At 46.1% G+C, this 72,089-nt stretch overlaps 2 protein-coding genes and 1 non-coding gene across 3 annotated transcripts in view; 2 read left to right on the top strand and 1 right to left on the bottom strand.

Moving 5' to 3' along the window:
* The window catches only part of EMC1 (ER membrane protein complex subunit 1), a 4,209-nt gene extending 1,031 nt beyond the window's left edge, over window positions 1–3,178 (bottom strand). The window contains exons 1-2 of the mRNA XM_065430201.2: window positions 3,079–3,178; window positions 1–2,432 (exon numbers count right to left, since the gene is read on the bottom strand). The exon at window positions 1–2,432 is cut by the window's left edge and continues 1,031 nt beyond it. Coding sequence (XP_065286273.1) covers window positions 1–2,083 — 2,083 coding nt within the window. The 5' untranslated portion in view covers window positions 2,084–2,432; window positions 3,079–3,178. The remainder of the gene's footprint in view (window positions 2,433–3,078) is intronic.
* A 21,618-nt stretch (window positions 3,179–24,796) lies between these two features.
* On the top strand, window positions 24,797–68,372 carry LOC135900696 (adenosine deaminase-like). The gene is made up of 9 exons (XM_065430237.2): window positions 24,797–25,057; window positions 48,063–48,212; window positions 50,568–50,629; window positions 51,509–51,631; window positions 57,215–57,474; window positions 59,691–59,836; window positions 61,901–62,142; window positions 63,125–63,251; window positions 67,149–68,372. Exons 2-9 carry the CDS (start codon window positions 48,192–48,194, stop codon window positions 67,338–67,340), a joined length of 1,173 nt encoding a protein of 390 aa, XP_065286309.1. The 5' UTR covers window positions 24,797–25,057; window positions 48,063–48,191; the 3' UTR covers window positions 67,341–68,372.
* TRNAS-CGA (transfer RNA serine (anticodon CGA)) lies at window positions 28,158–28,230 on the top strand. Its single transcript has one exon. It is a non-coding gene; the product is annotated as a tRNA-Ser (tRNA).
* Window positions 68,373–72,089: the final 3,717 nt, after the last annotated feature.

Here is a 72,089-nt window from a genome sequence, read left to right as displayed (position 1 = left end):
AATTCGGGTTCAAGTATTTATACAGAACACTACGGTCACCCATCACCCGGCCTTGCGAATGAACATGCTCTAATGGATTGCGCATCACGATGTGTGTAATGTTCTGTCCTTCACTTTGAACCGACACTGCCCACACAGTTTCTACTGCAAGCCTTGTAGGGGTTGATGGCCTGAGACTATATCCAACAAGATTTCCAGTGACAGGATCAGCAGTGAAGAGATACTGTGTGTCACGATGCTCATAAACAAGCTTTTTAGCAGAGCTTGGGTATGTGTGCACACCAAGTTTGCTATCTAAGAAAAGGAGGCCCCTGGTATACTCATCATCAAGAAAAGGTAGCGATGATATCTGTTGAATGTGGTAAGGAAGTTCTTGTGTGTCCAAGATAACTCCTGTTATGGGATTCACTGAAACCAAGTAACCGTTGCCAGAACTGTGCTTCCCGAGTACTGTGCAACGAGGTGGGTGCGGATAATGTGCAGTTGTCCTCTGAACAAAGATTGGGAGTTTCTTAGTGCCGGCACTGTTCAGGGGGTGCAACTCTGGGAAATGCTGGCTCCACACTATCTGACCATTTCTGTTGTTCAAAGCAAACAACTTCTGAGCAGCAGTGCTCAGCAATATAACTTTGTTGAAGCCAAATTTGTCACGTGTCAGATCCCGCGAAGTCACACCTGCTTCTGGTTGGCCTATAGTTCCACTGAGGCTGGCAAATAAACCTAGCAGCAAGCTCTGTAACTGGCACAGCTGCATTGTTATGCGTGTAAGAAACATGGCCAGCACATTTGCATTGCCATCTCCAAATTCTTGCTCAATCTTGGCATCTGTCTCTGAAAGAGGCAGGTCGATAAATTGTGCTGCAAGAACTGATGCCAAGGCCTCTTCCCTCGTCCATAACAGACGGCCCTGTTGGTGAAAAAGAAGCACAGCATCATCTTCGGTAATCACAAGCGTTTTATAAGCAGGTTTCAGATCCTTGAGTAGGAAAGGCAGCAGATGAATACTGGTTGCCTGCGCCATAGTCGGTGGAATCGCAAACTGGCCCTCATAGTCTTCTTTCTGATGCCAGTTGCCATCAACCAATTCATATACGAAAACCTTGCTGATGCCGTTTTGTAGTCGTTCAACTACACCCATGCATGGGAGCTCATCCCGTGGGCTGCCAGCCGCGTATCCCAACGATTTTCGAGCACCTTGCCAACCGTCCCCCATACTGATAAGGTGAGTAGCATTCGGGAACATCTGTGCGAGCCTCACCCCTGTTTTCGTGATTCGCAACAAAGCGAAACCACGGTCTGGCATGCGCAACGCGAGGTACGAATCTTCATGTGCCTGTGTTGGACCCTCTATTGGCTGTAAGACCGGAGCGGCGGTTGGGTCGTCAAGCTGGATGCCCAGAGAGGACAACGGAACGTCGCGAAAAGCTGCTGACTCGCCCAGTGCCATCACTCGAATCGTAGAAACTACGGTGTCGAGACACGCCAAATACTTGTGTTCCACAAGCCGGCAGTCAGTCCGATCAGTAATCCATGGGGCCGAAACTAAGGGAGATGTTTTCATTTCACCATTTCGAAGGTTGTAGACGGTTGCGACGACGTGCTGACCCGGATATACTTCGACCGTCGTGAGCTCGCTTGCGTGAGAATTAACGTCGTACCTGACCAGGGGGGCGGAGCTGTGCGGAAGAGTCTTCTCCCACTGAAGCACTCCAGTATGGACGTCCCATGCCCGAACGTAGGGTGCGTTGCCCGAGACAGTAATGAGATCGCCGGACGAGGAGACTGCGTGCATGCTGCCATCCTGTTCCAGCACCTGCCTCCACGTCAGGGCTCCGTTCCGAGTGTTAAGAGAGGCGAGCACATTCTTTTCGGTCGCAACCACGATGCGTTGATTAGGGCCAACCGAGCCGTGATCAGCATACACGTACAGAGGCTTCCCGATGAATCGTTGCCGCCAGTCCAACTTTCCTGCTTGGTCTTCGTACAGAGCATATGCGCCAAATTCGCTCAGCCGCACTGTTGAGATAGCAACTAAAATAGCTAAAAGAAGTCTGGAAAGCATCTGGTACGTACTTCCCTTCATTGAAGGCAAATTAGGCACATAAAACCACACCGGGAATCGATCACCGCATTACAACGTGTAAAACACGGACGCGATACCCATGTCGGCAGCACGCAATGATTTCGACGGAAACCAGAAAAACTGTCAATGTTGCCAGTATACGTATTGTTTGCCGGCTAAAGCGGGCAAGGAAAAGCAAGAACACCTTTGGTGCCTTTGAAATATCCGGCTCAGTATGCAAAATCAAGCGTATTTACGTCTCTGTTATGCACATATGTAGCCTGAGGAGAGTTCGTTGAGAAGGAAGTTCCAAGTTCGAGGCGGTGTCTCGTTGTCACTGCATGAGGCAACGCCCCAATTGTAGCGCCGTCTGAAAAAATAAATACAGATCTCAAAGGCTATGCTTTTACTCATTGCATCTGGAGGAAACAGTTTTGGGAGACAAAGATATGTGATAGACGTCAAGTTTTGAACAGCACCTATTGTATGCCAAAAATGTTATGCGGTAGAATAAGGGTTTGCACTGCAATGAATTATGGCTCTTGAGCAAGATGTTACGCTTCTCTGGCAGCAAGTAATATTGAACGCAGTACGCTGAAACGATGGCCTCCGAGATTTTGTCGCTTTGCCGCAGCATTGTTTGCGTTTTGTACGGACAACAAGGGTAATCGATTAAGTGACGCATAGCCATCACACATGCAGTGTTTTATCTGAGTGTTATGAAGTTGAAACGCGCCTGACAAAAAGAGTGCGTTGCTTCTTAACGCGACGTTTCGTAATGCACACAAACCGCATCTCACAGCCATTCTTTTTTTTTTAGGTTGCATTGTGCATGCATGACATGCTCCATCTCACAGCCTTTGCTCATTTTTGTTCTATGCGCCCTCGGTACAAGCAGGATGAGGAAGATCGAAACGCCGCGGGGCTCGGACACCACTTCCACTTTGCATGATCCTGTCTCTTTTATCTTCGTTTACAGTGCACTACACATACGAAATTATGCAGTGTCAACTCACCTAATACGCTACGCTTGCCTACTTTGTAATCTCTTCACCATAGAGGAACCATCGCTCTCCCCCCACCGCCTTGAAGGAGAGATCAGCGACGGCGCGGATCTTCGAAGGCTATGCTTTTACCGGCTCCATTTGGGAGAATTGAGCGCGGAAGCTGGGGACACGTGATAGACATCAGGTTTTGGACATCACTTGTTCAGAGTAATGGTAGCAGGAGAGAAGGGAAAAAAAGTAGGAACTACTCTACCTTGCGCCATGGTTTTCTAGTAGTACTTAATTAAACTGGTCATGAAGTGATAAAGTAATTCATTTTTATTAGGGGCTTTTCACATAAGTGATGTCTGCGCTGCCGCCGCCGCTGCTGCTGCTGCTGATAATTTATCGGTATTCCCTTTAAGACGGGGCGGCGACAAATAATCGCCTAGCCTGCTTGAGTTAATCAGGTGTGCAATACATGCTTTTCATTCTGGCATTTTTTATACACTTTTTAAATATTTTTTTCTCTTCCTCAAAACTTCTCTATCTTGTACCGCTACCTATGCAACGGATCCTGTCGTGTCACTGATCTACACCGTGTTTTCAGTAGGTCGTGTCAATCTCTTCCCTGCTGTTTTTCCACCAATACTCTAAACGTGTCCTGCTTATCTCGAATGCTGACCAGCTGCTGCTTCCGTCCATTTTAAACCTAAGCGCTTCTGGAGGGTGTACGTTACCTTCGGGTCTCATTGGGTGAATACATAGTACGCACGTACGTCAGTCAACGATACTCCGTGACTTCCGGTTTACGGCAGCGTTATCTTGGGGAACCTATAGGCCTATGCGCGCGCCTGTTGATAAGGTACCCCAAGATGGCGGAAGGTAGCGGTAAGCAGACGACAGCAGCGGATGTGACTTCACGTGCATGCTATGTATGCCTTCGCATTCCATTAGCATGTGCTGAGTGGTCTCCCGATTATTGCTGCAGCAGACACATGCCTCAGCTTGTTGCGAATATTTGCTCCGGTATGGTTTTTGTCCTTAGGCAACTAGCTCGAGCCTCAAACACCATTTGCGTTATCGTACGCCCCGAAGACTCGCAGTGTCCCTATGAGTACAAAAAACGAATCTAGAAAACTATATATGCTCTTTCCGGCTGCAGGCACCGAAAGCAGTTGCAGAGCCGGAAACACGCATGGGCGTCATTTTTTGAACTTTACATATTAGGTGGTGTTAAAATGTTCAAAACATGACGTCCATGACGTAACATTGCGACCAAGTTTTACGCACACCACTTTTGCATGACCTCCGAGATGAAGTCGTTCCAGCACCTCAAAATCTCGAAGGCCACGCTACCGCTCGCCCACAGACAAGTGGAATGTTCTGTGCACTAGCTCAAGTGCGTGGAAAAGGCCGATTCCTCTCTACTGAGTTGAACTTGCAGCGTCAGGGGAGTGGGTGGTACGGATGTGGCTCGAAAACGCCTCCTCATGTCAGCTCACCAGGGGATCGACAGCAGGCGCCGGAAGCTACTGTTGATTTGGGTCGTTTAATTTCACCTTAATTATTCCAAATCAATGGATATTATCCCATGCTGCCATCCAGGCTGCCATACACATACAAAGAAAAACAATTAACGAGCTATCAAAATCTACTTATTTTGATGGCAAACTGGTACGCTATGCGAATGAATATTGTAAAAACTGTGAAATGCGCTGAACCTCCATGACATACACCGGAAAAAAATTCAGAATAAGGATTCATTTAAAAGGTTACTTTATTTTCCCACTCACTTCGCAACCTACGGTCCCTAGTTATTCTTTATACTTTACGTCAGTTGTACAAATAGTTCAAGGAAAGCTGAATGAGCACGCGAACTTAAATAGACGTAGATTTGAGAAGACCAAAGCATTCGTATTTTGCACACTCTTAAGTGCAGTAAAATTTTCTACTGAGCTTGCGCGACACTAAAATTTATTAACTGAATATTGTTAGCTTTACTGCTTTCGCCGAATCAATTACTCCTTTTCTAGTACTTCTGCGCTTGAGACGTTTCTTCAGTGGCCCGCGAAAGATGCAAGCGCTCGAAAAAAAAAAAAGATGGAAGAAAGAAAGAAAGGAAAAAGAAATTTTTTTTGGCGTACGTATAGAAAAGTTCAAAATTTATCCAATAAAGATTACGCGCAGTGAAGTGAAATAAAGCATGGATCTTGTCACACAATTTATTGATGCGAAACCATAAAATGGCCCATTGAGCGAGAAAGCCGGCTTCTGTAAAAGCGAGTGAGTGAGTGAGTAAAAACATTATTGAAAATAAACAAAAGCAAAATGGCACCTAAATTCCCATTGGCTGTCACGCCACGTCATGTCAGCGGGCGAAATGGAACACTGCCGCATTGGCGCGCCAGACGTTGAGTGAAAGGGGAAGGCATCACCGCGACGCCACGTCACTATCTCTCTCAGTCTCGGGAGCCTGCGTTATTCGCGCGTTTCTTGACAGCGCACGCTCTCGCCTGCGTTCTAACTTCCCCTCGGTAATCGCTATAAAGAAATTACCGTATAGAAAAAAAAAGCTGAATAAATTGGCAAGGGGTAAGGAGTTTGGAACCCACGACCCCACGCTTAGAAGCCCGGTGTGCTACCCACTAGGCTTAACCACCGCTTATTTCTCTTTATTACCTCACTTGACACAGAGTTTATGAGCTCAGAAGAACAGAATAACAAGATCATAGTACAGAGAACCGTCAGCTGTTTGCTGACTACAAGTCATTAGTATTTTGGAATGTGCGACAACATTTCCAATCTTGAAACCCACTCCGGTACATACGTCTGCACCTTCTGCACTTCGACAAAATGGGACACAGATTCGCAAAAATAACATCGATATCCGTGTCGTGTACAGCACTCCGAGTTCGCCATCTACTGTGCATGCCCAGGAGCATAACAAGATCGAAAGGCACCCCGTCCTCGTTTTCGACCGTACGATAACGGATTCCATGCGGACTTGATGGCAACTCATTTTTCAATGTTCTCTTTAAGATGTCGCAGAAAAACATCCCACCCCAGCAATCTAAAAACACATGCTCAATTGTCTCTGGTTTTTTGCATAATAAACAATGAGTACCCCACGGAACAAATAAACCCGCATCTTCTAACCATGGTTTAACGGGTAAAGTTCATGTGTGCAGCTTTAAAAAAAAAAAAAAGAGAAGGTTTTAATCCCTGGCGCATGGCATGGCATGGCAAGAACTTTATTTTAGTCCAGAGAAACTAGGGTCCGAGGGCACAAGACCCCAGGCTAAATCGGTGGCTCCGCCCACGTAGGCACCGGTAGGCCAAAGGCTTTCCCGATGTCGTGAGCTCTCCGGACGGCCAGGAGTTGATCCTGGAGGACTTCGCTGGATATGCGCCGACTCCAGTCCTCACTGTTGAGATTCGAAGCCCTTTGGTTGGGGCACAGCCAGAACATATGATCAAGTAGACACGGAGTGTGTCCACAACTTTTACATTCCGCGGGAAAATCCTGGTCAATTTTGTTAAGCACAAAAGGTGTGGGATAAGATTCAGTTTGAATCATTCTTAATGTGACTGCCTGAGCTCGGTTGAGCTTCTGATGAGGGGGAGGGAAAAACCTCCTGCCGTCCCTATAGTGTGAGGTGATCTCGTGAAAAGTAGTAAGTGGTTCTTTGTAGGAGCCGCAGTCATCCTGGAGCAGTTCCTGATCTGTTGCGCGGCATGTGAGATCTCGCACAGCAGAGTGAGCTTGCTCGTTAGGATTGCAGCCATTGGGGCTGACCGAGTGGCCCTGATGAGCCGGAAAGCAGACTAGGTGTGAGCTATCCAGTTGGTCGTAATTATGAGTATTAATACTGTGTATAAGTATATTGTGTGCTTCCACTGAGACGAAGCCGGCTGAGTAATTCCTAATAGCTGTACGGGAATCGGAGAAAATCGTGGAGCCTCTCCTCGTTGTAATTGCAAGTGCTATGCTTGCTTCTTCGGCGGCATGAATGGAGCTCGTTCTTAGTGACGCCGCGCTTACTAATTTACCGCTCTCATCGACCACGGCAATAGCGTAGCGGTTGCCCGATCCATAACTAGTTGCATCGACAAAAAGAGCTGAGCTGTGTTGCTGGTGCAGTTTACCCAGAATGCATTTGGCCCTGGCGTCCCTCCTGCCCTTGTTGTGGACAGGATGAATATTTAGGTATGGGGTCTACAACTAATTGTGTCTCCACCTCCTTGGGTATTTTGAACTTAGAGACCTCTCCTCCTCGAGGCAGTATTCAGCTTGGGGCACGTCATATACGCTGACGATATCACAGTGTGGGTCCCTGGCTCAACAATCATTTTTTTTAACACGTTTCAAAACATCGTTTCCTTTGCCTGCACAATGTAATTCACGGTACAATAGCACAGGAAATAACACGTCAACAAGGTCTGTGCACAGTTTTTCATGTGACACCTCGGTCAAATATTACAAAGAAAAATGCGCCGGTAGGAAGCGGGAAGATGAAAGCACTCCTTTTATATGTCCCCGTACTGGTCCTTGCTGATACACCGAAGGCACAACAAATTCCGACAGCACTTTACCCAGCCACAGTTGAATCATAGTCTTGAGAAAGGTATCATCTACACCTCTGACAAAACCAAATCGACTTACGAATTGTCTTACATACAGATGCGCTAAACCAAGCCCACCATCACTCACTCTTTTAAGCAGATTTGTTCAGCTCGTTTTTTCTCATGCAGAGCTCTAAATAAAGATCGCGAACACACAGTGCATTTTTTGTACATTTAGCCGGCTGCAATGCAAAACTTCCATTACATACCCCATAGCTTGCTTACGAGAAATAAGTTGCAAGTCGTGACCCGTGCGAAAACCGACTTATCCCAGCCTTTCCACTTTTGTGCCCTTTCACGTAACACCTCTGTTGGTGCTCTTTCTCTCCCCCTACTTTCATTCCCTTCCCCTTGTGCAGCGCGGTTGAGGTGTCCTCTGCTGAGAGACAGTTACTGCGCTGCACTTTACCCCAACCTTTCCTTCCCATCAAGAATCTCCTTCTCTCTCTCTGTTTGGTTTTCTCGATAAGGCTCGTTGTCACAGTAGTACTGCAGGGGCACTCTTAGGTATTTTGCCGGTGTTTGTTGCCATTTAATGTTCGAAAACATCCTTGGTGCGACGTCCCATGGTGTGACGTTCATTCCCCATCCCAAAACCTAAGGCACTTGTCCCAGTTTACTGCACTACCACTTGCTTGACAAACAAATTTTTACAGCATTGACAGTATGCATTACACTTTCACGATCAACACAGAAAACTGCAATGTCATCAGCGCAAGCAAGAGGGCTTACCTCGGCTTCATGCAAGTGAAATCCTCGTAGCGTTGTTCCTAATTACGCTTAGACAAAAAAGGTTCAATATAGATACAAAAAAGAAACAGTCATAACAGGCACCCTCGTCTGATTGAGCGTTGCATTGGTATGTGCTCACCTACTGAATTGTTTATTATCAACCTCGTCGTACATCCGGCGTAAGCCATCCGCACACCTCCACAGATCACATTGCCTACATTCACATATTCAAGCACAGATAGAAGCAGATCGTGCGGCACGCGGTCGAATGCCTTCTCGAGGTCAACTTGCAGCATGGCGACACTGAGTTGCATTGCACCACAGCATTCAAGGATTGATCGTGCTATGCGTAGGTTTGTCATAATTGTCCTTCCTTTTATTCCGCACGTTTGATCTGGACCGACTAAATCTTTCATTACTGTCTGTAACCTGTTAGCCAGTACTTTCATTACTATTTTACAGTCTATGTTTGTCAGATTAATCGGTCTATACGATGTAACATTGTGTAATTTGATTGGGTCTACAGTTTTTGGTATGAAGACCTTGTGTGCTGACCAAACGGACGGTAGATGTTTGTTCTCGTAAGCCTCGTCGTATACTTCGGTCAAAACAGGGCCGCTATCTTGTACCCGTTCGAAAAGCCGACGTTCGATTTCACCTAACGCGATTGGACTAGATTGGCCTAGGCCGCGATATCGGCGCAGCCTGGACAATCGTGCGAGGCGAAATCGAACGTCGGCTTTTCGAACGTGTACTACATAGCGGCCCAGGTACGATAACACCCTTAAACGCTTTGTACAATGCAGCGCCTAAGCCATCCGGCTCGATGACTTGCCATTATTTAAATGATCAACCGCCATCTTAACTTCCTCCACTGTTATGTGCACTTCTAATATTTCCTTGGTTTCATAATCTAATGTTGGTATCAATGAAATGAAGTCATCTTTAAATCTATCAGTGTCAGCTTGGCTACGAGAAAACAATACTTTGTAATATTAAAAAAGAACTTGCTATTGTTTCTTTGTTGTATAGACAGTGACCCATTATGTTCTATTTCTGTTATTCCATTTTGGAAAGCATATTGCTTTTCCACTCACAAGGCACGTTTTCTTGGCATTTCTCCTGTGTACATTTTCTCAGCTCTGGCTCGAATCAATGCTCCCTTGTATCGCTCTTCGTCTATCAGCTCATACTTTTGCTTTATGCTTTTTATGCCTGCTAAGAAGTAACCGGGTTGTGTACTTCCCGCTTCCAATAATTGCTTCAGATTCCATCTAAGACGGGACTTGAGTTCTGTTTTCGCGTGACTTAAAACGTTGGCGATTTCAAGTGCTTTCAATTTAATTCTTTGCTTACGAACTCCCCATTTATGTCCCCGGCTATCTAAGTTTTGAGTTGTTTTACCTATAGCCTTGAGAAACTGTTTACAAAACTCGTCATCGTTCAGCAAGTTTGCATTCCAGAGATCCCAAGAAAATTCTTTGTTATTCCTTCTTTTTTTCCAACACAGAAGGAAACCAAACAATAATCGCTAAACGTAACAGGTGTGACTCGACGACCTCGACACGAATGAATTAGTTCAGCCGACACGTACACTCTGTCAAGTCTATAGCATGGCTCGTACCGTGAAAGTGGGTAAAGATGACCGCTTTTCTGCCACAAAGGCGTTCACCCCCGTCTTCTAGATGAAATTCTGCAATCATATCTTTCAGAACAGCAGTACTCGCATCACTGTGTTGTTTCCCACTGGTTTTGTCACGTTATGCACAGACACAATTGAAATCTCCCGCCAGGATTAGTCTACGCTCGCACTTCAAGTACGTCTCGATTTCTTCAAAACAACAACAACAACAAAAAAAAAACCTTCGCTCTTGAGCCTTAGTTGGTGCATAAAGGCAAATTACTCGCCGATTTTCTGGTAACAGGGAAAGTCAGAGACAATGAAACGGCCTGACACACAGGCACTGCTACACAAGGCCCTGGCGAATTGACAAAATGCACCCCGAAGACACCCTCACCGCATGGGCAACACACACGTCATAGCGCCTCGCGAAAGGACGCACCGTACGCACTGTCTGGTCCTCTCTTTCCACTTTGGTCTCCCGAATGGCTACAATATCAAAGTAGTGCTCAGTTATGAGGCGGTAAAGTTGGTTTTGCCGCTTCTTGGCACTAAGCCCCCGGACGTTGAGCGTTGCAATATTTATCGACCTCTCTAAAAAAACTCCATATTTATGAGTGACACCAGACCGAGCCAACGGCGCTCCCCTCAGAGAATTTGCATTGTAGCATCCCACAGCCAAGTCGACGCTCAGGGCGTCGACTTGCCGCCGCCGCGTATAAGCGACACCGACAGCTGATGATGATGATGATGATGATGATGATGATCTACAGAAAGGAAAGACGCACTGATGGCTGGCCACGCGAGGCTTTTTGGTTCCAGGCTCGTTCCCGCGCCTCTGCGTTGTTCGTAGCCGAGTGTCTTGAGACGCCATGCTTGCTTTGCTGAGTCGGCGCTTCGCAGGCGTTGCCTCGGCGTCCATTGCAGCCTCGTCCGACCAATCACGGATCACGACACACGAATTTTTGCCGTGTATGCGGGGGGTTCGATTTTGGATGGACAAGTCAAACCAATTTGTTTCGTCCAGTCAAAAGTGATGAGCTAGATATATTTTAATTGTTCCTAAAGCAGATTGTAAGTACGTTCATTTTTGTGAGATATCAAGGCGACGATTTCCTGGGAACAATTATTCAAACAAGACTGCACGATGTGTTAGCGTATTCTGTATAGTTTCTGCGAATGCCATGAGTAGACCAAGTGCGCGTGGTTGTGTGGTTTTCTTCATCTAGTTGTTTCTTCTTTCAATATTTTGTATGTAAGATTTTCTTTAGAATATGTGAGTGCAGGTACACGCAAGAAATTGTACAAGGGCCTCGTATATGTTGTGTTGCCGGAACCACTGTATCGTACCTTATACACTATCGGGCACGGAGGAGACGTCCTAAAGAGGGCAAAAAAAAAAATTCCAGTGAGAGAATCAACAAAGTATTTCTTCTTTCAACTTCATAGCGGCACGCTTCCTGTCAAGCTCGGAGAACAGGATACGTTTGTTCCCTGGAATATAAACTGCATAATTTGTAACAAACCAAAAACGACTGACCCCGTATTCCTGGACAGCTAGGATGCAGTGTTCTTATGAGGCATCCTCAAGCGAGCGTTAAAGAAACAATGGCCGGTCGCATCTGATGGAACTCGCTTCCTGCCGACAGATAAAACGGGAGGCTTGCCCGATGACAGGGTTACGTTGCGGTGCATGCACAGCTATATATGGAAAACAAGTATGGCTGTTTGAAATTTTTATTTATGTATTTATTCATTTATTTATTACAAACTGCCGACCGTAGGCTGGTTCAAGCAGGGAAGAGAAAAAAGAAACGAGAACATAGGCTCAATTGAAGTCAGTTTACAGAATGTGAAATTATGGTTTATTATTTTTAGACCATTACGCTATTATCGTTCTTAAAAAAACAAAGTATTTAAACGTATCGGAAGAGTATTTACGCATGGACAAGGCGCGACGCATGGCCAGGGTCCATGGCATCCTGGATTGAAGACGCCGTCCGCCTATAGGGTGAAGACGTCGCCTGCATGGTTTGATAAATAACATTCATTACTACTACCACTAAAGTATCGGTTGTTGCGAATTATGGTGATAGGGAATGCGGCTTAGCGTAGCGGTTTCGCGTGTGTCTCGTTGCTAAAGGTGACACGTACTGGTTGGTGTCGACAGCAAGTTTGTTAGTTAGGAGCAGAGTATAGGAATAGGATCCGCTGAGATTTTCTATGTTAGTACTGTGGCGTGATAGTCTTGGCGGGAATAACCTGAGTAAATGTATCTGACGGCTTTTCTCTTTATGCGTACAATATTGTCAACGCTGCCGCCAGAACGCAGGTCTAAGACAACGCATGCGTGTAGTGTTTCTGATTAGATTAGTGCATGGATGGCACGTTTTGTAGTTCATCCAGGTAGTGTAATGTATTGTAATGTAATGTAGTGTAATGTACATTGCATGTCAAGTAGTGCGCTGCATGTCTATCGCTTCTTACTCGGACCAGCGATTTCGATACGCATTACTTTTCGCGTGACATAAGATCCGACAAATTTAATGCGCGGATAAAAATAAAAACGGCAGGGAGGACAGTTCTGGTAATGTTCACGCATACGCTGATGTGAAGTCATATTAGAGATTTCGCCTCATCTAGCGATACGCAGAATAGATGATGCAACACAACCTAGATAGCGCAAGAGGCCTGTTCACTGTTATTTATGACGTCATGCTACCTGGCCGCAAATTTTCATTGCCAAGGCTGGCGTAATGAAAGCGGTGACGTCGAAAATCACCACGACTTGGGAGCATCCCCATTAGATTCTATGGCAGTCGGGCCAGGTAGCACGACGGCATGGATCGGACTGAACAGGCCTTGCGCTATCTAGGTGGTGCTGGATCATGGCCCTTGTCTTCACCGAAGGCGACGTGAGCTAAGGGGTGGGCAAAATTGTGCAGTAACATGTCGAAGTGAACGCGTCATCTTTAACTCACTTTTCAGCGCAGTAGAAGAAAAGCGGACCTGGGCTGCTGAAGAAAAAAAAAAGTCGCCAGTATGGTTTTTTTTTTCGTAAAGGAAACAGGGGCGCTATAACGTAAAACTATTCCAATATGTGTTTGTTCCAATCTCCTGACGTCAAATTTGCGTAACCGCCGACGCAAGCATCGGGTGGTGACTTGCAGGGTTGTCTGAGCAGACCAATTAAAGGCTCTCCTCGTTTATAGGAGGTACTTTTGTTCGCTTTAAAAACGAATAACATTGCCTACAGTGAGCGGCTTGTCTTATCTAATTACCTGACAAGAGGCGAGGACCACGCTTAACTGGAGAGGGATTTGATGGGGCCGAGAAAGTGCACGGAAAATCGATAACCGGATGAACAGGGCGGTGCCGGCGTCTGCGATTGGTCCGTTTTCCCTTATTTGGCTTGAGGTGGCTGGTCGAAAATCGCGGCGGCATGCAACGGAAGGTAAATGCCGCTAAAACGGATCCTCAGCAAAGGAAAGTTGGCGTAGCCAGGCCGTAAACGTGCCGCAAGTGCTTGAAAACGTTACATGGCCACGTAAAAAGGTTTATTGTACGCAAATAAACCCACGCTCTCCGACAGGTGCGAGTTGACAGTGCCTGAGGGATCGGCGGCAGCCATCTTTTATTCCTTTCGGAACGGGGCAGCCTGCCGCTACTCAGAAAAAAAAAGACTGTTTTGTTCGGCATATAACGTATCTTTAACGCGTACACGTCACTTTAACGCGGTGAGTTCTCGCGGTTTTGTGACATCGCGTGACAGGCAGGTGAAGTGGGTGCAGCCCGAAAACTTTCGACCAATAGCCGAGGGTTAATGGCTAAAAGGTGTCGAATCAGAAATAACATTTTTTTTGGTCCAGTGATGCATAATCATTGTGTACGCATCATATCAGATGGGGAACTATCGCGCTTTTTGTGACGTCGCGTGACAGACAGGCGAAGTGGGGGTGGTCCAAGAAAGCTTTTGATCAATCGCGGAGGGATTATTGCAGAATTAGAATAGAAAAGTTTGGAATAGCTTTACGTTATAGCGCCCCAGCTCGGCTTGGTTTGCAGTCTAATTCTACAGCAAGGAAAGGATCGATAGAAGTTTCTTGCTTCCCTTGACCCTCAATTACTCTGTCAGCCTTCATGGCGTTTCCTGTGGTGGGTTGTCCCGCGATTCAAACCGAACTCCCTGAGCGAGATTTTGAACAATGTGCTCCAAACAAATGATTTGGTTTTAAAGCGTTGGTATCTTTGGCTCTTCTTTATATGCGCGGACGGCTGTGTGGCCGAGTAGACGGGTCCGATAGCGGAGATGGTGTATAATCGAATGCGGTGACTTGAGGGACAGATTCTGATACTGCAGTGCGCGATACGTGTCGTCGCAAGAGCTTTAATGTGGTTTGCGACGCGGGCCGATCCCGGAGGAAGTGCATTGTCATAGGCACATACACACGCACTACATAGTAATGGGTGGCGTCCAAATCCACGCCCCAGAGACGGCCGACCCTGAGTAACAAAAACAGATATCTCGAAGGCTATGTATGCTTCTGCAGGCTGCACGCGCCGAAAGCGATTGCGAAGCCGGGAATACATCATGATTGCCATGTTTTTGAGGCCACTCATAGCCTGTAGAGCTAACCAGTAATAAGCGTCCTCAGGCAGCTAGCATACCTGCGTACCTGCAAGGATGGCTGAAGTTCCCGGCTGCGATTTCTCCTTTGTTCCGGTGCCTTACTGCTTCTTCTGCGGAGACACCTGTAGGGAAGACGCTGGCCTCCGTGGGAGCGGGTGCTAACACGATGTTACCGGTGTTTGGGACAACCTGGTCCACATACGGGCCAGGTGCGTCCCGCAGACAAACACCATGAACCCCAGTTACATGAAGTGGAGCTCATGTTAACTAGCCGCTAAATTTTGTTGAGTAATGCGATGTCTCGATCGTTTTCTTTAATTCTACCCTTGCCGTAATGCTGCTTCTGTACCTCAATAATAAGCACCTGTCTTTAGCGCAGACTTATATCTCAATTAAATCCGCACGGTACAATGTCTGCACATGCCGTTGTGATCTTTCTGCCGATGAATACATGTGACATCGCCTAATAAGTGCAGCCAAAGTCACCTCAAGAAGAGTAACTGCGAATTTATTGATGGAAACGCGACACTAGTCAACGAAGTCAGCAAACGCACGGGTTAATAAAAGCGTGTGTTAGCGCTGCACTGCCGCTGCAGTTCTGTTGCGTATACGCCGATGAACTGCCGTTGCCGCTGCAGTGTTTGCAATTTTAAATTCCGCAAGGGAGCTGCTTGGAAACGTACAAAGCTCAAGTCTGACCAACTTTTCAGTGCCTTTTTCTCTGTTACTAAAGAAAGATGCCACATGATATATTTAAAGGCAGAGTAGCGCCAGTCAAAGTATTGGCGGCAAGGCCGGATTTAGTCCTCTGCGACGTAAGCATAATAAGAAAGAATTCAATTGAGTACAAAATTCACAAGCAAAAAGGGACTACGTTGTGAAACAAACAAATCACTCGGCGTGGTAAGTCTGTAGGCAGCATCGAGGTGTGATGACTTCGCAAACGTGACACGAACTTTTCAGCGAAAATGGAACAAAAATACCATATGTAGCAGCTATTAGTAATTCTCGCCCTGAACTACCCATTTTCTAAACACATTTCCCAAAAAACCACGATATCTAAGATGCTCTCGTGCGAAAAGAATAAAGCTGTTAAAGAAGCGCTTGCTTGGTATCATTCCGACAAGGCACAGCGTGATTTAAACCCTTTACAAACGAAGCAGGGTGAAAACCTCGCACCTCCAAAAATCAACAATAGTTATGCATGAAGCAACTAGCAACAGTTAAACATACGCGAAGTCACGCATAAAATAAATGCGAAAACATGAAGTGCGCGACAGCTGGTGCGAAGATTTACCGGGACGCTTAAAAATAACAATTTCAGTTCTTGCAAGCTTCAGTACCTTTAACATACAACACAATGCGCTTGTGCAGTCGCGCTGGCTAGCTAGTGCCACGCGGAAGGAAGCGTCATACAGTAGAAGCAGCAAACGGCATTCAGAGCTTTAGCTAATGCCTTTAAAGCGCATGCTGCACTGCAGACGAACTTCGTCGCTTACCCGTCTAAATGTGATCGAGTGGAAAAAACATAGACACGACAAAGGAAAAGATGATTAGAAAAAATTTTCCGCCGAACGGCAGCGATCCGTTGGTATCACCTCGCTGATGAGGCTTTGCGGTGAATGATTAGAACCGTGGAGCCGGCACGTTTTCGTCGGAATTTGAGCCCCCCACCGTGCAACAATTCTTCTTCTACTTCTACGCCGATGCTAATGTTGGTGAAGCCGGCTCCGCTATAGAAGTCGTGAATAACGACCTCCAAACCGTGCATACGGATGTACTCCCAGAGACATATCCGACCTTTTTCGTAGCTGACAGCCACCGCAAGCGCGATCAAACACATGCCCTCTAGTAACTCAGCCTGCCCAAGAATCATATTTACCGACTCCATGGCGGCTTGCAGAAAATTGTTGCACAACAAATTCCCATCCCACATTTCGACACTTATTCAAGAGCACCTTCAGGGCCCTTTAGGAATCATCTGGATACCTGGTCGTGACGGTCTGCCGGGAAATGAAAGAGCTAATCAGCTCGCCTGCGAGACATTGAACCGGGCACTATACAGTCCGCGACCAGCCCAGACGAAAAAAGTGGGCTCCCCTGCTTCTGCGGCCTTATCAAGAGGCAAGGCGTAAGTTCCCCAAGCTCAGCAAAGTGCTCACCCGTGAATAGGGTGTACTGATTAGTCAGGCCCAGACTGAAACACTCCCTACGCCAGCGCGAATGCACCTCCTCCGCAGCCTTTCTTCTTTTTTTTTTATTGAAATGAACATTAGGAGAGGTTGGCGTCTTTATGATGGCACCGGCTACTCCTTGTCACTTGGCAAAGGAAACAAATTTGCGTAAAAAGGGAGAATAGCGACACAAAATATGGCATTCAGTAGAACACTGGATGAATAAAAAATATACAGTCCAACAGTACACGAGGCGCAAAGTTCTGTGCATTAGTTCAGTCCACGTATGCATATATAAAGTCAGATATTTTATACAGCCAAAACAAACAACACATGTAATAAACTGCATGTACAGAACAGAATTATACATATTGCGCAAAGGTTGCGATTACCTCATAAACCAATTATGAATCACGAACAACGTTTATGTTACTCATTTAGCGCATTCGGATAATCTGATACTTAATAATTTCACAAAATGTTGGGATCCTCTAAAATCTTTTTCAGAGCAAGAAGCGCTCTTTTTTGAAGGCCCGCAGTTGGCCATGGGCAAAGTATCTTTTTTAGAGTGAATTGTCTTCTGCCTAATATCAACAAATTTGCTTGCAGTACCCTTTTTTGTGGACCGTATTTCGTGTACTCGAGGAGAAGATGATGCACATCTTCGTCTGAATGGCCACAAGAACACTGCGGACTAAAGACACGTTTTATCCTGTACAAGAAGTGTTTCTTAAATGCAGTACCAAGACGCAGGCGGTGTACCAATTTTTCAAATTTTCTGTTGTCTCTTAGATTTTCCGGCATTGATAAGTTTATACATGGGTCTATAAAGTATAACTCCGAGTTTTTAGTTTGCTGATCAAACCAGGTAGTTTTGCGGAGGCGACATGAAATCTGTCTCAGGAGTAGACGGACTTCACTACGCAATAGGGGAAGATTGGTTGCCTCTGCATTATTGTGCGCCCGATTCGCAGCTGCGTCCGCTGCAGTATTACCAGGAATATTGCAGTGCCCAGGTATCCACTGAAATGCAGTTACGTGCTTCATTGCGCTTGCTTTTGTAAGTTCTTAGAGTGTCTCATACAATAGCAAAGTGTTCAAAGAATTTTTCTTATTGCTCTGTAGTAATGTGAGAGCGGCTTGCGAATGGCTAAAGATAACCCATTTTTGCGAATGTTTTTCTGATGTTATGAAACGCAAAGCACACAGAATCGCAAACAGTTCTGCCACGGCGGAAGATGTCTCTCGGAATAATTTAAATGTTTGCTCTAGCGCTAAATGTGGAATGACGAATGCTGAAGTCGAGGAATTTTTATGACACGAACCATCTGTATAAACGTAGATGTACTGGGGTATATGGAGTAAACTTGGAAGAGTACCAGTTGTTGTGCGGCTATTATGAACATGTATCTCTTAGATATAATCCCGTCAACCAATAATTATATTTTAGGACATGTTAACATCCAGGGAGGGTAATAAGTATCCACTTTGTATAATTCAAATCTTGGTAACAATGCTTTATGTTCTCGAACAACCTCGTGGATTTTGCGTTTGTTTCTTTCGGTAAGCGCGAGGTTTAATGGATACTTCTCGTGTTGGGTTAAGATACGATAAATATATCGGCATGTCTCAATTACCGTTCGTATGACTGGAAATGGTGGGGGACGAGCTTCAGCAATTACTAAAGAACTCGAGCTAGCCTGCGGAACCCCAAGACACACTCGCAGCCCTCTTGCCAGGAAACGTTGAAAACGTTCCTCAGAAGTTTGCGATAAACCATGGAGAATAGGTTCCGAGTAAGCAATTTTTTGTTTTATGAGTGCGTTATGAACTTGCAGTAGTGAAGAGACTGACTGATCCCCCACACACACTTTGTGCCAGCGAGTCGCCGAAGTACGTTTATTACGGCATTTGTCTGCTTTTCAATTGCGCGGATATGTGAAGCCCATGTTAGCTGACGGTCAAGAATAACTCCAAGAAATTTATGCTCTTTCAGAAACATCAAAGTTTACCCATTAAGCATAAGCTGGAAATTATTCAGCTGTCGTCTAGTGAAAGGAAGTACGGCTGTACTCATGCTGTTTATCATGCCTCTTTCTTTTAAAAAGGTGTCGATACTATCAATACCCTTTTGCAGCGTTGTTTGTATGTCTTGTATATGAGATCCAGAGGCCCGTATGCAGATGTCATCTGCGTACAGAGAATACTGTAGGCCAAATGGGAGATTTCGTGGCAAGGCTGCCATGACACAGTTGAATAAAAACGGACTAAGAACACTGCCCTGCGGAACGCCCTGGGTGATGCTGTGATAATTACTACCTCCTTCGATTGTTTCCATAAATATTTTTCTATCTTTCAAGAAATTTGATATCCATCGCAGTGTTCGACCGTGTAGGCCAAGCTCTAACATACTTGCATAACATGCATAACATAACTTGCATGAAGAACCCCACCCTGCCGATACTGTGGCGAACGTCCGAACACATCCCATATCCTCTGGTCCTGTGTACCACCCGCACCTCCCCTGCCCTCTCCTACAAATCTTTCCCTTAAACCCCATGTCGGGTGGCTGACAGAAGCAACCAGCGCCGACGACCAACGGTACCTTGCGGCGGTTATCGGTGCTGCACTGAAAAATGCGGCAAGCGAGGATTGGACTGAGGGCCTTTCCACCACACCACCAAACATAAAAATAAAGTTGTTTTCTCTCTCTCGACATTTATTGAAGCGTTGGCCCCACCACACATGCGAAGGGTATTGCTTATTTTGCTCTGAAAACGTGAATAGGACCGAGAAGCACGATCAACGACGCAGCAAACTACTGCGCGCGGCTGGCTCATACACTGAATGACTTTACCACAGCACGCCGTTGCCCATGAGTCAGAAAACTCAGTGCCCAGTTTTTTTTAACTTATTACTTTTTTTCGCACCTCTCTCCTTCTCTCCCCAATTCCCTTTTCCACGCAGAATTGCATGTCAGTGATGTCTATACGCTGGATAAAATCTCTGCCTTTCATTAAAAGGTTCTCTCTCTCTCTCTCTCTCGCTCACTCGCAGTTGGCTCCTTTAGCGAGTGTTCTGCGCAAGGCCGCCACCAGTGGCGCGTCCATCGGCGCGCACTACGTGCTTCTACAGCCGCTCACACTCGTATTCGCGTCCAGTCTCACTCGCCAACGCTCACATTTACGTACATGCTCACGTCCACTCACACTAGTGGACAATCACTCACGTCGATACTCACGTATGTACTCGATATCACCGTCGCTGTCTTCATTTCGTACTCTAAGCGGCATTAATCCTCACGTTCACTCAAACTCACTTTCATTCACTCTCGTTCATGCTTAGGTAGTGAGTAAATGGCAGGTAAACGTATTCCTTCACAGACTCTAGAGGCTTACTGGCGATCCTGAATACTTGCTACCTTGCACGCCTATTCACCATTATCTTTGTCTTCTGCATATTAATCTTCAACCCTACTCGTACACTCTCTCTGTTAAGGTCCTCAATCATTTGTTGTAACTCGTCCGCAGTGTTGCTGAATAGAACAATGTCATCGGCAAAGCGAAGGTTGCTGAGATATTCGCTTTTGATCCTTACTCTTAAGCCTTCCCAGTTTAATAGCTTGAAATTCTTCCAAGCACGCAGTGAATAGCATTGGAGAGATTGTGTCTTCCTGTCTGACCCCTTTCTTTATAGGTATCTTCCTGCTTTTCTCGTGTAGAATTACGGTAGTTATAGAACCTCTGTAGATATTTTCCAAGGTATTTACATAAGCGTTCTGGTACTCCTTCATTACGTAATGCCTCTGTAACTGCTGGTATCTCTACTGAGTCAAATGCCTTTTCGTAATCTATGAAAGCCATATAGAGAGGCTGATTGTACTCTGCGGATTTATCGATTACCTGATTATTAAAATGGATGTGATCTATTGTAGAGTATCCCTTGGTGAAGCCAGCATGTTACCTTGGTTGACTAAAGTCCAGTGTTGCCCTTATTCTATTGGAAATTATCTTGGTGAATATATTATGTAATACTGGGAGTAAGCTAATGAGCCTATAATTTTTCAATTCTTTAACGTCTCCCTTTTTGTGGATTAGTATAATGTTTGCATTCTTCCAGTTTTCTGGGACCCTTGCAGTCAATAGACACTTCGTATAAAGAACCGCCAATTTTTCAAGCATTATGTCTCCTTCATCTTTGATTAAATCGACAGTTATTCTATCTTCTCCTGCCGCACTTCCTCGTTTCATGCCTTGCAAGGCACTTCTGACTTGATCGCTAGTTATAGGAGGAGTTCTTGTATCCTGTCCATTACTGTTTCTATTTGAGGTATCCTGACTCCTCTGGGTACTGTACAGGTCAGTATAGAATTCTTCTGCTGCTTTTACAATATCTTCAAGATTGGTGATGATATTACCCTGCTTATCTTTTAGTGCATACATCTTGGTTTGTCCCATGCCAAGTTTCTTTCTCACCGATTTCAGGCTGCGTCCATATTTTGCGGCCTCTTCAGTCTTTCCCACGTTATAGTTCCGAATATCCCTTATTTTCACCTTGTTGATCAGTTTCGACAATTCCGCGAATTTTATCGTATCTCTCAAGTTGGACACTCATTTTTTGTCGTTTCTTAATTAGGTCCTTAGGTCTACTACGCTTCGCCAATCACTCACGCTTCATGTCTGCGAAATCAATGTGGAGCGAAAATGAGCCGCTGTTCTGGCTAGTGAGCACGTTGACCTGCGCTACAGCAACGCCCAGATATCAACAGCATAGCGAGTACGTCGAAATTCTAAAATAAAGAGATACGTAAAGGCTTGACGTTCGTCGTCGCCTGTAGAGTGCAGCGAGACTTTGCTTTTGTTTGCTACGAGGTGTTTACGTATAGAATTTTTTTGGTAACCGGGTCGGACCGTTTTCGTTTAACAAAACATTTGACCTCCGAGGCGCGATTGTATCTGGCGCATAAAATCTCAGCGCCGGTATGGTAGCTAGCGCTGCAAAGGCTGCATGCCGATGGCACGACGTGGCGAACCCTTCCTGTCGCGTTATGGGAGAAGTTGAAAAAAAAAAAAGAGAACAGAACTTTCGAGTGAGGTCGTAAGGTTGCGAGAGATGCATCAAAGAACGTGAAGAAAAAGCGCAGACATTAAAAGAGAAAGAGAGAAAAAAAAACCCGTACATTTAAAAGAAATAACGGTAATCTCGGACGACGCAAGCCAGCAGACCGCCATTTATAGCGCTTCGAAAGACATGGAATGGCACCCCGCACGAGGCAGCGAGGCAACTACCCTCCCGAGCCGTATATGATGTACAAGGCACTGGTAGAGACACACAATGGGATGGCACAAAATGCATTGCCGCGGCACTTGCACTGCGATGCGTACAGCGGGCTGCCTCGACCGCAGGAGGTTACGGAAACCAGGTATGACGAATGCGGAAAAAAAAGATATGGAATAGGGAAACAATAAAAAGAAAAAGTTTATGAAAAGAAAATGCGAGAAAGGAAGAAGAGAAAGAAAACTGCATCGAAACCTTCAGTGCATTTCCAATAATCCCGTATGTTGTCAGTTGCGTATTTCTATATGGAAACAATACGGGGTGTTCAGTTCTCCTGTGGCAGAGAACATGATTATAGTCCTTGAGCTGGATTATTAGTCAAAGACGCGGGCATTATAGCATGATAAATCGATACACATATTTATCTAATTAACAAAGAAACGCTAATTGACTTCTTAATTAGTTACCTTACGGCACATACTGCAAGTTACGAATTGTCGCCGGGGTGATGATGAAGCAACATTTGCTGGGCCCGAAATAAATCGGTGGTGCACGCAGGCACCAGACGGGGTGGTTCCCTAGTTACGGGACCCATATGTTTCCAGCAGCTCCTGGCCCCTGTCCGTCAGTGCGAGCTGAATCGGTAGGGCGGGGCTGGATAACAAGGTCTCCCATCGCTCAAGGGGTTGGGGATTGGGGGCGTTGGTGGGAAGGGGAGGAGGGGGGGTCTTGAGTTCTGTGCACTCTGCCAAGACGTGCGGCAGGGTGCCCTTTTCTCTTCTGCAAAAAGGACAGAACATATCGTGTTCCGCAGGGTACATGCGGTTCATCAGTACGGGATGCGCAAGCGATCCCGCCTGCGCTCGACGCAGGATCGTCTGTTGTTGCCTAGTTAGTTTGGGGTGCGGTTCTGGCAGTCTGCACCTTTCCTCTCGGTACATCCGGGTAATGTCCCGAAAGCTGGTAACCGGGTGCGGTAGCTCTGCCGGCTCGTGCTCGGCCCGGATTGACATTTCTCGGGCATGGTAGTCGGCGATGGTGTTGCCTGCTACCTGCGAGTGAGCCGGGACCCACACGAGCTCTATGGCTCTTCCCGGAGGCTTGTGCTTGTCTAGAATGGCTCGGGCCGCGGAGGAGATTACCCCCCTGCGGAAGCTTCTGTAGGCAGTCTTTGAGTCTGTGACTACGGTGTTCACGCTCGGCTGTGCGAGTGCGAGGGCCACGGCCGCTTCTTCGGCTACTGCGGGGTCTGTTGTCTTCAGGGACGCGCTGACGATCAGCCTGTCTTTTGATGTAACCACCACCGCTGCACGGTCACTGTGTTTCTGGAGCGAGGCGTCCGCGTAGAGGACCCTGGGGTTCTCTTCCAGCTTCCGGGCTAGTGCTTTAGCTCGCGCGGTGCGCCTCTCGTCGTCCTTGCCCGGCGTCATGTTCCGGGGAAGGGGTTTCGTCTGAATGATCGTTTTCCAGTCTTCCGGAAGGGCCGTCTTGATGGGTACTGGCTCGATCTGCCATCCTATTTTGCGTAGGACGGCTCGTCCGTGTTCCGTGTGACTGAGCCGGATTCTCTGATTTGAGAGGTGGGCTTCGATGAGCTCCTCCACCGTGTTGTGGACGCCCATGTCTAGCAGTTTTTGAGTGGACGAGTAAATAGGCATGCCCAGTGCTTGTTTCGTTGCCTTACGAAGCATCGTGTTTAGGGTGTCCCTATTCGCCTTCGTCAGCTATTCGCCTTCGTCGCCGGGGTGCTTGCAAGACCTATCCACTTGAATTTAATTTCCAGGGTAACGTCAGTTTCGAGATATTATTTCCCATAGTGTTATGGGAAAATTATGAGTGTTTTAATCCAGTTATGTTTCTTGTGTTCGTTATGAGTGTTATATTATGAGTGTTACATTCCAGTTCTGTTTGTGCTTCAATGTTTCAATGTATAAAAGAGCGTTTTGTTAGAAAACTAAGCGGAACAACAGCACATTTCTTACGGCCAGTTTTACGACGCGTATCTGCAAACTGGTGCAATTCTGAAGATCCATTCCAAGTGAATACGCCTTGCAAAACTCGCCGGCTACGATTCGTAAATTGCAAATCGTGCCGTAAAGTAATTAAGTCGAAATATACTTAGGGGACCTTTGCTAATTACTTGGATATGCGTTTCTATTTCTCGTGAAAGAAGTAATGCCTGCCTCTTCAAATAATCCAGCTCAAGAACTGGAATCATGAACAGGCGTCTTTTTTTTAAAGATTCCATAAACCTTAATAATGATCACCCTGTAGGAAGCCTTTATAATTTCGTTAGAATCGTAATAGAAAACACGATAGCTTACTAGACAACTTTGAAGAGTTGAAAGACATTTCAGAGAGAGAAGGAGATTCTTGATGTTTGGAAGGAAAGGTTGGGGTAAAGACATTTAAGAAAACAGAAGAAAGAAGTGTAAAAAAAAGGCGGGGGGGGGTGCGGGGAAGAAGAAAAGGGAGGGGGGGGGAAGAAGAGAAGGCGGTGCTTTCGGTCGCTTGGGACAGACACAAAATTGTAACTAAATAAAAATAAAAACAAGGATAGTGGTTAAGAAAAAAAAAGGAAAGAAACGACAGCAACAAATATAGCGATAAAAAGAAAATAATGGGACGCGTTGGAGGTGGTTATTGTCTGGAAACCCGGCAGCCGACTTCGTTTCCTTCAACGGCGCAACGCTAGCTAGCTCGGTCGAAGCGCGTCTGGCGGCTCGCCGCCTCCGATGACGTCACGCGAAGCAGAGCAAAACCATGGAAACGGACGGGGAAGCCGTCAGTGCAAGCTCCGTCGTCCGTGCCGACGCCGCTCCACGCTCGGTCCGACCTGCTGCCTCGGCGGCGCATAGCTGGCGTTGCTCTGCGGTGTCGTCGAGTGGAGTGCGCCGCAGCCGCCGTCGGACGCGCACACGCCGCTAAGCCTCGCCCAGCACTCGCCAGGTAAGCGCTTCTTCGTCGAGCCGCCGACGGCTTGCGTTGCATCGCGCTCGCTGCCGGCAACGGCCCGACGCTAGCGCCGCGGACGTCAGTCAGCGGGCACGCGTTCATTCATCGCACGGCGTCCTTCAGTTTCCGTCGCCTTATCGCCTGCGCGCGTTTCACGCGCGGTCGATGAATAAGTAAATAGGAGAAGATCATCATCATCGTCAGCCTGGCTGCGCCCACTGCAGGGCAAAGGCCTCTCCCATACTTCTCCAACTGCCCCGGTCGTGTGCTAATTGTGGCCGTGTTTCTCGTCCATGCAAACTTCTTAATCTCATTCGCCCACCTAACTGCCGTGCCCTGCTAGGCTTCCCTTCTCTTGCAATCCAGTCCGTAACCCTTAATATGCGGAGAAAATATGCGTAAATAAATCCAGCCGCATGTATATATATATATATATATATATATATATATATATATATATATATATATATATATATATATATATATATATATATATATATATATATATATATATATATATATATATATATATATATACACACACATTCTACGGCGGTCTATGCTCTCTCTTACCCTCACACCCTGTCCTTTACTGATTTATCTTACCACCCACTGTTGGTGTCGCCGGGTCAGCCAGTGCGACCAGCGTGAGAGTTTTTCTTTCCTTCCTTTCATCATTGCCTTGATGAAACAACCAACTACCACTAAAGCAGAGCAGCAAGGAAGGGGAGATCGATAGAGGGATACAAGAATGCAAACATAGAGAGAGAAACCAACGATAGGAATGGCAGGGGGATCAACCAGAGGAGCGTCCGGTTTGCTACCCTACAACGGGTAAGGGAAAGGGGGAATAGAAGAGGGAGAGAGTGAACACTGCGTGTGCACGCAGGCATGTAGCAGGCGTGTAGCAAAGCGCCGGGCAACCAAAGTCAAGTCCAAGCAAGTGCCCCGCAGGTATACATTGGGCTACCGTCGTTCTACCGTCTGAAGCCGATCTTGGTGCTTCCCCGTAGATGGTGGATGCGCGTTGAAGTCACCTGGGTTGACCAAGGGACCGGTGATCGTTAAACAAAATAAACGAGCAGGTGGAGCGAAATCTGCAGTTCTTTCGAGTGTTTTGTGCGGCTGGGTTGCTAGGTATACGTAGAACTCACGCGTCCGTACATAAATCAGCATCCGCATATACATAGGCCGACTGCTGAAAGTATATTCAGTGTATAGGTGAGAGGGCTGCAGTCGTGACGGACGGCAGCTGTTGCGCCTTGAATTTGTCGATCGTTCGAAACAATCCCACGCTGGCAAACACACATCTGCACTTTATTGCGGTCCGCCGTCCATATGCGCAATAAATGTTGTCCCGTTATACCTCCACGGAGCGAATGCTAACTTTGGCAGTGCATAATACTTTCGATGAACTCAGGCAGGCCACTCTGATGCGAAAGAGGGAAAGCCTCAGCTTCACGAAAACTGGTAGGGCAATATTGGCTCGACTCAATATCCCAGCATACCCCGTTTATTTCACCGAACAGGCCGTACCTCTCCCTCCTTCGGTGAGATCCAAAATTACAGTAGCTCCAATTTCCAAGAACGTGCACCCCGAGTACAACAAGGAAAGGCGCAAAGCCAGCGCACAACATATTAAATCCATGTACTGTAATAACCCTAGGTACTATACGTACTACACGGGCGCAGATGCGTGTGCAGAGGCGACCGGGCAGCGCTACCAAAGGTGGTACGCCCTGGCAGTCGTGAACGCGATCTGCCAGCAGCAAATAACCGCGTCGGCCACGGCGGTATCCCCATACCTCGGCCGAAATGTTAGCATTGGCGACTGCCCTCGCTCGTGTAGAGCGTTCGCGAAAGGACTCGGTTGTGGTCACGGACTCCCGGGAGACGTGTCCCATGTTTCTCAAGGGCACGTGAATGCATCTAGCTTCGCGATAATTCCCAAATCTTTCGACCGCCGTCATCGCCTATATACTCTGGTGCCCGGGACACACGGGGGTACAATGCAACGAACAGGCTAACGCGTTGGCTCGAGAGTTTACCAACCGAGCGACGGCATCCTCTTCTAACCCCAACCACTCGCACTATCACTTTCAAAATTCCATAAATTTAAATGCCAAAGACATCCTTGCTCATCAGCGCGGAGTCCGCAGAAGATACCCACGCCTCACTCACAACTTAGCGAGGAAGAGACCACCCATTAGCGCAAAATACAGTCTGGAGTGTTCCCTCATCTAAAGTTGCTAAACGCCGTGTATCCCATTCGCTATAGGGCCAACTGCCCTTGGTGCAGAGGCATACCAACCCTAATACATGTAACCTGGGCGTGCACTAAGTTCCCTCATAGGCCAAATAGCAGCAACGCAGTGGAGCAGCGGGAGGTCCAGCTCGCCCGCTCCGACTTGGCAGGACAAAAGTCCTTAATTAGACAGGTCAGGCAAGGTGGCAGAGGCAAGTGGGGGCGAGTATATATATATATATATATATATATATATATATATATATATATATATATATATATATATATATATATATATATATATATATATATATATATATATATATATATATATATATATATATATATATATATATATATATATATATAAAGTGGATGGGAAAACAGCGCCGCGGTAGCTCAATCGGTAGAGCATCGCAGGCGAAATGCGAAGGTGGTGGGTTCGGTTCCCACCTGCGGCAAGTTGTTTTTTCATCCACTTTAATTTCCGTTAATTCTTCGTTTCTTTATTTCATTTACTAAGCACAAGTAATTTCCCCTATGTTGTCCTTGGTGTCAATGTTTGTTGGCTTCTTATGATATGACAAATAAAATCGGGACCCTCGGTTATTCGGTTATTCTTTTATTACATAACGAGGGTCTCGAATCCGGCTACATTGATGCCTTCAGGTAGCATATGTGGGTTTATTGACCAGTTGCCTTCACCCAAAAAGATCACGTTCTCGTGACGCCTGCGGCAAAAAGGACGTCCCACGTCCGCCGCCAAGTCTGTGTGTGGTGGCGCTGGCTAACACTTCCAGGGTTCTACTAGGACACATAAATACCCAAGAAAGTGGATGGGAAAACAGCGCCGCGGTAGCTCAATTGGTAGAGCATCGCACGCGAAATGCGAAGGTTGTGGGTTCGGTTCCCACCTGCGGCAAGTTGTTTTTTCATCCACTTTAATTTCCATTAATTCTTCGTTTCTTTATCTCATTTATTAAGCACAAGTAATTTCCCCTATGTTGTCCTTGGTATTAATGTTTGTTGGCTTCTTATGATATGACTATATATATATATGTGCCAACGAATCGTGACACTGGGCATATTATTGGTGAAGGCAGACTACTCATAACAAACAGCACTTACGGACGTAACGCTTTGAGATTTCAGTGCCGTATTCGTAAAAAAGTTCGTGCGAAAAAGCGGTGCTTAAAAAGAAAAAAAAAGCAGGAGCCGGCTGATGTTGCCAGCGAACGTATTAGCGAAGACGCGCCGTCCAGTGAGAAATAGATAGCTGTTATGAACGATCATCCGTGCCATATCAGTGGTTGTTCCGCTAGTCTATGAGGCGCAGACGTTTGGGCGGGCCAAATTATACCCTTACACACCGTCGCCTTGCACGGGTCCCTTAAACACATGGCTTGGATCTGTGCGATACCGACGAGAAAAACGAGTGGTCAAATCACGCTACAACCCACATTTAAAGCACAATGTTTGCCCCAGACAACAAGCAATCAAGATGCACGAAAGGAGGGAGCAAATGTTTCCGTGTAATGTTTGCCGTTTTGTGGTTAAGCAAACGACGCACTTAACTCGCTACACTCATACAAAGGAAAGGGACGGCCAAGCGCGTTATACAAACACGGAAGTTCAGGGTTATGGTGTCAGAAACATAAGTGAAGGCGGCCGGCACATGGCAAGCAGCACTTACGAATGAGGGGCCGACTTCACGAAGCTTCTTGTTCGCAAGCGCTGTTGATCATTAGCCGGCGCCTTTGGCTAATATTGTCTAACATATGGATTGGGTGGCACGTGCTCTTACGAAAGCTTTAACGTAACATCATTTTTTTGTGAATAGAGGCGAAGATGCTTTGTTCATTCGGCCCGAGAAGTAGTAAGAGCTAGCGGGCACTTTCGAATATTGTTCCTAATTGTTGGGCAATGACACCATATGTGTAAGAACTATTGCTAAGCGTTACCAGAAAAAGAATTTGTTATAACGAGGTAAATTTTGACCATGATGTCAACTGTTTTATTCCTTACAATTTCTTTATTCTTCACGGCGTGTGTCGTTTACTCTTGCAGATCAGTGAGTTTTAGTATTCGCTGAAGGTAAAAAAAAAAAGCGCAATACGTAGAATGATTGAATGAATTTGTAGCTGAGGCGGGCGACAACAAGATCCATGCATTTTTCACCTGCGCTTCGGAAGAGCGCTCAATGCTACGTGCTAAAGCTCAACCGAGGCGATCTGTGCAAGCGGCAACGCGTGCAGCCATGGAGTCCGCGCAATTTTATGTAGGTAGAGATAGCATAACACGAAGCCTGCGCAATTAATTAGCTCTGCAATGAAGATGGCGCCACGCGGTGTCGAAAGAGACGTGCACGCGCTATTCGAGATTGCAGTGTGACAGCGATCGTTAAGCAGACTGCGACTTCAACTGTTTGTCCCGGCTGCAGCTGCACGCGCCGTGCTAAATATCATCGCGCTGTACAGGGCACGTGCCTTTACCGAGTTCAGTCCGCGTGAACCAGTGCCAGTGCCAGAACCAGTGAAGGATGGTGGGCAGATTGTTCTAGAGAAACTGGCCACCCTGTATACGCAATGCCTCATGACGTCGAGCGTACCGGAATCTTGGAAAAACGCTAACATAATCCTAATCCATAATAAAGGGGACGCCAAAGACTTGAAAAATTATAGACGAATTATACTGTCCGTTGCCTACAAACTATTTACTAAGGTAATCGCAAATAGAATCAGGAACACCTTAGACTTCTGTCAAGCAAAGGACCAGGCAGGATTCCGTAAAGGCTACTCAACAATAGATCATATTCACACTATCAATCAGGTGATAGAGAAATGTGCGGAATATAACCAACCCTTATATATAGCTTTCATTGATTACGAGAAAGCGTTTGATTCTGTCGAAACCTCAGCAATCATGGAGGCATTACGGAACCAGGGTGTAGATGAGGCGTATGTACAAATACTGAAAGATATCTATAGCGGCTCCACAGCCACCATAGTCCTCCATAAAGAAAGCAGCAAAATCCCAATAAAGAAAGGCGTCAGGCAGGGAGATACGATCTCTTCAATGCTATTCACAGCGTGTTTACAGGAGGTATTCAGAGACCTGGATTGGGAAGAATTGGGGATAAAAGTTAATGGAGAATACCTTAGTAACTTGCGATTCGCTGATGATATTGCCTTGCTTAGTAACTCAGGGGACCAATTGCAATGCATGCTCAATGACCTGGAGAGGCAAAGCAGAAGAGTGGGTCTAAAAATTAATCTGCAGAAAACTAAAGTAATGTTTAACAGTTTCGGAAGAGAACAGCAATTTACAATTGGTAGCGAGGCACTGGAAGTGGTAAGGGAATACATCTACTTAGGGCAGGTAGTGACGGCGGATCCGGATCATGAGACGGAAATAATCAGAAGAATAAGAATGGGCTGGGGTGCGTTTGGCAGGCATTCTCAGATCATGAACAGCAGGTTGCCATTATCCCTCAAGAGAAAAGTCTATAATAGCTGTGTCTTACCAGTACTCACCTACGGGGCAGAAACCTGGAGGCTTACGAAAAGGGTTCTACTCAAATTGAGGACGACGCAACGAGCTATGGAAAGAAGAATGATAGGTGTAACGTTAAGGGATAAGAAAAGAGCACATTGGGTGAGTGAACAAACGCGGGTTAATGACAACTTAATTGAAATCAAGAAAAAGAAATGGGCATGGGCAGGACATGTAATGAGGAGGGAAGATAACCGATGGTCATTAAGGGTTACGGACTGGATTCCAAGGGAAGGGAAGCGTAGCAGGGGGCGGCAGAAAGTTTGGTGGGCAGATGAGATTAAGAAGTTTGCAGGGACGGCATGGCCACAATTAGTACATGACCGGGGTTGTTGGAGAAATATGGGAGAGGCCTTTGCTCTGCAGTGGGCGTAACCAGGCTGATGATTATGATGAACCAGTGCCCGTATTCACAAAAAAGCTCTTGCGTCGGAATTGTTCGTAAGAGTAAGTTCTAGCCAATCCTGATGCCGGACGTATTATCGGAACCGCCCAGCCAATGGCAAAACGCGCGAAAACAAAGCTTTCACTCTTGTTCTACCGCACCTTAATATATCGTGCGGTTCGTTGCACGCTTTCCCCTCCCGCCGAGAGAGTCGTAGGTACAAGGGCGGATGATACCGTCATAATGTCTTCACATATGAACGATGTCATTCTGGCAGTCCGGTGACGTCCAGAAGTGCTCAGGTGGCCGAGGCTGGCTGTTGCACTCCGGACGACATATGCATGTCCCTATGAAGGAAGGTTTGGGCGCATGAGAGCCGTGGGAAATCGGGTGTCGTTGCGACTTGGAGACACGCGGTGTCTCCTGCTCGAACCTTCGGTGGACTAGGCCATTAAGGCGACGTCTCTGTCTAGAAATGCCTAGAAGGCCTAGAAAATGTATGTGTCTTTTTGGTCCTTATGCCCAGCGTTGTCGCAGGAATCTATGGCGCGGGAGCAGTCCTGAGGCGCTATAACGCAAAACTATTTGAAACTTTTCTATTCCGATTCTGCTATCAGCCTTCCACGATTGGTAAAAAACTTTTTTCGACCACGCCCACTTCACCTATCTTTCACGCGACGTCACAAAAACCGATATAGCTCGCCCTCTGATATGACGTGTACACACTCATTATGCATCATTTGACCAAACAAAATTAAAATAGTTATTTCTGATTCGACGCCTTTTCGCCATTAGCCCTCGGCTATTGTTAAAAAGTTTTCGGGCTGCACCCATTTCACCTGCTTGTCACGCGACGTCACAAAACCGCACAAACTCACCGCGTTAAAGTGACGTGTACGCGATAAAGACGCATTAATATGCCGAACAAAACTGAATTTTCTTCTTAATAGCCGCAGGCTGCCCCGTTCCGAAAGGAATAAAAGATGGCTGCTGCCGATCGCTGAGACGCTGGCTACTCGCACCTGCCGGAGAGCATGGGTGTATTTGCGTATAATAAAACTTCTTGGGTGGCCATGTAACGTTTTCGAACCCTTTCGGCACGTTTACCACCTCATTCTGCCAACTCTTCTTTGCTGAGGGTCAGTTTTAGCGTCATTCGTAAGCTTCCGTTGCATGCCGCCGTGATTTTCGACCAGCCACCACAAGCTAAGTAAGGGAAGGCCGACCTATCGCAGACGACGGCACCACTCTCTTCATCCGGTTATCGATTTTCATTGCACTGGCTCTGCCCCAGTGAATCCCTCTCCACTTAAGCGTTCTCCTCGCCTCTTGTCAGCCAATTAGATACGACAAGCCGCTCAGTGTAGGCAATGTTATTCGTTTTTCAAGCAAACAAAAGTGACTTCCTATGAACGAGGAGAGCGTTTGATTGGTCTGTTCAGAGAACCTTGCGGGTGACCGCCCGGTGCTTGCGTCGGTGGTTACGCAAATTTGACGTCAGGAGATTGGAATAGAAACATATTGGAATAGTTTTACCTTATAGGGCCCCTGCATGATTGCTGGTGCTGAAGGTGTGTTCGACAACGTTTCTTTCTTGCAAAACGTCGTATTCGTTGTGTTCCTCTCGCGTTTGGTTGCCTTGCGCACTGACGTTTTCCTTGTTGCGTCTGTGCTTTCGGCGATGCTCTCCGTCCGTGTCGACGTTGTCTTTGTGATGTTGTTGCGGTATTTGATGAGGTAGCGTATCTATCGGAATATGCCTTTTGATTACTGACGCTAACTGACGTAGAGATGAATGATTAGTGTGTGCACTGCTCCTTTTGGTGAGATTTGTCTGGTGGCGAGTACAGTGTGGCAGCCTTCTCAGAAGGCTTTTTCGAGGCTGTCGCAACGACATGACGAATGGGCGCTTCGGTAATTCCAGTGTGATGCTGCTTTGCGTTTGCGACGTTTCTTCACTGCCAGCGTCTTGTTGAGGTGTAGTACGCAAGGGGGTGGGGGGGGGGGAGGGCTTGAGAGCAGCGAAGCAGCTACATCTCTACATGTATATGGCTCCACATTGTTGTCGCCTTGAAAGGTATGTGCGTTGGTGCTGGCACCTGTATTCTGATTTCGTCCTGGCAGAAAGCAAGTTTCATCAGAATAAGTAACAGCTGCGCTTGAGATGGGGTGTCGTTTGACAGCCGTTGAAGTGTCACGCAGCTTTGGTTGGAACAGATGATCGCTACGTGGAGACTATGGGTGATTGCTGCGACCCAGTTGTAATGTTTCCAGCTGTTGGATGAGGGAGTCTGCAGCGTACACCTTAAAGCGACTGATCATATCCTCCTTGATTTTCTCCCACGATTCATACTTGGGCATGTCCAAGGCTTGCGGTGATGCGGTCATGATGCATGGTCGGTGTCAGTGGTGGAGCTGCGCGCTCTGGGTTCCCGCCGTGGTGTTAAGTACTTGCGTGATGATGTGAGGCCAGGTCTTTATCCTGTCGACTCTTGTGACGCGAGCAGGAGGTTGCAGACGGAGACAAAAATGGTCGCCCGAACCCTGTGTGTATGCGTGTGCGTGTGCGTGCGTGTGTGTGACTATACGTGTAACTTTGGTTTTTCTTTGAGTGGACATTGCTGGGGCTAGGAATTGACTAAATTTCAGGGCCCATATTCCCAAATATTGTACGCTAGAAGTTTTCGCAAGAAAAGTTGCTTAGCCAGCCGAGATGTCAAAGCATATGTTTAGCCAAAATATCCGGCCAATGGTAACGGTGCTGCGCGAACAAGAAGCTTTGTGAGTAAAGGGCCAAGTTAACAGTATAAGGCGTTAGCAGCTAACCATTACATAACTTAGCCAAGGCATTAGTAGTTAGCATCAACGCATAATTCATATTTCGTTCCTTCTTGAGAAAAACAATACGTGTATCGTACTAGTATAGAACGGTCGAGCAGACCGAGTAAAAAGAGAAGAGAGAGTGCGCAGCTGCGTCAGCCCACTTAAATAGCGTCTGGAGCAGCAGCTGCTATTTGTCGACGTGTATACTGCTGTGCGTAGGACTCGGGAAGGTATACATACATGCGTCAGGGGTGAGGTGCAGATGGCTGTGTTCGCAGACCTTGGCTCTCGTCCTGCTTATACTTGCGGAAACAGGACATTGCAGGCTTGTGTTGCGATCGTAGGTAAAACCGTGTAAATAAACGCATGGCTCACGGTAAACGAAAAAAATAAAAAAATAAGGCGTCGTCGCGCAACCAACCGTCGTTCGTCACAACGCCGTGGCGAATACATACGAAAGGAGGTAATTTTTTTTTCTTTAATGCGATTTTCATTGGGATCATTGCACATTCTGTGGCTTGCTGTATCGAGCCTGGAAAAGTGTGGAAACCGGAAAGACTGTTGTACCACAGCCACTTACTCGCCGACCCGGGTATACATCGCGCTTCTGCGAGGGTCGAGAGGCGAGGCGCTTACGCGGACAATCCTTGCCGCAAAGCGACAGAAAGCCTGGCTCAGCTGCGTGCGTGAAAGTGGCGAGGCAGCAATCAGTATTGGGGTTGGCCGGTCTCCGCGAACTCTGAGCAATCTTTTCAGTGTGAAGTGCGATGCGAATGCAGTGCGCAGCGGCATTGAGGAGGAGCAGAAGGAGGAGGAGGAGGACAAAGGCATCGATAAGAGTTAATTCTTCCGATTGACGCCCGAGGACGCTGGGGTCGCGGCGCTCGAACGCGTGAATGGTGGGGCGATTTTCATATTTTCGCGAGCTATTTTTTTTTATAACGCGGAAAAAATGATTAGGCGAGACATGGCACGCTGAAAGCAACTGGATCGGGTGTTTCAAGGCACAATTAGTACTTTCCTACCGCAATTCGCGCCCTCAGTTCAGTAATTATGTTTGTCAATTAATGTAATTTAGTTATCGATAGTGCAATTACGAAAAAGGATGCTCTTGGTGCGGTACGTTACTGCTGGCAGAATACCATCGATTGCGTCCTCGTACATTGTGTATTTTATTTTCAAGAGTTTGGCCAACGTTAGCAATATATATATATATATATATATATATATATATATATATATATATATATATATATATATATATATATATATATATGGGGGGACGAGAAGAAAGGAAAACGAAAGGCCCGGCTTTTATTAGTCATATCATTCGAAGCTAACACACAGGCACCAAGGACAGCATAGGAAAAATTACTCGAACTTATTAATTGAATTAAAGAAATCAGGAAATTAAAGTGGATGATAAGACAACTGGCTGCAGGTGGGATACGTACCCACGTCTTCGCCTTACGTTGGTTGTTGGCTTATATAAGAGAAGAAAGGAAACGTGGGCCGATCTTTATTAGTCATATAAGAAGCTATGTTATGATATGTATCGGGTGTTTCAGCGAACACTTCCAAAAATTTTTTTTGAAATTGCCTGTGACAGATAGCACACAAGAGGTGTACATTACTTGCACAAAAATTGCAATGCATAATCAACTCATTAACGAAAATCACTAATTACGTCTTCAACTAATTACGTTAAGGTATGTATTGCAATTTACAAATTCTAGCCGGAAAGTTCGCAAGACGGATCCACTTGGAACATATTCTCAGGATGACACCAGTTTCGAGATACATATGACACCAGCCGAAAAATGCATTGGGTGTTCCAGTTACTTTTGTGCTTCAATGCATGAAATGACGTTCTGTTAAGAAAGTGCAACGACAGTGCATCTTTACCGCAAGTTTGACGGAGCGCATCTCGTGAATGTCATCCACGCAATTTTTTTCAAGTGGATATGCCTTGCACTCTCACGCGCTATAATTTGTAAATTGGAATACGTGCCGTAAGGGAATTTGTTAGAAACTTGATTAGTGAATTTGTGTTAATAATGGATTATGCATTTCAATTTTTTTGTGCAAGTAACGTCCACTTTTTCGACTGCTATATGCCACAGGCAAGTAAAAAAAAATGAAAGTGTTCACAACAAGGACAACACAGGGGAAATTACTTGTACTTACTAATTGAGTTAAAGAAATGGTAAATTGATGGAAATGAAAGTGGATGGAAAAAACAACTTGCCGCAGGTGGGGAAAGATCCCACGTATTCGCATTACACGTGCGATGCTCTCATAATGGGAGAAATGCGGAGAAGCCGGCATTTGTTTGCTTATGTTAATGTACAAATTTATGATGAATAAATAATGTCTAATGTCTAATGTCTAATTAGTGACCCGTGCCCGTTGCTAATTACTCCACGCTAGGCGAGAAGTGGGTTCGAGGGAAGGACATGAAACAAGGTACAGAGGTGATACGGCGAGGTTAATTATAGGAATTGCGCAGTTTACTGCTCCCGTGCAGCGCGTATGTGCGTGCTTTGCGGCAGGTTAACATTAGCGGACAGGGATCGAGGCTACTGAAGCGCAGCTACGAGTCTTTCTATAGCGCGTATAATTTTCACAAATGTTTACCTAGGTGTGTCCAGTTCAAATGAACGAGAAACACAGAAGTGCCCTGGTTTTACAATCGTTGAACCGACTCCACAATGAAACTTGTTGCATGCTCAAAGAATCAGCCAAACTCTGTCTTGAGTAGACTTTTGATTCAGGCCCTTTGTAATAAATATTTCTTAAAAAAAAGATCGTTAAAGAAAAATAAAATCGGCAGCATGTTACATTCCTGTAACACGTGAAGTCGAAAGCCTGCTGTACACGTGGTAATCCATTAAGTTATCCGATCACAGGGGTCAGGGTTCTTGCAAGACATAACGAGCTGCAGTGTGAAGTAAACGTATTGCGCTGTAGGTCGATTTCCTCAACGACACATGCGAGCCCCTAATGCACTATCTAAAGGTTATTTCGATCTTTCTTTCTTTCAGTCTTTTTGCTTTCTATCTTTCTTCATTTTTTCGTTTCTTGTTTCATATCCAGCCATGGCATCTTTGCTTGCTTATGGGGTATGAGTCATTCTTCATTACATGTCCTACCCATGCCCAATTCTTTTTCTTGATTTCAACTAAGATGTCATTAACTCGCGTTTGTTCCCTCACCCAATCTGTGCTTTTCTTATCCCTTAACGTTACATCCATCATTCTTCTTTCCATAGCTCGTTGCGTCGTCCTCAATTTAAGTAGAACTCTTTTCGTAAGCCTCCAGGTTTCTGCCCCGTACGTGAGTACTGGTAAGACACATCTGTTATACACTGGGTGTACGAGGACAACTTGGCGATGCCAGTAGATGGCGCAGCGTGTCCAGAGGGAAGCGCCAGATAGGAGCGCTCGTGCATGCCGCGTTTCAACTGATCTCATATTTGGACAGTCATCGTAGATGAGTTATGCCCGAATTTTTTCTTTTTAGAAAGAAACGGTCGTTTCTTGCAGGTAGGCTGTGTGGCTAGCTGTACATTAACAGCAAGCCAAATTTCAGGGGCAGTTAACTAAAATATGCTAATTAGCTATATTAATCGCCAACGTTAGGGCGCACGGATGTGGAACACTGATGTTCAACCTAAAAGCAGGAGTTTATTGTGTGCCCATGGAGGGGAAAGACAAGGCTTAGCTTCAGTTCTTTGATGTATATATTCTGCGTTTAGCTCTTTGAGATTGTCTCCATCACGCAGCTATAGCTACCTCATGATACAACTGAAGTCCGATGACATTCCCGACATATGCAGGTTTTTTTTTTCTTGCGCACCATGCACAATTTTCATTAAAATAAGTTATGCGCGCAGTTAACGTGGCGCTTTTGCAAGGGCGCTCCTAAACCAGGTGGGCATGCCATGCCGCTAATATAACGTCAGCTTCAGGATACTAATTACCAAAACATTAATTAACTTTTTATTAGTGCCTTTGGAGTGGTTGTCTAAGTGGCAATTTTGGAGCCAGTCACAGTATAATGTACGACCACATTTCTTTAAAAATCTAGAAAAATCTAGAATCTAGTTCGCGATATTCATAATCGAAAGTCAAAACTCAATTGTAGGCAATATGAAAACTCAGCGCGTCCCGCTGCGTGTCAGACGGTAACGCCACGGGAGGAAGTGGGGGGACCGAGTTTGAACGACAGCACGTCAGGGCAAATCTCGACGTGGCCCACAGCCGCACATGCTTTGCCAGTCAGAGCGGGCCATACTAGCGCCTGCCGCGACCTGCCCAAACAGCGCAGCTCCAAGCTTCACCGCGCTTGTCGTCATGGGGCGCTTCCGTCTGGTGTAAAAACGCTCCCGGCACGCTCGGCTCCGATAGTGCCTCGAAATTTCGTGATGAATATATCGAATCGGCTGTGACTTTTAAGGTTTAAAAAAAAGTCAGGCTTCACTAAAATGTTGCACTAAAATGGCTACACTAAATGTGCATACCTCCGCATTTTCCATTTAAACAACTGTCCCTAAGGCACCAATAATAAATATAATTAATGCTCCTTGGTTAATTAGTTTTGTGAAGCTCACGTTATTAGCGGCAAAGCATGTCCGCCTCGCCTTGGAACTCCTTTGCGAGAACGCGGCGTTCGCTAAGCTTATAGTCTTTTTTAATTAAAATAAATTGCCTAGCATTAAAAACAAACAAGTAAACACCCTCTATACGCACTTCGCTTGCCGCTGTTGCGTATCGCAAGAGAGCGCACCGAAACATGACCTTCGTGTATGTCATCCGTTATTTCAAGAAAGGACGCAACGTGATGAAATGTTGTCGCGCAGCTGGCTCTTGGTTCGCATCCTGTTAGGCAAGAGCTTCCTTTATGAGCGCACAGGCTACGCGTACGACAAAATGGCAAGCATGCGTGAGTCAGTGGCTTACTGGCGGGCGGGAGCGAGCTTTCTGCGGCAACGGCAAATCGATGGAAGGCTCACGTCAGTGGGCAAGTTCCTGTCATGCCTTTGGCACCACGACCTCCACTGCCCCCAGAAGAATGCAATGCTCTCCTTCCGGTCGCTCGTCTCGGCCGCTTTCCGTCGGCCGCTTTGTTCACTTCATCGAGGTAAACACTCGCTAAATGCACCTCAACTTCAGAAGCGTTGACTGTTGGGCCAGTCGGTGCATCGTGTTGTGTCGTCTAATGACAGACTGGCGAGAGAAATTGTTTGAGGCTGGCCAGACATACGCACAATCTGTCAAGTTGTCTTGACGGATAAAGAAATTAGATATCTCCTGGGGCCTTAGTATTTTTTTTGCATGTGATTATGCGTATGCTCTGTGTCAGCCTTCTGACTGCGCATGTGATGCCCTCCGCCTCCCCGGGAAAACCTTTCATTAAACTTCAGTTGTAAGTGAGCGTCTGTCCTGTCTACTCCGTTTCTTCCTGCCCGTATTTCCGCTCAACGACGCTACATGCCTCAACTTGTTGAACCTTACTTCCACCGAATATCAAAACGAATATCGAATATTTTGTCGTTTTTAAAGCAACATGAAATACGAAGTTTTCTAGCTTGGTCAAAAAACAAACAAACAAATAAATAGAAATATCAGGCCTATATATATTGCCACATGCATGTAGTACTGTTCACATTTTTAGATATCTGGACAACTGAAAAGCTTGTATACAACAAACAACTGCTTTAGGTTATCTGGGGGCACTACGGCAATGACAGTAACAAAACAAAAATAAACAGCATGTTATCAGATACACGTATAATGCCGCGTTAGCTGAAGTAAAGCTGTGTCGTACTACAGACCCCCACAATGCTTTAAAGAGATGGAAACTTGGTGAGAATAGCCATATAATGATTCGGAACAAATACGCATATCGGCTCCCTAAAAGGGAGCCATTCTTATTGAACGATTCGAAATTATCGAGCAGAAGTTATCTTTTCCGAGCGTTCGCTCTGGCACTGGCGCCCCTGCGCCACAATCAATCAATCAATCAATCAATCAATCAATCAATCAATCAATCAATCAATCAATCAATCAATCAATCAATCAATCAATCAATCAATCAATCAATCAATCAATCTTTATTTTCAAGAACAAAAAATTCGAGCTGGCCTGTAGCAGAATCATTTACGACCGTCCTCACATCTATCTTTCCGTCTCCCTCGAGACTCTAAATTTAAAAGTGTTTTATGCTTATATATTCGAAACAATCGAATGTACGACAACTTCGAATAGCGAATTCTCGAATGGAATATCAGGAATTATTTGATTCGCATTCAAAACTTCGAGTATTCCCACAACCTAATTATTGTCCTTTTGTCCAGCTTCAGGATTGGTTGGAATTTTCTCTTAAGAACAATTCTAGCCTAAGAGCATGTTTGGGAATAACGGTCCAGAGCTAGCGATTGCGGTGAGTAATGGTATGCAATTAAGAACATTGTAAGAGTACTGTAGAAAGTGGAAGAACTGTATGATTGGACAATGTGACATTCGAGACATCTGAATATTCATTTACGAGCGAATATAGGGGATGAACTACAGGAAGAAATTACTGTGGGTGGGGTTTAGTCGTCGACAAATTCAGGAAACGCCTTACAGGCAATGTATTAGCCATTGATTAGGGGACGGGGGGAATCACAGTAACGTAGAAAGTATCTAAAGTTAGGAATCAAACTATAAAGCGCGAACAGCAGCAACGACGTAAGTTCCTACAAGAAAATAAGCAAATAAATAAATAAATAAATAAATAAATAAATAAATAAATAAATCAATAAATAAGCAAGATAACATAGGAATGCATGTGTGAATATGAATCCTGTCTTGTGCCTTTAGAATAGGATTTGAAACAAAATTTCACGCACCAAGCATACAAGATAGCAAACCGAAAGGGCAGACGCCGCTTGCGTCTGAGAGCGACCCGCATCAAAGACGGCGCCGACTGTGTAAATGTTCGGCGCCACTACGCCCCTGCTCTCCGCTGTTCTCCTCTGCTGATATTAGGAGCGGCGGAAGTTCGCAGAAGGCACGGACTTCGCGGCGCCAGTGATATATGGCGCTCTGGGCACGTCAGCAGAACAGGGCAGGAGCCGCATTTATAAGTAGTTCATACCCTATGAAATTGTTCGTAAGAGCAAATTGCAGCCAATACTGATGCTGGACATATTCTTGGCAAAGGTGACCGGCCAATGGAGAAGATCAGTTACGAACGGAAAGCTTTGCGAATTCAGCCCCAGAGGTTCACCGCTTCGTAGTTTGGCTCACATTCGTCTATCGCTTTGCCGTTGAGCCGTCGCGTTTTCTTTAACTGATTGCGCAATGTGGACGTGCTTTGGCCACAAAGTCAAGAGGCACCCGTTTTACTATACGGTTTTATTACCGGAGCTTGCGCAATATAAAACAAAACAAAAAGTAAATGAATAATATGGAAATCGATTGCTGACATTGCTGGGAGGACGGCACGAGAGGCATGTTTCTCAACATTCGTGCCTCGATAGGTGATGACGCGTTCACCGGCATAAACGAGTTTTTGTGTAGGCTGTCCCATAGCGCCCGTCTACTTGCGTTAGGTTTATACTCTTTCTTTTTTTTTTAATTCTTGCGCAGCGTATGTGCATCCTGCGGGAAGCTCGCCTATTCATAGATTCCTTGCTCTGACGCGAGAGGGTCGCTGTGCTGGCCGAGGGTCTTTTTGAATTTTGTTACCCAGATCTTGTTGTTTATAGGGGTGATCTAACTTGTTAATTCCTTGCCCGAAGGAGATGACTGCCGGGTATTCAAGAGAGAGAGAGAGAGAGAGAGAGCGCGAGAGAGAGGAAAATGATTTATGCTAAAAGGAGTTCAGTTCAGTTCAATTTATTTTCCAGAAATCGTTCTGGGTGGAATTATGGGCAAAAAGCTAAAGCAATGATTAGACAAGACCCCGAATCCTCTACTAGGCAGTGAGTGACGACGCAAGAAAGAATACAGTGACAATGCAGCGTTAATAGAAGAATATTACGCTGATAAAAAATAAAATAAACCGAGAGAGCATTCATTTTACCACAATAAAACGCGGAAATAGGTATTAACGGTACGTTTTCATGTACACATATACGGCGACACTGCAAGAAAATATAGCGCAGCAATTGATAAAATAATGCCAAAGTATTGTAGCAGCATAATAATGCTAAACATACCACGAAACACTATTAAGATTCAAAGTAAAAAAAAAAGGAAAGCTTACTGCGTGTTTACACAATAAATTTTTCCACTCCTTCAAACGAGTGTTATTTACAGATTTGTGTTTGTTCAGTATAACAGTGAGATTATGTTGCCGTTTATTATTATTGAGAAATCTCGGAACAGTCCAAACGGTTATAGCACGCGTGTCCACTTGATCAGGTCTCGACTGCAAAGATGCGACACTCTTAAGGAAATGAACCACTTGGCGCGGGTGCATATGGGTCACTTCTCCTGTTTCTTTTTTAATTTTCTCTCGTCGACTTAGTATGTTTGCAGTTTGTGCCGCGTGTGGGCTTACGTATGGTGCAGTGGTTAGTTGCAATCTCCCAACCGTGACTCAGCCGATTCTAATGTAGCCTACCTTCCCATTAGTGTTGCACAACAACAACAACAACAACAACAACAACAACAACAACAACAACAACAACAACAACAACAACAACAACAACAACAACAACAACAACAACAACAACAACAACAACAACAACAACAACAACAACAACAACAACAACAACAACAACAACAACAACAACAACAATAACAACAACAACAACAACAAGCGAAATAAGATTAGCGATCTACCTCAATATCTTATTTTGCTAGATAAGAAGTATCGCGACGTTTCCTGTTATTATTGTAATCATACCAATGTGCTATGATTGATGTAAGACGCAAAAGGAGAATTGTTAATTTGTACTTTACGCATAAAAGGAGAAGAGGTTGTCGACTACGAGAGAGCGCACCCATGACAGTTGAAAGCTTTCTTTCTTTTTTTTCCTTTCCTTTTTTTGTGCCAGCTATCTATCTGCGCGTCCCGGTTAACGGTGTGAAGTGAAAATCACTCCAAGGATTTTGTGCTCGTTGACAATTTAGACACACTGATTGCCGTACTTGAGGATTTGCTGTAGTCTAGAGACCTTGTTCCCAGCTCTAAAGAAAAAGTTGCTTTCGTTTTGTTCGGATTAGTATTGATGCAATTTGACGTTGACCGTAAGAATAGTTTCTGAGCTACATTACTATTTATTTCTCGGTCGTTCGCATAAGGGTCAGTAATTCGTAAACTGCTGTTATCCGGGTATATAATAAATTTTATTTTTTCGTCGACGTGAACGACATAATTTATGTAAATGTTTAATTAAAGGGCGCCCAGTACACTTTCCTGAGGCGCTCCTTAGAGCACTGGTAAAAAGCCCGTTTGTTACGTTAAGTCGACAATGCAATGCTAATTCCGCAGAATGGCATTAAGAAAAAAATAAGGAAACAAAATGTCGAAGCACACAGCTACGTGCATGAGGCAATCAACGTGTCATCGTTCACTTCTGTTTACTTTGCATGCCTTGACAGCACACCTGGCGCGGTGACTCAGTGGCTGCGACTTTCCGCCGATGGGAACGAGGCGGCATACTTCGATTCCCGCATGCAGGGACCGCATTTCGATGGCGACGGTGTGCAGGAACGCCAGTGTGCCGAGCTTTGAGTGCACGTCATGAAACCCGAAGTAATCAAGAGTTCGTTCGAAGGTCTTTACGTAACGTAATGCGCAGCCCCCGCGTTTCTGTTTCTTCAGGACGCCAAAATTGTCGGCTAGTGCCGGATAGCAAAGCGGGCGTTCGTTTGGTTAACCTCCTTGCCTTTCCTGTCTTGTAACTCTCTCTCTTTCTCCCTTTCTGTAAAATTTTTTGACCCTGGCCACACCCATCGATGGCAAAGAGAGTTATTCGTGTGCTGCTGCAATTTTTTTCAAGAACACCGGCCTCAATAACCGTTTGGTAGTCCTGCTGTGCGTCCTATATCGCGTGCGCGATGCTCACTCTTTTCCTTCTTCTATTCCTCCTTTCCCTCACCCTCAGTATAGGGTAGCAAACCGGACGCTCGTCTGGTTGACCTCCCAACCTTTCCTCTGCTTGCTTCATCTCGCTCTCTGTCTTTAGATTAACTCAGCCAATCGTTTGCTCGGGGCTGGATTTCCTTTAGGAGCGCTGCTTCTTGGACGAGTTCGTGTTTCACACTTTTATGTGGCCACGCACTAAAGGATACGCACGGAATTAAGCGCAACTCGCAAGTGACGTTCACTGAATTTCGCGTGTTCACATAAGCGCCTCATCGCACGGCGGCGTAATGTTCACTGTCTATGTTACTGCTGAATTTAGAAAGCATGTTTCTTTATGCGAAAACAACGCAGATGCTGTACCGACGCACGTGGAACCTTCACTGGTTACATGAAGTTATGCCTCGGCAATATATTTGCGTGGTATGCTTATGGCGCAGTTCAAAAATGCGGAACAGGGGCCGTGTTCACAAAGCTTTTCGTCCTTACGTGTTCTTTGCCATTGACCAGCTGCTATTCGTTAATAATATATATGTACAGCATCAGAATTTGCTAGCTTTGTCTTCTGTCGAATAATTCAAGCATAAGAGATTTTATTGTGAATAGGGGCCTAAAGTCTACAGTCACTACAATGCGCTTACAGGTGTGGCCGTCTCTGTAACCCTTTTCGTCTTGTTTATGCTCTCTTAGTGGCTCAGCTATACGCCTTCCCAGTCTTTCTTTTCTACAGGCAAGATATAGCAATTGAACTTGAACGTTGACTCTGAGCAAGGGCTTATATCGTTGTGCACGCCGAGTTCTATGGCGCGTCATCCAATAAGTTTCCTCCGTGACAAGCGATTGGGGCGCAATAACGAAAAGCAGCGACGAAGAATATAGGAATTGAATACAATAGTGTCACTGGTTACGGGTCCTCAGCAGTAAGCGTGCACTACAACGAAATAACCTTCGGTTCCCTCCCTAGGCGCATAGTAACGCTATGCCATACGCGGCTTCACAGTGCAGGTGCACAAAACCACTTTTTTTTCTTTTTTTGCCCCACGAAAGCTGCACGACCCCTGGATACCGCTGACAGGCTTGCGACACGCGCATAATACAGTATTGGCGAAATGGAGTCGCCTGTTTTCTATACGCAGTGGCAGGTGCGTGTCTAGCGCCGCGAATCACCGCGGTCGATGTACTGACATAAGCGATTGGTGTACGATGCTGTTGGTTGTGGCAAGTGAACAGCTGCGACGACGATGCAGACTGCAGCATGGAGATAAAAAAAATAAGAAAAAAATAGTATAAACTGCGCCATGATATCCATCAGCCTACCTACTCGATATCGAAAGAACGTGTATACATGTAGGTGGTGTACTGAGTGTTTTATTTATTGATGGGGCTTGGAGTTAAAGGTAAGACGGACGCCGACCAAGAACATAACAAGAAAAGAAAAGAAGACGTTTCTGCTCCCATACGGGAGTCTTGCTCGATGAAAACATATGAAAAGGGGAGACGATTATGTACGTGTGAATAGATGGCGCGAACAGCGGGCATAAAGGCAAGGAAGGCTGTCGTCATTGCGGTTCAGCGTGGTATCGATGGTCTGGATTAAAAATGACTCGAGACGCATCTGCGAGGTTAGATTACTTTCAGCGGCTAGCATGAAAGCACATGCGCTGCTGAGAAAGTGACCATAAAAGTGACATAAAAGTGACCTTGCAATTGAACAGCGTTTAACCCAGCCTTCGAAGCGTTCTTTCAGCCCACCTTACGCAAGCTTCGCGCTGTATCACCGACAAGATGTCACTGTGAGTCACTGAGTTACATACACGATGTCATTAATTTATGCAAACTTATAACCCAACCATGGCTGAACAAGATAAGACGTGTTATCTAATACCAGGCATCGATGGCTATGCTTTCCGTATGTTTCTTGCAAAATAATAAATTATTCTGTCAATACACAAAAGTTATTTCTTATTATGAATGTGGAGTGCAGAAGTGAGGGCAGGAAAAACAGTCAACAGCGTGCGATCGGCCCTCTCACTCGAGCGTTCTTATAGCTTCAGCACCCCTTGCGTCTTCTTCATTGCAAAATAATGAAATTTATTTAGAAATAAAAATGCAAAACAAGTGATTTCTAAAACTATGTCGAATCCTGCCCTATGTATAATTTAGCTTAGAGTCGCTACATTAACCAATAAATATTTATATTTATTTTTTAATCACACTTCTCTTGTCTCTGATGTCATTTTTATTTCGCACATCAGCAGATGCATCGATATACTCACATTAACCATACTTTCCATCTCATTTAATGCGTCCCTAATATGAAGTCGCGAAGAACTCTGCCTCATCATACTCAGTTTCATTTGCTGCCGTACGTTGCTACACTACGAACGTGCGCACACTCTTGAAGCCTTTTTGTCCACTAGCCACTGAAAGTAATCTAACCTCGCAGATGCATCTCGAGCCATTACTAATCCAGACCACCGATACCACGCTGAACCGCAATGACGGTAGCCTTCCTTGCCTTTATGCCCGCTGTTTGCGCCATCTATTCACACGTACATAATCATCTCTCCCCTCTCGTTTACTTTCATTGTGAACAAGGCCCCCGTATGGGAGCTGGAACGTCTTCTTTCTTTTTCTTTTTTATGTTTTTTGTTGGCGTCCGTTTTGCCTTTGACTACGAGCAATCCCGACCAGACGAGTTTTCGTCGAACTCTTAATTTCATTGGGCTTGGAATTCATGCATCTGTATCGTTCGCGGTTGTTTTCGAGAAAGAATGTCATTGTCTGGCGCGTTCCGATGTTGTTACAGGGAGAGGGTGAATGACAGTCGAATTTACGAGGTACTTACGGAGTGCAAACTAGTAGGCAATATTTCTCGCTCTTGTTTATACATTCTCGATAAGTCGAAATTACCTGCTGCATGAGGTTGGCCAGGACTAAGGCATCAAGAAAAGAGAGGGCGATATCTAAAGAACAAAATTGGTTTAATGAAGGAATAATTAACCAAAATATAAAGCGATACACAAATTATATTACTAAAGTACGCATATTTAGCAACCATGCCTTTCAAAACAAAAACTAAATTTACAGGCATTTAGAAGCGTTTCGAGAAGCAGTTGATTTGATGCACGCTTGGCATTTCAGCGGGCCTTCAGGTACTGGGCTCCAGGCCCAGGTTACAGAAGGGATAAGAACCGCCGCACAGCGAATCTCTACACAGCCTTAAGCCCCACCTGTGACGTAGCTTACTGCGTGTGGCATGCAGTTTGCAAGCTGAGCGAAACTGACAACAGGTGCACTATTGCTATCGGCTGGCGAAATCCAGCAGCGAATGACTTTGTCCCTTTGTCTCGCGTTGACGGCGCCTCGCGGTTTGACATTGTGTCGAGATTCGCGCCTCTGAATGCGAAATGAGTTGTACGAGTGTCGAATCTGATGATGAATATCGCGGAACAGATGTACTCTGGGAGAATGAAAGGGTTGTTGTCTTCAAATACGATTGTCTTGAATTTTCAAATATAAATTTATGTCCTAATCTTGAAAGCAAGAAAAGTTAATTAGGAAGTGTTTGGTGACTATGCATTTGGTGAATGTAATTGTTTGCAAAAGTGGTGTCTGCCAAAACCGCACGTGAAAGCATATTTTGCGTTTTTATTTAAATTACCGTTAGTTAAAGCCTCTAGGATCCTGTATCTTCCTCAACGCTGTCAGTTTGTTGCTGCGCTCTATAGTATATTTACCACATTGAGAAATTTTCTTTCTTGCAAATAGAGTCACAGTCACCAATGTTGCTACGCCGCGTCTTGTACAGTGCTCGTTATACTTCAGTGAACCAATCTGAGCGTGACCAAACCGTTTGATGCATTCGCAAAAAATAAAGAACTTTCCATGACATTTTTTTCTCGTTCCAGATTTGAGCCAAGCTTGATTTTCGACGTCTTCAGGGAACGTTTGACGATTAATATAGCGCACAGTGACGGAAATTCGACAGCTACGGTTTCTGAAGCTTTTCCAGTGTTATTACTTCACTACAAGAAAACATGGGCCTGCCTAAGTTCAAGGTACGTTTTTTTCGTGCGTGTGTTTTTTTTTCTTCTTTTTTTTTGCAAAGCTCGAGCGGGTAAGAAGCCTGAACAATATATCGCAGATGTTAGTGGGGCAAGTTAATATTTAAAGCAAAGCGTTCTCTCTGCCTACCTTTACTGGTTTGGTGTGGCTGCTGCTGCCTGCTGTCATCTGCTAGATCGGTCGGTATCTCCATGGATATGTGAATCGAATTCTGGTGTTTTGCGCGCCAAAACCACAATTTAATTTCGAGGCGCGTCGTAGCAGGGGATTCAGGATTAATTTTGACCGCCAGGGTATGATCTTTAACGTACCCGCAGCGTACGGGACACGGGCGTTTTTTGCATTTCGCCCCCGTGCATTTTGCATTTCGCGGCCGGGATACCATTCCGCGGCCTCGTGCTTAGTAGCGCAACGCCGCAGCCTCTAAACCACCGTGGCGGGTGTCACTGCGGATATGTTTGTGGATATGCGTACGAAGTTGAATCTACGCACCAGCCAACAGGATTGTACAACCCTTGTATGGCCGACTTACAAAATAGTGCAAGTGCTTTGCGAAAAAAAAAAAATTGCTGCAGAAAACAACAACATCTAATGTTGGCTCTAGCCTTGAAAGCACACCGGCCTCTCACTAACATAGCACATTATATTCAACAAATTCATTGGTTTACTTGATTTTCTTTGACTTAGCCATTCGGTATGTGCCACAGCGTGTGTGCCAACTTTCGGCCAATCCTCCATAATTGGTACACCTCACTGCACGGTGCACTTAAACGTAGCTGCATTCGTGTCGTACTTCTCTGCGCACATGGCTTTCCTCCTCACCTTGACAGGCATCCCATACCGCATTCGTCCTTGTGACATCGCTGCGTAGACGTCTTACATCGTGCATACACCTGACTTGGTGTTTGTATTTTGGGATAGGTTGTGAAAAAGTGTGAGTGCGCTAACGTAAAAAAAATGGCCTAAGATTAAAGTAGGGACCTCTGTGGTGGATAAACATAAACATGCCGTGATTTCGCTCACCGCATAGGTTGAAAGTGAACGCATGGCCGTCCGCATGGCCGTCAATTCTGCAGGGTTTTAAAAACGCACTACTTTACTAAACTTAGCTTCACATAGATTCCTACGTGCATGTGCAATGGATCTGTAGAATGCTGTCTGTTCTTCACTAACCACATCTAAATTGCCATATTCATCAAAAACTTTCTATTCTCTTCTCCCGAGACACTTACGTTTCGTTCGTTTAGTGTGGGTGCTGGGTCACAAAGGCCTAGCCTTAAACGAATATTCAGATACACTCGCAGCAGCATCTCACGATGGTCTTATAATCCCAATTTTACATTCGTCAGCTTTCATCACTGAGGCGCGATTCAGAAAATATACTACTACAATGACGTTATAGTTATGCGGAAACCCGCAAGGTGGAAAGAAGAATTGCTACGAACGGGTGAATGTCTGATCTTCTCTTTATTAAATACTACTACAAACATGTTCGCGCAATCATCACTGGCAACATCTGATTCCTCGCATCTCAGTTTTCCTTGGAACAACAAATGGTGCTCCTCTAGAAAAATTGAGTAATGATTACAAGACTACGGTGCCGTGTCCCCCAACTGAACTTTCACCTCCACAGGTATGGTCTGGCTGTATCACCCTTGTGCCCTTTATGCAGTTAGAGTGAATATCTGGAACGCTTCTTTTTGACATGCCGTCGTTTCATTATTCAACGGAAAAGATTTTTCGAAGAACCCTTCCGAAAGCTTGGCTTGAATTTGACACTTCCTCTAATTCTTTCCTTTGTGGTTACCGTACTGGGTTAAGCCACCGGAACGTTTGTGAAGCCATCTGCATGTTTCTGCGTGAGAGAAATCGAATTGCATTTTAAAATTCTTCAAAATACTTATAATGTTCACAAAATGCACAAAAATATCTAGTTAATTGATTATTCATACCTGTAACAATAGACACTTTAATTTCCAACTACAAGATACTCATTTCATTTCAACCTAATTTATTTAAAAAATGCTAACCTTTCCTTCACCGCCTGATTCATGGCCGATCCCCCAGAGTGAGTTGCGCCATTTCACTAGGAAAAAAGAAAAAGAACAAACACAAGATTTCCAATTCTGTCGTCTACGAATGCGTTTGGCACACATTTTGTCACTGTAAGAAATATATTCGCGTTACATGACCGGCTATTATCCCCGTATCATCTTAATCTCACTTGCGTGATACATCGTCATTAGCATTTTCACTTAGCATGCCATTAAATGATTGTACGTGGAATCTTGGGTTATTATTCAGCCAAAAGAAACCGTGAACGTAGTGACAGTCTATGACTTTTCCAGATCATGCTCCACAGTCACCTGGAAGGACATTTGCGGCACACCACCATCTGGGAGCTGGCTCAGTTGAGTACCCTTCGCTTTTCACTAAATAAAGAAACGTGCAATAAATGCCCCCATTTGGCAACTGTCATCGTCACTCCGTTTTGGTGTCGCAGTTTCCTCCTGATAGACCGTGTCAGCATCAGCACTGAATGTACCGAATCTCAAATGGCTTACACGCCATTTGCGATGTAAATCTCGCGTGTAAATGGCGTACACACCATTTACACGCGATAGATTTTGACGCCAGATATAAAATAATGGTTTTCGCGAGATCGATAATGTGCGGTTCTGCATTTTCACGATTTTCTTTCTTTAGCAAAGAATGAAGAGGTTTGCCTCGCCATATCCCTATCACACTATTGTAGATGACAAACCATTATGCGCGAAAGGACGCATGTTTATACGTAGAAAACAAGGACAATGCGAAACATTCGGATATACTAGTTGCTATCAGAATCTGGTTGTAGGTGCCTTGGGTACAGCATAAGTGCGCAGGCACTTGTCATGCAGGCAGATAATGTGCTTTACGCATGAACGCGTTGTGTTCGACAAATCTAGCAACGTTGCAGCATGAGCATTCGGACCTTCCCCTGCGGAACTTGAAAAGACTGGCAGTACGTGGTGTTATTACCGTTATACAATTGCAGAGAAGATGCATTTAAGAAGGCGCCCAAGTTTAGTCCCTCAACTATTTAATACCGCTGATGTGCTGTATAATACATTTTTGTCCGTGTGCGTGCCTTCTGGATGTCTACAGCGCGATAAAAGAAGTCTGAGTACGAATTTTAATAATTACTAACAGAGAAAAGGCATTTTTTTTTACCTTAAACGAAATGAAATAGCTGTCCGACGCACAGGGCGTGCATCTGAAGTGCGTGGTTGAAAACGTCTGTTTGTAGGGCAAAGAATATCGACCTAGGTTACAGCAGTCTTCAAGACATCATCCTGAAAACCCAGCCGGAGCGAGGCAGCACCCTTCAGAACTACCTCAAGGAGATGCCGAATTTTCTCAGGGTTGTGGCGTAAGTACACTTATGTATAAGCACTCAACAACGCGACATGTCCTATGGTAAAAATAATGTTTACTTGCTGAAAACTGGAAAAATGCCTCATTCAATGATTGGCAATAAATGCAGGTAGTCACGTTTTAACGAACAGTGTTTTAATGCATGGCGCCTGCACCGAGGTAATAGAGAGTTTTAGTATAGCGTAAAACCCTTGCGTTAGCGTTAGCGTGCGACGCAACGCTAACGCAAAGAAAGACTGCACTGCGCGGCACAAGGTAGTGTTTTAGAATAGCGGAACGGAGAAAAGCGTTAACGTTAACGCAAACAAATACAGCGCCATCTAGATGTAAAGACACAAAGTACTGGAAAGCCAAATCCACACGAAATGTCGAGCTTATCCAATGCCGAATCCGCAAGTGTGTCCCTAAGTCAAGCTTATCGAAAGCCACAGTCGCTGCGTTAATTACGCATGTAGGTGTTTGGTTTGAGCGTTGTTTTGTCGAGAGTCGCGAAACATACCGATTAATCTTGGCATGCTGCGATCGAGTGTTCTGTGGGACCCATATTACGTGTCCTTTTTAAGTTGGGATGACATAGACACCCTCATGCTTCGGGAATGAGAGCGACCGCTCAGGTTCTACGTGTCCTCAATATCCACTCAACGTCGAAGCTATACCGGAGGGGACGTTTCGCCGGCAATTTCTCTTCCAGAAAGCGGATTTCCCACTTCTTTCCAATTTTTTGCAACGGGCGCCCACCTTGACGTCCATCCGAATGGGTTCAAGGCGAAAATCTCCTTCACAAGGTTCATATCGTCGTCGTTGGTAAAACGCACACGCATTGTGACCACAGCACCGACCACACTACTGTGTTTTGCCGCGGAAAACATGACATGCATCGGTTCCACATGCGGCTTTACACCAAGCGAACGAGCGCAATACACTTGGGCGCCATCTCGAGGCGGATACAGCAAACACATTTAGCAAACCCATAGAGTTGCTCTACTAACTCTATGAGCAAACCCTCTCGTTAAGCCTACTGCGCCGCTAATCGAGAACGTATATCGTAAACAACGCCCATTTGTCACCTGTGCACCGCTGCCGAAGCATCATCACACAAATCTAAGGCGAACACGAGCATTAGTGGGGAAGGATAGAGCCTAGCAGTGCAGGCAGACGGCTCGATAGATCCGAAGCGGGCTGCTCTCACTTCGACTGGCGCCGCCATCTTGCCGTACGTAAGGCTCCCCTTGCGTGCGTTAGCGTGCAACGCTAAATCCTGAAAATAGCGTACGTACGTAAGAGCTCCAGCAGCGTTTACGTATAGCGCATGCGCAGTGTGGTGCACGCAACGCTAACGCTAACTCTTTGCGTTTGCTGCTTTACGCTATACTAAAACTCTCTAATATAGTACGGAGAAAACTGACGCTTCTGTGGCCAAAATCACGAAGACTTTCGTTCCTAAGACATCACGAATGGCTGGCTCCTGGGGCCTAATTCACAAACTTTTCGTTCGTAAGGTGTTGTTTGGCGTTGGCCGGCTGACTTCGTAAATAGTATGTCCCTGATCAGGATTGGCTCTTACGAACACTTCTATCGTAAGAGCTTTAGTGTGGATTTGAGTTTTGCGCTCATACTGTCAAACGTTTCGGTTAACTTGAGCTCTGGGCCCTTATTCACACACACACAAAAAAAAAACTTTTGACGTAACCCATCCCACGATGACTGCCGACGGTAATGCGATTAGCATCCGGGTAATGTAGCGACAAACTATTGCCGAAGACGCGTTTATTCAAAATCTGCTGTGGTCACTCTGAACTTTAGCTTCGGATGTGGGCGCACGCACGCTTCTCCAGTGTCGGCTGCGCACGTTGGTGTATGTATGGCACTCGCTTGCCAGTGGCGGCCATGAGGTGGACGGCATGACGACGACTACATGACGACAGAGTTGTGACAATGGTAGAACGACGATGAGGTAACGGCGTTGATGTAACGGACGATGGCACAAGGACAACGGGACGAGGACGGGTGCATGGCGACGATGACGTGAGGACGGTGGCATTACAGCAACGGTATGACGGCGACTCTGTGAAGATAACGGCATGAGGAGAGTCGGATGGCGAATTTAGAATGACGATGGTGGAGCAACCGCAGCGGCCTCGATCAGGGCGGCGATATGACAACGAATACATGACGGCGAAGCAAGGACGACGACGTCAACGGTTCCGTCGTCGTCGTAATCCCATGCCCATGATGGGCATGGTATGACGACGATGGGCGTGACGACTACTGTACGACGCCGACTCTAGGACGAAGATGGCGTGACGAGGACGGCACGACGAGAGTTGGATGGCAAAGCTGGAACGAAGACGATGATGCAACGACCTCGCGGCCATCACAAGCCCGTGCGCATGCCTAGTGGCTCAAGCTGTTAGACAACTTGGTTCATAGGGTCGACGTGAAAAGCGGTGACGACGACGGCATGGCGAGAGTAAGATGATGAAATTAGAATCACGTCGATGGAACAGTCACGATGGAGGCACGACGACGGCACGACGTCGAATGCACACTGATTACACGACGACAATGACCAAGCTTCAATGACGGCGATGCAACGGCCACGACGGCATCACAGCCAAGAGCACACGTCCTGTGGCCCAAGCTATTAGAACATTTAGTTCACTGGGTCGGCGTGAAAGGCGTGACGACGATGGCATGACGAAAGCCAAGTGACGAAGCTGGAAGGATGATCACAAAACGATTCTGACGTCATCACGACAATGGTATGACAACGAGTACCCGAAGAGCGTGTGACGGTGATGGCGTGGCAAGGACGGCACGACGGGATTTGGACGACGAAGCTGGAATGACGGCGATGCAACGACCGCGACGCCGTCACAAAGTCGAGAACTTACCTGTAGTGGGGGGTCCAAGCTATTGGACAGCTTCGCTCACTCGGTCGGCATGAAATGCGGGACCACGATGACGGCATGACGAGAGTCAGACGACGAAGTTGTAATGACGGCGGTGGAATGACCACAACGGCATCATTTGACTAGATAGATAGATAGATAGATAGATAGATAGATAGATAGATAGATAGATAGATAGATAGATAGATAGATAGATAGATAGATAGATAGATAGATAGATAGATAGATAGATAGATAGATAGATAGATAGATAGATAGATAGGCAGGCAGGCAGGCAGGCAGGCAGGCTCAAAGTGCCTCAAGTAGGCAAAGAATATTGATCACAATAAATATTTACGCCAAATCTGTTCCCAAAGACACATAACCATTCGTTGTGTCTGACACAGTATTAGTGAAGGCCGCCGACCCACGGTTAACACTTGCGAATGAAAAGCTTTGCGAATACGGCCACTGATCTGTTATTAGCCACATTAGAACGAGTGCCCGATGGCAGGTGCCATCAGCCACTCGGTACGGGCTATGTACTTTTTCTATCACACAACTTACGCACTACGCATTCAACGGAATCACTTGATGGCCAAGAGTGTTATTGCTCTGCTATTTCCGGTATCGATTTTTAATACTTTGATAAATAATATTATATTTAGGAGAACGCTGGCCTTTGTTCATTCGTTTCGCCTTGTACGTTTGTGCAAAAACTGATGCAATGAACAACGCTAGTTTCACACCGCAAATACGTACATTTATCGTCAGTTCAAAGGGGCGGTGTGCTTGTGTTGCCTATCCACGCACAAATAATTGGTGATGTTGTGCTCCTTGAAACGAATGTGATAACTAGTTCAGTGAGGACAACCGTACGATGCAGGCAAGCTATTTTGCGGGGCCATGTGCGAAACTGTTTTTTTTTTTGTAGTATAACTGCGTAATGATAGCATCTGCGACTAGCGCGGGTCATGACCATGTCGCTAACGTTGTAACAGACAGTGTCAATGTTTACGAGCTCTGCTTAAAAGAAGGGACACGCATTTCTCCTCTTCCTCCTGTACTGCGTCAGTCAAGCGATCCATGCAAACAGCGACTATATACTCACCTACTAGCCCTACAAATACACTGCTATACTGTACAGAAGGCCGCAACACAAGCACCTCCGACAGTCAATGGTCTAGCACGAAGCAAGATATCTTGATTGAACGGAAAGAGAAAAACGAGGCCTCACAACCGAGTCTTTGATTTGGTCCCACTCTTCCCGCGTTGGAGAGCAGAAAGTTAGTCATCTACGGAACAGATAAACGAGAACTGTAGATAGATAGATAGATAGATAGATAGATAGATAGATAGATAGATAGATAGATAGATAGATAGATAGATAGATAGATAGATAGATAGATAGATAGATAGATAGATAGATAGATAGATAGATAGATAGATAGATAGATAGATAGATAGATAGATAGATAGATAGATAGATAGATAGATAGATAGATAGATAGATAGATAGATAGATAGATAGATAGATAGATAGATAGATAGATAGATAGATTCTCTTTATTGGGAAAGAGAAACACATTTATCAAAATAAAGTGAAACCTCTTATTGGAGGCTCTTTATTGAAGGCTGGAGAGGTTTGCCTGGCGGTGCGCCTAAGCTGTTCCAGATGAATGCGATGAAAAATGAAATCATACACACGTGTAAAACATACGACAATAAGCACACACTTGACACACTGTACAAAATTAAAGTATCTCGTTGAGACCAGAGTGTCGCAGAAAAGTTGACAGCAGAGCGCGGGACGTATGGGTGGCCCTATAGTCCACGGTACAAGTACATGTAGCTCAACGTGTGAACTACGTGGTAAGTTGGCTATGGTGTTAGGCTGCTGAGCACGAGGTCGCGGGATCGAATCCCGGCCACGGCGGCCGCATTTCGATGGGGGCGAAATGCGAAAATACCCGTGTACTTAGATTTAGGTGCACGTTAAAGAACCCAAGGTGGTCAAAATTTCCGGAGTCCCCCACTACGGCGTGTCTCATAATCAGAAAGTGGTTTTGGCACGTAAAACCCCATATATTATATTATTATTACGTGGTAAGTACATTTAATGCAGTCATTAGGACGCTCCTTCGGAGTGCGAAGAAGTTGCAATTGTGGGTTAGGTATGCTGTGTCATCTCGTACATTAAGAGGAGCGTAGATAGCGCAAGTTTCTTGATAACCTTGAGCCGTAGCGACGGCGCCTCGGAATATCTATTGTGTTGCCTATTTTCCTAAACTTGTTCGTGTGCTTTCGCAAAAAAAAGAGAGAAGGAAAAAAAAATCTATATACATATGAACGCTTCCGTGTAGAAAACTGACGCGGTCAGTACAGAAAGCGTGTGCCCCGCAGATACCGTATATGCTCCCTTTTATAGAGCCTATCAGGCTTTAGGGATCCTATCAAGGTCTCTAAAGTGAGCCTATACAGTAACTCTAGTGCCCGCGTTGCCGAATGCCCTTTATCGGTGGCAACGGAGTCCCGAAGGTGTCTGTTCCTTTCAAGTTTCCTTTTCTCTTTCAACCTCCCAGGTTACTGCCTAAGCGTCCCCTCGTAGAAAAGTAGAGAGGAATGTTTTCTGGAAACGGTGATTGATGGGGTACCGCAACGACATGCCGGGATGGCCACACGTGCAGGGGCGACCGCGTCGCTCTGGAGCGGGTCGCCTTCGAGGTGGGCGAGGACCAGGCGAACCAGGGAGTCATATACAGCGAGATGCGACTCTTCCCCCACCTGATGGCCTGCCAGCACACGACGCTACAGCTCAGCGCAGGAACCCCAACTGTCCGCACGGCCGCCGACGCGGTCGAGGCAGTGCTCGAAGGATTCCGGCGAGCCGAGAAAGAGCACGGCATCATGCTGAGGCTGGTGCTCGCCTGCTTCAGGGACAAACCGGGTACGCGTGGATGCATGCGCACGACCTAATAATGCAAGCAACACGATCGGGCCAGTTGGTACGAGCCTGTGATTGATATAGGGACACTTGATAGGGACACAGGAGCAAGTGTCCGTGTCAGGTTCGCACTGTACATGTGACCATGCATTCGCGCAAGTGCGGGTAGAGGACACGTGACCAGAGTTATCGAATCGCACAGTTTCCCGCGTGATTAGCACAGTGTTGTAGTCGAGGTTAGTTCTGTGCCGTCGTTCTCGCTGCAGCACACAGAAGCGATCGCTCACAATCATGCAAGCACATTTCGAGGCAGGCGATCCTGGAATGCTGGCCTATACGACGATCGTCGCTCTAGAAGGAGATGAAATCACTATTGAGCTTTCTGCATTCAAGTAACTGAAACGGCCGGAACACTCACTCGCTTGCATTTGTGCACGCGCGCTCCTGGCTTTCCTTTACATTTTTTCTGTCGCCCCTCCACTCTCCCACGTAATGGGTAGCGAACGGATGTTTCTTTTCAAATTTGGCTTCCTGGCCTTTACCATCGCTTTTCTCTCACACAAGTTTAGTTCACTTCGCCAATAACTCACGCGTCGACTGTAAACTATTCCATGGCCGATTTCTCCAATAAGGAAATTACGCGACTACAATGGAAAAGTTGTCTAAGAAGCCTACTTGTCGGGCCTGGTTACGCATGATGTAAAGCTTAAGAGACACCGGAATAATTAAAAGATGGGGAAGTAAACATTTTTTAAGTTGTTTATTCAGCCAATAACTCATGCGGAATATAACTGTCTCGTCTAGACGGCTTATGAAAGACATGAATGCCCGACAGTATGTCAGTCACTTTCCACATCCTCTTTCCATTCCGGTTTTGGTTAAACATGCAACACAAGAACCTTGATAATGAAGTAAGCCAAGTGAAAGATAAATTTGGGTTATAATCAGTGTGCAGTGGCAATGGCAGATAATGTCTGCAAAAAGTTCAGCTGTAGAACGAAAAACAAAAACAAATATATTTGTATGCATCGGCGCAATGCCTGTAGTGCCCTGCCCAAATCTGTATTGATTTTATGTGGCGGTCACTTGAGCCAAAAAGTGCTTATAAAGGCTCTGATTATTTTTGCTAGCTGCACATGACCATACCCTACTTCTGCACGGGCAATCTTATTGATTCTAAATAGGTAAGAAGATGATTGATCTCTCATGTTTCTATATGATATCGAGTAGTTATTACGAACGATAAGCTAATTGATTACAATTTATAGAGCCTAGACGAACACGGCGACGGCCAACTGAACACAATTCTTGCGGGGAAAAAAGGCAATAATCTCTTTGAGTTCGACTTTTCATTTTTAGTTACGAAAAAAAAAAGTTTTCTTATGCGCATTGGTATTCTTACACCACTCGGAGACAGCCGTATCGCGACGAGCTCACTTTCTTTAATGTTTGATAACTTCAACTGCCACCTGTATACAGTTCTACAGAAATAAACTGAAAAATATTTTTGAAGTAGCAATCATATATCCCAGGTCCTTTGACTTGGAAGTGTTGTTTACGCCGCAGCCAACAAGCACAAAGTAAAAGCGCGCTGGTTAATTTAGAAAAAAATTTGGAGCCAATTTACATTGTTGTTCAACAGTAGAAAGCATACACTCACCCGCCGTTTTCCGCACAAAGGACCGCATGAAGTTATTCACGTTTACACATGCATGTGTGTGTTGATGTCTACATAATACTGTTAATGCAAATGTATCTTTCCTGTTTTGCCCACAATCGTTAGCATGTGCCTGTTCGTGCACAAAGTGTATGTACATGTGAGCCCTTTCTCTCCTTGTTGCTTCGGTCATTTGCGTGATACACGGCCCTCGTGATTTACGGTGGTGGGGACTCATTCGGTGCTTAGTGAAGAAACATGTGCACATAGATGCGTTCAGTGCATTGTGGTATTTTGTTGGAGAGAAAAGAAGTAACTGTTTCAAACCGCCAGCATTTTCCTCTAACCTTAATGGTTTGAAAAGGTTGGGCGTATAGGAAACGAGAGGAACGAAAGAGGACACAACCCAGGAGCAGTGCTGTTGCGTTCCCTGTTTGGTTGCTCTCACGTGCGCCTATTTTTACGCCAAGGCTTTTTAAGCCACGAGTACCTTACTGCCTTTCTCCGCAAACACGTGTGAATGATTAAAGCGTATCAGCAGGAAACGATCATTGCCCTTCAGAGTGGGCGGAGGAAGTGGTCAGCCTGTGCCACGAGTACCGCAAGCAAGGCGTCGTCGGAATGGACGTGTGTGGAGTGTTCGCACCCAAGAGGACCGAAACGGAGGGGGAGGAGATCCTGCATCCTGAAGTCATCAAGGCGTTCCAGGTGCGAAGGCTGGCTCGCCCAGCGTGCGCCTGTTCCCTATCTGTTCCCCATCGACTGCACCCCATCTTGAGCTCTATCGAAAGACTGCTCCTCGAAAGAGAGGAACAGTCTTTCGATAGGACGCTCGCACAATAATGTGTCTTGTGCGACTGCTGTGCTTAAACGGCTACCGTTTGGGAGAACGTATGAAGAGAAGAAAGCGTACCACTATGTGTAGAAACCCATGTTGACTGAAATAGAAGTCACCTCCGCAAGTACTTAATAATAACGTTCCTTACCCGCCTTAATAATTTGGGGGGTTTAACGACCGGGCACTGCCCATGTTTTGGCCGTTAGGACACCGTAGTGCATACCACAGCTGCCGGTGCCCTCAAATTGAGGCTTCGACACAAAGGTTAGATGTTTTTGTGAAACGTCAGGACTTATGCATGTACACATCTATATGACTACAGAACATTGCAGCGCGAAACGCGTGGATGGGGAAATAAATAGTTATCCACCTTATCAATGTCACCTTATCATATTCTTGAGATATAAAACAGCCAAAGACGAGGAACAATGACGAATTTTTCTAATGTTAGAATTCTTGGTAGAGGCAGGGACAAGGAAGATCGTTAAATTCTCGAAGTGTATCACATCAGCATGCATGGGGATAATTGCATCAGCACAACTTCTATCTGATGCAGAACAAGTTAAGTTTCCTATGGCACTGACGCTAGCTACTTGCTATTCAACGTTGTGTTGCGTGGGGTTTGGCTCTTCTGCTACGCATTCTCGCCTGGTTTTCCTCGGAGGCGTGTTTTTTCAATAAAACACAGTTGTTAGTCCGGTCGTTTTGTGTACCACGTCTCTACTGTGTTCTCCGTCCTTTGACTGGTTTATATCCCAAGAACATGCACCAACTGACCCAGATCGCAATTCCTCTTCTATAGGATGTAAAGACGACTTGGTGTTACATAGTCGTAATGATTCCAGAACTTCACCGCAGTTGCACTTATCTGAACTTCAGTTCGCGATGATCTAAAGACATTAACGCGATGCACAAGCTCGGGCTGCATTAGATGAGTTTGTTTGCATGCACGCCACTCAAAGTTGATTAGCTCATGTCATAGGCATGCGCAGGGTCTTTCTATTAGGAGGGGGGGAGGCAATATATTGCTATGTTGGCTCAATAGCATACGGTTAATCATGCTTGTTTTTCGTATTCTAGCGTGCTTATTACCTCTTTAACTTGTACTTGTATTTGAAACTGCTGTTTTTGAAATGGTGGTTCCGAGACCGCCAAGCTGCTAGTCGATAAGCTGAGTATTTCTCGCGTGCTTCTCCGTGTCTGGCTGAATGAGTTGGAGGGCAGAGCTAATATATCTACTATATAAGTAAAACATTATAAAAGATTAAAATTTAAAAATAATGCTGATTTATCGTTAAGTCAGAAAGAGATACCAGGCAGGAAGGAAGGTATTATAAATCCTTCCTGTTATTTAGAACGCTTTAATTTAATGTTAAGGCTACAGAGACCAAAGGGAATGTTATTTCAGTAGAATTTCTGCTTCCCAAGAACCACTACATCTAGGAAGCATACTAGGTCATGTGCCTTCTTCAAAGCAAAGCTAAGTTTTAATTTTTTGTTCTCATTCATTCAGTGCATCGGCTTAATTTAGAAGCTCTAGCGTATCTATGTGCATGCGCAAGGATGCACAGAAGGTCACGCAGATTCACTCTTTCCCTTTTCCTTTCTCTATTCTCCATTTTTCTAAGCGCCTGTGCAGGGTAGCAAACAGGATGCTCGTCTCGCTGACCTTCCTGCCTTTCTACTCTTTGCTTTCTCTCCCTCTCTGGCGTATACACATCAGTACCATCCTCTCTCTTTCACCTGTGCGGACTATGATCTTTTATTTTCATGCTTTTTCTTTTCTTTTTTTCCTCCTCATCCTTCTGGAATTTTTCTGTCACCGATTCTATTCCCTGTCTAGAGTAGCATGTGGGCGCCCTACGTACACACTCGTACAATTCTCCGAGTTTCGTTAATAAGCTCTCTCTCTCTCTCTCTCTCCCGTAATCCAGAGGGCAGCCACCCTGGGCGTGCACCGGACGGCGCACGCGGGCGAGGCAGGCCCGGCCAGCAACGTCTCCAGGGCCATTGAGGAACTGCGCACGGAGCGCATCGGGCACGGTTACGCCGCTATGCGCGACGGAGGCGCCCCCTTGAAGCTGGCGCTCGACAGGGGCATCCACTTCGAGGTCTGCCCCAACAGCAGCTACCTCACCGGAGCCGTGAGCCCCGGAGAGAGGCATCCCATGCTCTGGTGCGTGCTCGGCAGGGTTCCCGAAGAAGTTTCGTGCAACGTTAGTGCAGCTATGCGCCAAGTCTTCGCGCCATGCGTTATTCGCGTATGCGTACGTAGAACGCCTCGCGACTTTTTTTGTACCTTATTCAATGCACATACGCGTCAGCAGGTGGCGGTGTTCTTGTTGTTGACCTAAACGTTTTGAGCATTGTTAGGGAACTTAGGTTGAAATAAGCAGTGGGCGTTATCGAGAAAACGGTGTATAATTAACGCGTAAGGGTGGGGTAGTTGGGAAATTGGCATTGTTGTATAAGTCCAGTGCGTTTTAAAAAAAAGGAATGAAGACAGCTGGACAAGAGTGCTAAGTGAGGATGGTTGGTGGAACATCGACATACTCAAGAAACAGTGCAGACAACGGGACTGCGGCAAAACTACAACTCAGCGCACGTGTTGTCGTCTCCGCGTGTAGCCACGTTGCCAGTGCTGTTTGTGCAACAGGTAGAAAGAACAAGGCCGGAGTAATCTAATTATTTTCTTCCAGTTTTTTTGTTTATCTCTTCACGCATCGTCGGTCGTCGGAGCGGTGCTCCGCCTACGTTCATTATCAGAACGAGCCGGTCGTGAGCGATCGATGATTCTACCTTAATCGTTCCTAAAATGCGTTTGAATTGTTCAACAGTGTCGAAGCCGAAGTTTTCCCAGTGCGTGCATCATGCCTTTCTCGAACACCCGTATCTGCGATTGGGCTCAGTGCTTCGGCGACCATGGCCGCGATAATGCAACGATTCTATTCCAATTCGTTTCGCACTCACGCTTCGTTAGTAGGCCGAATGACGCTTCGTCGTCATTATCGCTGGAATCAACCGGTGAGTGATAAGAAAGAAATAGAATCGTGTCAAAGGAATCGCTACATTATATACCCTTCCCATGTCTACGTGCGGCCCCGTCATGAAGGACGCAAAGGTTATGCGCCTGCTATGTGTTGTTATATTCTGTGCAGTCTACGGGACCACTGCGCTAGCTACTCGTTGAACACGGACGACCCAACCATCACGCACACGAGAATCTCGGACGAATACCAACTGGCGCTGAAGCTGGGATTCCGGCCCGATGACATCTTGGAGTCGGTGAGAGCGCCTCGTTTTTCTTCTGTTTGCCCAAAATGCCAGTCTGGGGCATGTTGCAGAAGACCAACACTTAAATGCGTGTTACCTCGAAGCCAAACAACGCAAGACTTCTGCGATGGGAGATAAAGGTCAACAGTCCCTTGCGCGCTAGTTGGGAATAACATACCATTACACGCGTCATGCGCCTCTTTTCACAGCATTCAATTGAAGATTCGCTTAACATAATAATAATAATAATAATAATAATAATAATAATAATAATAATAATAATAATAATAATAATAATAATAATAATAATAATAATAATAATAATAACAATAATAATAATAATAATAATAATAATAATAATAATAATAATAATAATAATAATAATAATAATAATAATAATAATAATAATAATAATAATAATAATAATAATAATAATAATAATACTCAGTTTGGTTACGCCCACTGCAGGGCAAAGGCCTCTCCCACACTTCTCCAACTACCCCGGTCACGTACTAATTGCGGCCATGTTGTCCCTGCAAACTTCATAATCTCATCCGCCCACCTAACTTTCTGCCGGCCTCTGCCGGCCCCTTCCCTTGGAATCCAGTCCGTAACCCTTAATGACCATCGGTTATCTTCCCTCCTAATTACATGTCCTGCGCATGCCCATTTCTTGTTCTTGATTTCAACAAAGATGTCATTAATTCGCTTAACATAGATTCTACCAAATCCGTTTGATCTGATTCTTCCATTTTGTTTTTCCCTTTTCGTCACTGAGATGCACGAAGCCGCGCCTGCTTTACCAACGCGATCGGCCGCTTAGCGGAATGAGCGATAAGAAATTAATAGATACAAATGAAAAGAAAGCTTACAGGGTACCGCTCCAGGTTTCTCACAGGTTGCATTCCAGTACCACGCATTCGGGTTTGATTTCCACTGGTGAACGCGAACGAGGAGCGGTTGCGGCTTTTGTATGCGTCAGTCGGAGTAATAAGCGTTTTCTTGACACGCAGTGTGGTGTATATCATATCAATGTTCTCGACATCAATGATCGAGAAACGTACGGCTAAGTTCTAAAACAAACACTATAGCGGTACGTATTACGCGATGTCAATACGCGGGCGCTTTTTCATTCAGCTCTTTGTTCCGAGATCTAATTTGCGGTCACCTTGGCAACGAACTCGCGCTCAGCAGAAAGAAAAAAAAACGAAAAAGAAACGTGGCCCTTGAACCACGGTAGCGAGTGTGTACCGGGTATCCCGACCTTGAAGGAAACAGCTGCTCAGTGTGCGAACCAAAGGCCGAAATCACGAAGCGTTTCGTTTTCACGCAGTCGCCGCCATTGGACGAACGTTTTCGCTAATAATATCTCCAACATCACAATTAGCGGGGCCTGCTCTTACGGACATTTCCAACGCACTTGATCGTGAATACGAGCGCTGATTACAGCTGCGTTTATATGGATGCGACAGTATATAGCGCATCGCATTTGTTAGCGCACCACGGTAATCTTCTGTGACAGCTTTATCACGTGGCGCATTTCCCTTCGTCCGAAGCAAGTTGGAACCTGTTTACGGCGTGTGCCTTTAGCCACTGAGGGGGAAGGGGGTGGGGAGGACACACACAGGCTGCCATATCACTATTTTATCTCCATCCTTCGATGCGATTCGCCCGCGTTTACATGCACCGTGTGAGACGACTTACCGCGTCTCGAACTACGCTCTCCTGTCGCATTAATTCGATTGGCTTTCCTGGCGCATTAGCGCCGTTTACAGAGATGCGATGCGCTAGAAATGAAATATGGGCCACTGGTCGCATTCATGTCAACACTATACTTATGGTGAAGTGCTGTTGGGTTGGAACAATACATACATAAGTTAGACAAACGGCGATGTCAAAAATGAAAAGATTAACGTTACGGATCTGTTGAGATTATAGCTCTGAATGCGTGTCTAAGTGATTGTGAACATTGGGAACTATGAGTAGAATGTGAACATGGCTGACATGTGCAAGGTGAATTGTTAATCTTACTAAACAATGTCGTTGGTCTTTCTCTCTTTCTTTGTCATTGTGTAATTAGTATTTATACTTATAAAACCAACATTTCATCCCTTTCTTTTTTTATCTGCGTATGAATGAAGTTTTACCACCGAAGAGGCCGGTCACCTCACAAACTTAGCCAAGAAAAACAGCGACGAAGCAATACGGGAAGTAAAATACCAAAATATTATCGAAACAAGTCGATGGATTACGAAGAAAAATAGAAAGAAAAAAAAGAACAACATAAAAAAATTATTCCACTCTGAAGTCAAGAAAGGTTATCAGTATGGCGAATCACATTGACATCTGTTAGCCAAAGGTTCATCCGGAGTCTTTTATTCCCAATGTAAGCTGCTATCAGTGCAGGGATACCAAATAGGTTTTACACCTGCGAGTGGGTACGATAGTGTCTGTTTCGATAAGAGAGGACAGTGAATGACAAACTCGCAAAACTCAGTACTTGACCTCCTGTATTCGCGAAACGTTCACATGCTAGAAATGTTCATAAGAACTAACTCCAGTCAATTTCAATGCTGAGCGTGTTATTAGTCAAAGCGTCCAGTCAAAGGCAAAGATAACAAATGAGACACTTTGTGAATATGGTCCCAAGTTTTAACAGCGCGACACAGGACCCACAAGGAAGAGCAAAGACAAAACGCTGCAACGAGGGGCTTTATTTCTGAAAGCACATAAGCACATGTCGAAGGCACGCACAAAGGCAAATCGATCAGAAATGAAAACTATTTGTTTCTTATGCCAAATGAAGCGGACGGGTACCTCACGCGTGCTTCTTCAGGTGACAAGATGCTGAAAGCTTAAGTACCTCACAAAGGAGCTGTTAGAGGTGCTGTCTTATTATTTTACAGTTTTCGAATATAAGAGTGCAGCTATACATCTGACTGTTGTTCATTTAGCATTGTGCCGTAGAAAACTGCTGGTTACAATTGTGTATACAGGTAAAGACACTTATCTAGAATGCGTTCCTGACGGCTAAACAGTTGCCAGAGCATGAGGTGACCAGCAGGGCGAGACAAGGCAAGGCATTGCTCGCATGCAGCCGTTTCGCACGATTTGTTATAGTTATAGCTGTCGTCAGCGCCATAAGGAGAGAGAGAGAGAGAGAGAGAGAGAGAGAGAGAGAGAGAGAGAGAGAGAGGAACAAGCAAAGGCAGGGAGGTTAACCAGACTGAGTCCAGTTTGCTACCCTACATGTGGAGAGGGGAATGGTGAGTGAAAAAGAGAGAGGTAGAGAGAAATAAGGATAGGGTTATAGGGCTCCTGGAGCACGCGGCTAACGCGTTCTGGAGAAGTGGTTTAGCCAGAAATTTCTTGTCTTGGGGAGGCATCTCTTTGACTGCAGAGTGAGAAAAGGAGGGGAGGGTGGGCTGAACAGTGCCCCCCTCTCTTCCTCCTTCCGGCTACACAACTGTCTTGACCTCTAAGCTGTCAAAGTGAGTACGCTGCTGACGTATACTGATGTATGTGTTGATACCTGTGAATCCGTGCCGCGCACCGGACTCTGCAGGGGTTGCTCAAGATGAAATGAGAAACTATTCGCGGTAGTTTGTTATCACCTTAATCTTGAAATATACCTCTGACTGCTTCTATCTCTTGTGTGTCGAGGTGGTAAAATCGGCTAGTTGCAGCGATGTGCCAACCAGGCAAACTGTGCAGCTTGCTGTTGACGTATGTAGACACAGATGCAGACCCCTTACGAGACAGTGGTACATGCCACAGTTGGGGGAGCAGGCAAAGAATCGGGTAGCTTAAAATAGAGTGAGAAGTGTAAAGGACAAATAGGTGCTGTTTGACTTATTCGTCGCTGTTCGACTTATTCATCGCTGTTCTACCTTTTTTTTTTCTTTCAAGAACCGGGCCGCCATTGAGGCATCCTTTCTTTCGCCGGAGGAGAAGAGGGAGCTGCGGAAGAAGTTCGAACGACTCAACGCCTCGTCGAGCACGAGCTGCTGCTTCTACGACCACAGCCCGAGAAAAAGCGTTAAAAACGGCGACGTCTCGCCGAACCAATTGGCACCTAACAACGCCATAGTTAGCCACTAATATGTGGCGAACGCAACAACATGTCTCCCTCAGCGTCTTATCTGGAAAAATAAGTAAATAAATAACAAGATGACGGCCGGTACTACAGACCAGGGCTGCAGACGTGTGGGGTTTTGAGTCGCTTTTCTTTGTTTGTTTTGACGGATGGGAAATAATTGACACAGCATGAATAAAATAAACATGCATATTTGATAGAACGCATTAATACACCAGCAAATACAAACCAGGGCCGCGGACGTGTGGGGTGTTGAGTCGCTTTTCTTTGTTTGTTTTGAGGGATGGGAAATAATTGACACAGCATGAATAAAATAAAGATGCATATTTAATACAACGAATTGATACACCAGCAAATGCTATTAGTGGCAAGGGATATTACTATCGTCTCTCGGCACAGTTGGGGCTTTCGACATTCCTGAGAGGCCAAAGAGACTTCCGTGCATCAAGCGTTTGTTCCGCAGATTGGTCTACACTCTGCTATTTATTCATTTATCTCATCTCAAAGTACCTTACATGCCCCAAGGGAAGCATTGAGTAAGAGGGGCGTCGTTGAACAAACGACAACAGAAAACCGATACAAGAGAGCTAAAAATGTGGCAGGTAAATATGTTTACAGCGATAACGTGCTTGAAAAACAGTGTTACAAGTAAAAAAGGGAAAGCAATAGAAAGAGTTGTCAGGAAAGGAATGAAAAGCACAGTTCACGGTACATAATATAAAAAGCGGCGCATCACTCGCGAAAAATAACGCACATAGCGCGAGCACATAAAACAAACAACAAAATTGAAATTAAAAAAATGTGAAAGAATAAGAATGCCCAGAAAAAGAGACAATTCAACCCGGCCTACAGAACGGCCGCCCAGTTTGTTCTTACTGAAGTTTGTTCTTCTTCTGAATCTGTGCGCGTCTGAATCTGTGTGTGTTGGAATCTGTCTGCGTTATGGTGTCACCACGAGCGTTAGGTTGAGAAAGAAAGCCACCATAGCCCATTCAATGTGTAAATGTAAAATAAAGAAATAAAGAAGTAATAGCAAATCGCGGTTTCTTGTCACTGCGGTTTATAGTTATCGTTTTTGTTCTTTTTGGAACTCGGCGTACACGGCATGCAAGACAGCAACAGCACAAGTGGAAAAGTCGAAGGAAGAAGCAAAGAAAGCTCCACTTTAGAAAAGTTGTCTGTATTTGTTGGCGTGCAATGGCAAGTCGTCGTGGCGTCAACGCGTCCTTTGCGAGATTTCTAAGCGGCGAGAGCCAACTGGCCGACTTAATTGCCCCACTAGACCTGGCGAATAACGGCAGTTCGGCAAATGCTAGCCCCGAAAACAACATCACGGCGGCAAACAACGCCGCAGGCTTGCGCAGGTTGCCGCGGAGGGACCCCCCTGCTGGGGTTACGCAAAGTGCATCCAGTAATCAAGAGGCGATGGACGCCGAAATGAGCCCCGCGAGCGGAGAGGAAGCGACGACCGCCGAGACCGCGACCACGGCAACGGCACAGATCCCGCGAGAAGGAGAGCTAACGGCCATTTTGGCCGCAATTTCCCAAATTAATGAAAGGCTAAGCAAAATGGACGCCCGACTCGAGGCTGTCGAGAGTCAGCCTCATATGCGATCGGTGAAGCACAAGCGCCTAGCGCCAAAAGTAGCCTCAACAGCGGTGAGGAACCGCTTCGCGTCCCTGAAAAAGGAGCGGTCCGAAAAAATCAAAGGCGCGATCGCGAAAAGGCGCAATCGACTCGAGACGTCCGGAAAGGATGATGCAGAAGCAAAGTAGGAAGCACAAGAAGAAAACCGGGGGGGATACCACCGTAATTTACCAATGGAACTGCCGCGGGATTCGCAACAAAGAAGCGGAACTATTATTACACATTGACGGGCAAGAAAACAAGCCCGATGTAATTGCTTTGCAAGAAACAAACGGGAAACCAAGACTACCGGGGTACGTCACTTACACGGACCCCACGGAGAGAGGAACGGCGGTGCTCGTCCGCAGCAACGTGGCGGCAACTCAACATGTCACGGCGCAGGGTGGGTGCGAGCACACGCTGGTCGAAATTCATGCGAGAGAAATTGGCAGCTCGGGTAATTTATTTGTAATGAGCGCGTACTGCCGGCCGTCACAACGGCAGTACGAATTTGACCGCATCGTGAGCCAGGCGAAAGGGTTGGCGGGGACCAGACCGCTCCTGATCCTCGGCGACTTTAACGCCCCTCACACAACGTGGGGCTATAAGTTTCAGTCCAAGAGAGGAAAAGCATTGGCCAAAGTAATGGAGGATCACGAGATGGCCCTCCTGAACGAGCCGGACGTAACCACCAGAAGAGGCAACAGTGCCGCGAGGGACACCACGCCAGACCTGTCATGGTTATCAGGCACGCTAGACGTCTCCTGGAGAAGCGAAGAAGTTGACCTGGGGTCTGACCACAGCGTGATCGGCATTACAATCCGAGGCTCCCGATATCGGGCTGTGCTGGGGACGGCGCGGATCACAGATTGGGACAAGATGCGAAAGTTTACCCAAGAACAAGAGGCGTCCGAGGAAGAATCGGGACAAGCTGAAACACAAAGGACCTACACCGAATGGGCGAGGGACCAGAAGAAGGCCCTCGATAAATTTACCCAAGAAATCGCAACGACGTCGCAGGCACCGTACGTGGACGCCAGACTGACCCACATGTGGGCGGCCCGGCACTCGTTAACGCGGCGGTGGAAACGTCAGAGACACAACAGAAAGCTGGCCAAGCGCATAGCAGTCTTGAACAAACAGATCGCCGAGCACTCGGCCAAACTATGTAAGGAAAATTGGCTGAAGACCTGCGACGGCCTGCAGGGCAAGCTCTCGACGTGGAAGACGTGGTGTCTCTTGAGGCATCTGATCGACCCGCTGAGTAGCAAAACTGCGACCAATCGCAACCTCACCAAAGTATTGAACACGTACAAGGGAGACGGCCGCAGGCTCCTGGAAGACCTGAAGGCCAAGTACTTAAAGACAGAGAAGGGCCAGTACCCGGTGCCCGAGAGGTACGAAGGACCCGTCAACGAAGAACTGGACCGGCCGTTTACCATGACGGAACTGTGGACAGCGATAGATGACAGTAACAAGAGAAGTGCACCCGGCAGGGACGCCATAACTTACAAATTACTCGGTAACATGAGCGGTACAGCGGCCAGCGGCCTCCTAGAGCACATTAACGAAGCCTGGGAGAGCTCGCAGTTGCCGAAGGAATGGAAGGACGCCGAGGTCCGCTTCATTCCAAAGCCCGGAAAGGCCCTCACGATAGACAACATGCGGCCCATCTCCCTCACATCCTGCGTGGGGAAGGTGATGGAGCGCATGGTCCTTCGCCGGCTACAGAAGCACCTCGAAGAAACGGATCAGATGCCAGAGACGATGTACGGCTTCAGGCAACATCTCAGCACCCAAGACGTGACGATCCAACTCCACGAACTGGTCGTCAAGCCGGCAACGAGGCACGCGCCGCGCGGGATACTCGCTCTCGACCTGAAGGGAGCATTTGACAACGTGTCCCACGCGAGCGTGTTGCAGAATCTAAACAAAACCCGGTGTGGCCGAAAGACATTTGGCTACATAAAAGATTTTCTGTCGAACCGAACGGCGACCATCAGGATAGGGGAAGAGAAGTCGGACCCTGTCGAACTCGGCGATAGGGGCACCCCTCAGGGATCGGTCTTGTCGCCCCTGCTCTTCAATCTGGCCCTGCTGCCCCTGCCCGATCTACTCAAGCAAATTGAAGGCGTGGACCACGCGTTCTACGCCGACGATATTACGGTGTGGACGGCCCGAGCCGGATCCGATGCCTGGATGGAGGAAGTCTTGCAGCGGGCGGCAACGACCGTGCACGAGTACGCAAAGTCGTGCGGACTGAGCTGCGCTCCCCAGAAATCAGAGCTGCTCATGATCCAACCGGGAAAATCCAAGAATGAGCTGCCGCCGAACGTGACTATCACCATCGCTGGAACTACGATCAAGCCAACACAGCAGATTAGGATTCTCGGCCTACTACTACAGAGCGACGGGAAGGCACAGGCCGCCATCACAAAAATCAAGACTTCAACCGAACAGATACTTGGTATGATTCGGAGGGTATCTAACAGAAACCGAGGACTTAAAGAGGACGATGCCATGCGCCTGGTACGCGCGTTCGTCGTGTCGCGGGTTACCTACGCCGCGCCGTATCTCCAGCTGACGAAGGCGAATAGGGACACCCTAAACACGATGCTTCGTAAGGCAACGAAACAAGCACTAGGCATGCCTATTTACTCGTCCACTCAAAAACTGCTAGACATGGGCGCCCACAACACTGTGGAGGAGCTCATCGAAGCCCACCTCTCTAATCAGAGAATCCGGCTCAGTCACACGGTACACGGACGAGCCCTCCTACGCAAAATAGGATGGCAGATCGAGCCAGTACCCATCAAGATGGCCCTTCCGGAAGACTGGAAAACGATCATTCAGACAAAACCCCTTCCCCGGAACATGACGCCGGGCAAGGACGACGAGAGGCGCACCGCGCGAGCTAAAGCACTAGCCCGGAAACTGGAAGAGAACCCCAGGGTCCTCTACGCGGACGCCTCGCTCCGAAAACACAGTGACCGTGCCGCGGTGGTGGTTACATCAAAAGACAGGCTGATCGTCAGCGCGTCCCTGAAGACAACAGACCCCGCAGTTGCCGAAGAAGCGGCCGTGGCCCTCGCACTCACACAGCCGAGCGTGGACACCGTAGTCACCG

The sequence above is a fragment of the Dermacentor albipictus genome, chromosome 3 (assembly GCF_038994185.2).
Source record: "Dermacentor albipictus isolate Rhodes 1998 colony chromosome 3, USDA_Dalb.pri_finalv2, whole genome shotgun sequence".
NCBI classification, from domain to species: Eukaryota; Metazoa; Arthropoda; class Arachnida; order Ixodida; family Ixodidae; genus Dermacentor; species Dermacentor albipictus.
Note: the sequence above shows the minus strand (reverse complement) of the source record. Positions and strands in the feature narration are given on the sequence as shown.

Coding starts and splice junctions, on each gene's coding strand:
- LOC135900696 (XM_065430237.2), top strand. CDS start 48,192: ATGGGCCTGCCTAAGTTCAAG. Junction 62,143..63,124: donor GAGAGGCATCCCATGCTCTG/GTGCGTGCTCGG, acceptor TATTCTGTGCAG/TCTACGGGACCACTGCGCTA. Junction 63,252..67,148: donor CCGATGACATCTTGGAGTCG/GTGAGAGCGCCT, acceptor TTTTCTTTCAAG/AACCGGGCCGCCATTGAGGC.